The sequence below is a fragment of the Alligator mississippiensis genome, chromosome 13 (genome assembly GCF_030867095.1).
Source record: "Alligator mississippiensis isolate rAllMis1 chromosome 13, rAllMis1, whole genome shotgun sequence".
NCBI lineage: Eukaryota > Metazoa > Chordata > Crocodylia > Alligatoridae > Alligator > Alligator mississippiensis.
This window is the reverse complement of record NC_081836.1, coordinates 58,482,719-58,554,429: the sequence shown is the minus strand read 5'-3', so window position 1 is coordinate 58,554,429 and position 71,711 is coordinate 58,482,719. Positions and strand designations below refer to the sequence as shown.

Sequence of the window (71,711 nt, the reverse complement as noted above, 5' to 3'; positions counted from 1 at the left end):
GCGCGGGGAACTCGCCGCCTTGCATCCGCCCAGGGCCACGGCGACACGGAAGGAAAGACCCGAGCTCATCTCTGCGCTGCCGGGGTCGCCACGAAAGCCCCTTCATGTCTCGGGACTCGCTTCCACGAGCTTGTCTTTCCGCTTTTCTGACATGGTTTAATAAACAAAGGTCTTTAATTTGCAGAGAGACTTCAGAGCGCCAAAAATCAAATGTCGTGACTGCCGCCAGAATCTCCATCTGCCTCTTAAGTGCCAGCCCTTGCGAGGGGAGCGCATGATGAACCGGCGACGCTGCTCCTTTGAAAGTGATAAAGCATCAAATCTTGAAAATAAATGGGCTGCTCCAGCGCTGGGCACCCTGTGGTTACGGCGCAGCCAGGAGTCAGCCAGCTCCGGAGAAAGAGGGGGCATTTATTTCTGTCTGTCAAAGCACGGGAAAGATGGAGGATGTACAAGGGACAGAAATTAGTGTCTTCATCTAGTACATTTACGCTCTTCACTTTTTAAAGTGCCTTTTGGCTAGTCATTTCCCTGCATCTGATATTTTATTATCAGGTCTTTTATGACACTTTCGGGGACTTATTAAATCAAGGCTGGGGGGGCTCTGCTTGGCGTGCAGCGCGTAGGAGGCCCGCGGCCCAGGGCAAGCAGGCAGAGGGGTCAGGCGGGCATGGCTGGACATCAGGGGCCGGATTCTGCCAGCCTTCTCACGTGGCATCCGGCTCCTGCCGCAGCAAGGGGCCCCGGGTCGAGTGTCCTGCCCCCGCACTGAGCGGGCAGCGGCAATGCTGGCGGGAACAGCAGGCTCCCACCCCCGGTCAGTCCGGCGACAGGCGGCGGAGGGGTGACCTGCTCCGGCTGCACCCTGCGGCCGGCCAAGCACCCGGGAGCGGTCATCTCGGGTCAGTCATCCCGAGAGGCTGCTGGGCCTAAATCACTTGGCTTCATTCGCTAGGCGCATTATGATGCTGTCCTGGCCTGTGGGATCCCGGCGCCCGGGCCCTGGACACTGGTGCCAGCCCAGGCCCTGCCATGGCACAGCCCCAGATGTGCCTCCAGCTGTGGGCTGCCCGCACGGGGGCCCAGCCCTGCACCCCCTCCTGTCCCCGGCTCCTTGCAGGGGGATGCACCGCTAACAAGCCCAACCAGCAGCCTCAGCAGCTGGTGGCCGCTAAAATTAGGGGATTTGTTGATGTCCGTCTGAAAGGAAAGGCTAAAGCCGCGGCTGGAGGGCGGAGGGCGCTGCTGGGACGTGGCGGGGATGACTCTTTGCTTTGGGCTTTGTCTGCACTTGGCTCTTCCTTCCCCGTCTCCGCTCCCACCCAGATCGGGGTGGCCGTGGCGAGAGCCGCCGCAGAGATTCAGCTCCCGACAGCTGCCAGCATCACCCCGGCTCGTCCCCAGCAGGGCACAACACACCGGGGGTGGCTTTGCACTAATGGTGCACAGACACGACCTGGCCCCCGCACACAACCCTCGGGACCTCCCAGCTTCACAGGCATCGTTGGCTGCGGGCTGGTCCCGGGGGTCTCGCCACGACCTCCCGGCCAGACCAATGGTCACTGCCCCTCTGCCTGGCCAGGCCAGACGGGCGAGTGGGAGGGCCTGCTGGGCAGCGTGGCTTGGGCAATCCCGCCGCCACGTTCTGGGCATCCCTCCCTGAAGCAGAAAGGCGGGGGCAAGCGGACTGTCAGCACGCAGCGCCGCGACACGACTGCGCCTCCCATGTCGCGAGCGCGCCTGCTCCCGAAGCACAGGCGGTGCCATCCCGCAGCGCCGGCACCAGCTCCCACCCAGCTCCCGTGCCACGGCATGGCTTCTTGCCATGTCATACCAGACACGCCAGCCGCCGCGGGGTCAGACCCATGCAGAACCGCGGCACCGCTCGGAGAGCCTGGCCCAGCACACTTCCCCGATGGAGGGCACCGCTCCTGGACTGGCACAGCACCCACTGGGGCGACACGTGGCATGTGGCCTTCCCCCTCCTTTGCACGCCGGTGTCCTCCTCCCCAGGCTCTTGTGCATGCATCTGCTACCGGAAGACAACACAAGGCTCAGAGAGAAGCCCTGCTTTGCCAGCAGCCCCTTGGCACAGAGCAGCAGGAGCCTGTGGGACCCCACGCAGCGGCTCCACTTGCTGCCCAGCTGGCAGAGCAGAAGCAACGCCCAGCCCTCCCCTCTCCCATCCGCCTGCTCCCCTTCCCCTTGCCATGCCGGGCACGAACGCCAGCCCCCGGGCTGGACTAGCCGGCCGGCAGGTTTAACTCACCCCAGCAGGATCCTTCTTGCTAACTCCAGGCCCCTAATGCCGTGGCTCACCCCCCGGGGACGCCTGGCTGAGCAAACACTCCATTTGCTGGCTGCCTGCTTAATTACTGACCATTTGTTAACAGCGTTTGACAAATTAATTCTTAATTCCTCGCGCTAATCAGGGAATGTTGTTCTCCCGCCGTCTCCTGCAGTTTACAGCTCCCAGCAGGGCCCGATTCTACCGGTCGATAGAGCAGAAGGCGGAGGCAGCTCGGCAGCCGCTTGCTCACACGCGTCTGCTTCCTCTACCCGCAGCATCTCGACTTCTAGCGTCTTTACGAGGACAGTCCCTCGCTCTCAGGCCTGTGCCCGCTGGGCCAAAACGGGCAGCGCGTGGGAAGATGTGGGTCAAGTTAAATAGACTCACCTGGCAGCAAGGTACCAGGTCTGTACTGCCAGGGCTGCGGGCAAGGTCTGTGTGGAAGTCCCTGCTTGGGTTTTCTTCTGCAGGTTCAACTTTCTCATTAATAAAAATTAAGTTTGCAATGTTTCGGCGAGATGCAGCAGCTGCTGCGCACGGAGCACATGGCATTATGGATGATGCATCTATGGGGTGTCGGCGCCTGAATCCGTAGCGTGCCCGTGTGTATGTCTATAATGAAACGGGGAATTAGCACCTGCCCACGCACCGCACTTCCAAGCTGGCTCTGGCTGCAGGGGACGGAGCAGCTTTCTCCACCTACCCAACTTTCGCATGTCACCATTTGGGGACGTCCCTGGCTGCAGCTGGACAGAGGTGTCTAGGATTGGGGGAGGCGGGCTTCAGAAAAGGAAGAAACTGGGATGGAGGGAGTTGAAAACATGGCAGGAAGGTGAGGCGTCGCTGGCAGATCGGAGGCGGTTTCTGCCAGTGGTAGGGGAAGCACAGACCGGGACGTCGGGGGTCCGGTCCGGGCCCCCCCACCCTACAGCCTGCGTGCTCAGGCTGGAAGCCAAGAAAACCGGCTTCCTTAGGACGGGCCCACGCTGCTGCTTCCAAGTCGGAGCCGAACAACGATGAGCTCGCGCGCCCCTGCGAGTCCTCTGCACCCCTCCTGCTCCCTCGCCTGCTCCCGGGGCCATGCCGTCTCCTGACGGCGCAGAACGGGGTCACGTGCCTGGTCCCAAAGCTTGAGCGTAGGTTTTGGGGCAGGAGGCCAAAGCTGCACCCCCTTCTGCTTCTGCAGCGGCCCCGGCTACGCCTTTGCAGTGCGCTGGAAATGCTTCTCAGGACACACAAACAGGCTGCTCAGAAACCACCTGCCCAGGTGCCTCCGGCCTGCCACGGCAGCCGAGTGGCTCGTCCACCGCCAGCATCACGCCGGGGGAAGACCAAGCAGAAGTCAGCTCTGCTGGGCGATGCACAGCCACGAGGGGCCTGGCTGGGTGGGAGTTTTGGAGAGCAGGAGTCTCACCAGTACCAGCCCCGTGCACAAAGCCCCCAGATAAATCCCACCGCCCCTTGGAAAGCCAGGCACCCCCTTGCTTGCAAGCATAACATTCTTCCGCTCCGGTTTAACGCGCCACGTCTCCGCATCCTCCGCCTCGTGCTGGGCAACGCAGGACCCGGCGGATCCTCGTGCACCAGGGACGGTGCTGCAGCAGGAGGGACAAGCAAAGCACGAGGCCATGGCCAAAGGGGCCGCGAGCGCTGCATCCACTTGCAGACCGGGCAGCGGGGGAGACCAGGGGAAGGAGATCGCCCTAACTCTGGGGAGGAAGCGAGAGGCTGGCTGGGTCGACGGGGAGTAGTGGAGAGGGCTGGAGCCATGTGGTGCAGAGGGCTCAAGGACGTGGCAGCGAGGTGGTGAAAGCACGGAGAGCCTCGTGCCCGGGCACCGTGCCCCGGCAATGGGCTGAAGGCAACAATGACGGGAGCAGCGTGGGGAACAGGAGGAAAGGCTCCCCGGCCGCGGCGGCATGAGAGAAGCTAAAGGCTGGGGAGGGAGCTCCTTGCAGCTGACCCCTCAAACGAGTCCAGCCAGGATCCATCCCGGCCCCGAGCTCGGGGCAAGGCCTGGGCTCCAGCCCCTGCCCTGTCCCTGGGGCTCTGGCTGCCACCGGCGACCTCGAAGCCAACTGAGCCGTGAGCAAGGATGGGCCTCGGGGCTGTGGAAGGACCAGGGCTCGGGACGGGCCAAGGACAGGGGCTCTCTACATCTGACTTGCTCCTAAACGGCTGCATTGGAGCATCCCTGGGCACTTCTGACGCGTCGGTCTCGCCTCGGAGCCGCCCGCGGGCACGGGAACAAGATGCAGAGGAGTGGAGGGCAAGTGGCCGGGCTGAGAAACCAGGAGTCCAGCTGCCCAGCACCAGCCCAAAGCGCTACGGAGAAGCCAACTGGACCAGTTAACAGCTGCTTTGTTCTCTGACCAGTGTCTGATCCATCTTTCTGTGGGCATAAGAGCTGAAGGAGACCACCTGCCCCGTGCCCCACGGGGGGAGACGCTCTGAGCAGAGCCCTGCGCCCGCGGGCACACCTGGGCCCTGCACCCGGGTCCGGAGAACCCAAGAGCGCTGCCCCTTCTGCGGTGATGGCACAGGTGGGAACAGGCTGGGTCAGAGAGGCACGGTCTCTGCCCTGAGAGCACGAGCCCCGCAGCTGGCACACCAGGAGTCCTGCCCCCGATGAGCAGGAGGGAAAGAAAGCAGCTCCCAAGTGACCGAGACCCCGAGACACCGGGGACATTTGGATGGACGGTGTCGATGGAAGCAGACTCTCCCGCCGCTCAGCGGTGACCCAGCTCTTGCAGTCCGGGGAGCCAGCCAGGCCAGCACCCCGTGGAGGCACCTGCCTCACAACGCAACCTGCGGCGGGGCAGGGGTCGCCTGTGAATCTGCACCGAACGGGCCGGCGAAAACCCCCGGACCCATGCAAGCGAGCAGAGAGACGCAATCCTCCAGCAGCAAGGCCCTGACAGCCACAGCCCACACCTGGTTTCAAGGGCTCCCTGTGCGACGGCTGGCCATGGAGGGGGCCAGGCGGAGGTTTGCGCCAATTAGAGAGTTTGCATAATTCATCCCCCAAATGGCGAATGCGGAGGACAAACACGAAGCCCCATCTACCTCCGTGGCAGGCGAGCCCGTGCACGGCGCGGCCCGGAGCCGAGGCAGGCGAGCTCAGTCTTGCTTTCCTTTTTTTCCCTGCCAGCATCTTTAACGACGCCTCCAAAACATCCGATTTCCCTCCATGGCACAAGAGGAGCTCATTCCTGGCCAGGACTGCCCGCGTATTAAATACGGGACGGCTCCAGCTACAATGCCTCACCAGAAAGGCAATTCGTATTCCACGTCAGCTCGAAAGAGCTTCTGTGGCTAATTAGTTCAAGGACAAAAAAGAAAGAAGGAAAGGTTACGGATGCCGAGGAGGGAGACGGCCGCGGCGGCTGCCTGCCCGGGGCGCGGGGAGCGCGCTAGCCCATTGTCTCCCTCCTATCGGGGCGCATTTTACTTCTCTCTCCGATTGCTCTGCTGACAATAAACGGGAACAAAGGCTGATGCCTGAACAGGGCAGTAATTCATCAGCACCCTTCAGAGCCTGCAGGCAGCTGCCCTCTTCTCAGCATGGCTGCCAGTCGGACCAGACACTAATTCAGCCAAGCCTTGCTTTCCCATGGTCTCCACGGAGATGGCAATGGACTTGCATCCTAATGAAGGGCGGCCGGCGCTGCCGAAAGCCTCCAGACCTGGGAAGCGGGGCTCCCGGGCTCCTTTCAAACTTGGGCTCGGAGCGACGCCGGGAATGGCGCTTGCATAATCGAGAGACTCGGCCTCCTGTACTCGGCCAAGCACATTTGCATGGCAGCTCATTACTCTCCAAACACGGTCCACGAAAACGACCGGCCACCCCTCGCCGGGGTCCGAGTCGGGAGCGCGGAGACACCGGCGAACGTGCACGTTCGTACGGGTGCCGCGGGGACTGTTTAATGCCGAGAGAAACCCGCATTGTCTGAGCACGGCCACTTCAGGACTGACCGCCCGCCCGCCCGCCTGCCCGGCGCCGACAGAGCAGAACAATATCAGGCACCGGCACGAATCCGCGCTGCTCAAAACCCATTTGTCACCGAGAAGCGCCCGGACGCCAAAAACAAACCCCCAGCCCCGCGCAGGAGGAAGCGTTTCCAGCGCAGCATCCGAGCAGGAGCGGGCGGCAGACGGGCGGCTGTCTGTCTCCGCCGCGTTCCCTTACAGGGTGTCACAATATTTGCACTGACTTAAGTCGCTGGGATCCTGCCACGGAGGCTCCACGGAAAGAGAATAGCAATCAGGCGCGTGCACGCACACACACAATTCACTGCATTCACATCCCCGACCCGGAGCCTGCCAGTGCGATGTAAAGCAATGCTCCATCTGCAGCCAGGCACGCTCGCCTGCTCTCAGCTGGGCTTGACAGCCGCGCCGATGGAGAGGGCGCCTTCACATTTATTTGATGAGACTGCACGCATATTTACACCCGGCTTTGCACCGTGCATGCTAATGAGTTACTCTGGGAAAGCCGCGCAAATTAATTGCTCAAAGTATCCGTTAACTTACCAAATGGGGAGTCGCAAGGCAAAAAAGCAGAGGGCAGGATTATGCAGCGCGCGGCTGTGGCACGTTGCTACCCGGGTCTGGCAGGCGATTTGTGCAGCTTTCTAAACCTACAGTCTCTCTCCAGACTCAAGGTAGGGACTGAACTATAAAAGGGCAGGTGAAGGAAGGAGAGAGACCTGCTTATATTTTTGTATTTAAATTTTTTTTTTTTTTTTTTTTGAGCTCACGTAGCATTGAGGGTCACATGCTGCCTTTAGCATCAGTCTGCGTCGTCACGTGGCCAAGGTCACGCGTCACGTGACGAGCGAACCTGATGAAGTGCCACCAAGACCCATTTCGCGTCAACCTTAAAAAACTTAGTTGTAAAAACGTAATTTATACCGGGTTAATGAAATAATTAATTCCCGGAGCCGGCTCCTAACCTTTAGGACTCAATAATTTGGGGCGGGAGGGGCGAAAAGGATGGAGACGCGAGCGAAATGCCAAGATTTCGATGAATATTTAATACGCCCTCCTCGCTCCTCATAAGCTCCCGCAAGTTGGAGCCGTGCCAGCGTCATTTGAATACCGTCCTTTGTTAATAACTAAATTGACGCCTCTGTCGCCGTGCGATGTTTGCAGCTCGCTCCAGCTGTAATCTGTCACCGAGAATACGGGCAAACGCATAACTCAATACAGCGCGCGTCCCTCCGCCGCCTGCGCAGCCCGCCGCTCGCACAAAGCCCCGCCGGTCCTCCCTTTAACCCCCCCAGCAAAGCTCAGCCTCCGGGAAACCTGCCCAGCCGGAGCCGTGCACCCACCGCGTGCAAATATCGTTAAAAAGACATAAATAGCGCGGCTGCCACGAAGCCAGGATGATGTGCAAGTGTCTGGATCCTGATGAGACCGGGCTGCCAGCTGCCGAGGCACACCCCAGCCCACGGTGACCTGGAGGGCACCGTCGGGCTATAGGCACGGTCACTGCGCCGGACGTAGCGCCAGCAAGGTGGAGGGGGGCTGTGCAAACCCCCGGGCAAGGGGCTCCTCTGGTGACTCGCTGCACAGGGGAACGGCCCCGCCGAAACCCACGACAGGGCACCGGAGGCCCCTGCCGAAAGCCCGCAGCCGGTCGGGGTGGGATCTCGGCTCCGCCAAGGAGCTTCAGATCCGACCCGTTGGCACAGCCGGGCTGGCACCGACTGCCGACAGCAGCGGGGCGCCTGCTGCGGAGCCGCCAGGCCGCGCGGTCCCCGATACCCATCGCGACTTCTCAATTAGTTTAACTAATTGGGCAACAGCTTCCGTGTGGCTCGCTCGATTCCCCTCAACCATTAATTACTCCGCGTGCAAGAGACATATATTCTGCCGTGCACCGTGCCGGCCGCCCGCGCCGCTGGCTTCATTTGCATTCCTGGCACGCGGACAGCCGCTCGACGGAGGCGCCTGCAAGGCTCCGCGGAGGCTTTCATGAAACGCAGCCCAGGGAGCGGTCGACTGGCGGCACATCGCGGGGAAAAACCCACCCCGAGCCCCTTTGCATTTGGCATTCGATCAGCCGCCGGCATCTCAGGGAAGCTGCCAAGCCCTGGGCATCCCGGGCCGTTGACAGATCCCTCGCCCAGGCGGGGCTATCGCGGTCCTCACGAGGGGCCGGGAGACTCCGATGGAGACTCATGGCATGGACCGCACGTGGCTGGGCAGCTGGGGGCACGAAGCCAGGGAGGGCGGCTCCGATGCCACCCCAGGAGCCCCGTGGGCAAGGAGGAGCCGATTCCTTCTGCGTGGTTACTCACGTACCCGTACCAGGACCCGCGATGCTTTCCTCGAGCATCGGCCGGGCTGTATCCTGGAGCTGGGGGACACAATCCTGCTGACTTGGCGAGATTAATGGCTGGGGAGGAGCGGAGCGACTGTAATCCGGGGATGCCGGAGGGACGCAGAAATGGACCAAGAGCTGGAGTTGACAGGGAGCGAGGGAGGGAGGGAGCTCGGACACTCGAGCTGGGGCCCGCACAGACGGCAGGCGGTGCAAACAGGAGCTCCGATGCCACACACCAATGCTGGCGCTGTGAAGAGCAGGGAAAGCAGCAGGTCAGGGGTTGGGGAGCCAGGGGGACCCTTTGAGGGAGGCAGACAGCACCCCGCTGACACCTGAAGGGAGCCCGGGAGCCCGGGCATGGTGCTGGGGACCAGGGCTGCCAAGCATGCGACTAGGTGCGAGGCACCAGGAGCAGAGACGGGGCCTGCAGGAGACGCCCACCGCGCAGCCGGGCACGTGGCCGGCTGGACTAGCTAACGGCTTTGTCTTTCGGCTTCGGGGCTACGAGCTGCAGGACTCGGCTCTTCCTGCCCTGGAGGCACAGACCCTTCGGCTCCACGCGCAGGGTCCGATTCCCTTACGTGGAGGCCGGTGCACATGTGCATGCACACACACCACACCATTTTAATGTAATCTCCAGCTCCAAACACACCAAGCATCACACGAATCTGGACCCCTGTTAACCAGGGAAGTGGGGCTATACTGGCGGCACGCTGCTCCCAGCACAACGGGCGCCGTGCAAATGCCAGCTGATGGGCTCCTGGGGCCGACATGCGGTGACATACACTTGGCTTCCCAGTCCATCCCAGCTGCTTTTGTCGTCACAGTGACACTTTCTGGCTCTCCCAAGGCCTGGGCCGAGGGTCTCAATGTCCACCCACGTGAAGTTCAGCCCCGTGGAGGTCCCCTTCGAGAGCTGTCTTTGTGGACAGATGCTCTCTCCAGGAACGTTTTCACCTCCAAAATGGCCCCAGGGACCCGTGCCAAACATTTATGCAGAAATCCCCCACACCTAGAGCATGGCTGAGCCAGGCAGCTGCCCCAGCACTGCCTCACACCCCCGTCGCCCTGCCGCCAATGCATGCACTGCTGCCGCAGGCCTGAGCTGCGCGGCTCCTGCACCCGGGCAGACCTCGGGCTGGGAAACGCACCTGCCCCGAGGGCACAGGAGGCAGGAAAGCCCGTGTCCTAGTGCAGGCTTTAGTCGGAGGCTGAGGGAGCGATGGTGGTTTTAAGTCACTGGGGCAGGCGGTGGCACAAGCAGCCCCTTGATTCATCAGAGCAATTCAGAGGTTGAGCAAACCCACTTTGCTGAGCCCAGCATGCAGCCCCGGAGTGTGCAAAGAGCTGGTCCTGCCTGGGCCCCGCGGCTCGCAACCTCTGCGGGGTCCAGATGCGATGCCCCTTCCTGCCCCTCTTCCCCTGAGAATTAGCGTCCACGACTTCCCCGGGCAGTGAACACGATGCGTCTCCCTGCCAGGAGGGAGTCACCGAAACCCGGCGCTCCTGGTGCCAGGGACCTGTCACCTGCAACCTCAAGTCAAGTCAAACCAGAGGCACCTTGGAAAGTTGAGGTCTGCATGTCCACCTGCAAGCTGGGAACCACAAACCCCTGCAGGAAGGGACCTCCAGGCTGAACCAATTCATGCTCATTCGCTGCTTTGAGATCCTTCGACTCTGAATGAGCACTAACACCACAAGCTCCTGGGCAAGGTAAGATGATTCACCTGTGCAGCATGGTTTCTTGCAGGAGCAGCCAGTCAGAAAGGGCACAGCTACTTCTGAAGCAGCGGACGTCTAGGACCACCTGCAAGCCTCGTCGCAGCCCTGAGCAGAGCCCGGCGCTGCAGGGACCCGCTCAGAAAAGTTCAACCAACTCACCGATGATGCTGGACCACGACGCACGGTTCCCTGGCAGGCTCCGAGCAGTGCGGGAGGCCAGAGATGCCCCGTAAGGAGGGAGTGTGAAAGGAGCAGGCTCCCCAACTCGCTGGGCCAACCCCAGCTGCAGTCTCCGTGCATGTGCACTAGAGGGTACTGCTGCAAGACGACTGAAAGTGCAGGGAAACCTCGCAGGATGCTAAATGCACAGCCCCAAACCAGACCAGAAGATCTCAATCCCCAGCCAGACATTGCCTCCCGCTAGCTCCCTCTTAGCTGATGCTCCCTCCTAGCTTGCACCGCTCCTGGGCTGCAGCTGACCATTCACGGGTGCTGCAAACCCGCCACTCGACTGAAACAGGTCTGACCGGTTCAGCCAGGTTCCCCCGCACATCTCCCCAGGGCTTTTTGCACCAGTGGGGGGGTGATCCTGGAGAAACCCTTTCATGTTTAGTGGATAACCCAATGGCACATGATTATGCACAGGTGAGCTAGCAGCCCGTGCCATTGCAAACAGCGCCCGGGCCACCCAACACTACATGAAAGGCCTTGCAAGGCTGGGGAGGTGGGAAGGACACCCCCGTCCCCCTCCACACTCCCCAGAGTGGCCAAGTGCCAACTCAGGGCAGGCGAAAACCAGGCTCAGTGTCCCACCGTGAAAATAATCATTGGAAAACCGCAGGCCTGTCCCCACCCTGCCCATCTCGGCTGAAGAGGCCCGCTTTTATTCTCCGCCAGGAAAAGGAGCAGCGACTGGAGCATTTCATGTACAGCAGCAGGTTAAAGGAATAAAAGGGGCTTTGTTCCTTTGTCCCCTTTATGCCTTTGGCTGCATTTCCTTTGACATCTACCGCTCTAATTGAGGCGCGCGTCACAGGACGGTCCGGGCCGTGGAGGATGGATGCACGCAGAGGTTCTGGTTCCCGTCCCGTCGCCCTCCTCCGCGGGCCTCAGGTGGGCACCGAGCCGTGGGTTGGCTGCTCTTACCTGTTTCTCTTCACTCCTGAAGTCTCTGGTTACGTTGTCCTGGGCATGGTGTGACAACTCTTCCATTACCTGCAACAAAGCACGACACCAGCTCCAGAGACCGGTCGTAGCAGGGACAACTCCCTCCCTGGGCAGCTTGGTCGCGGTCTCGGGTGCTCCGAGGGGCTGTGGGAAGGGCAAGAAGGGTCTATCCCAGCGCCAGCAGGCATCTGCCCCTTCCCCTCCGGCCAGCCAGGCAACGAGGCAACCGGCTGCGGGCTCACGTCAAGCCTAGGGGTTTCCTGCACTGATAGAGCTGCACGAGTGCAAACCCGGAGACAGGCACTTCTTTGGCCAGAGAAGCCTGGCCGAGCCTCCACGGGGCTGCCCAGGCCTCTTTCCAGACCCACCTGTGCTCTGGGGCTGGATGCAGCGCGTCTCGCCCACCCCGTCCTGAGGATGGGGGACCAAGAGGTGCCAGGCCCTTGCATCCTCCACCTGGCAGGCAGGCCGACGGGACAGATTTCCCCAAAGTCTGCACCCCGGGGAGCACTGGGAAGCCGGCTGGGTTCACACTTACTCTCACGAGTGGCACTTGGGGTGGGAGGTTTCCTTTCACGGGCACGGCACTTTAAATCCCGGTGTCATACGCTGCAACAGAGAAAAGCAGAGGATTACGAGCGTGCCCCGCAGGCAGCCTGGGAGGAGGGACGGCGGGTTTGTCTCCCTCGTTCACCCCGTGTGCCACGACGAAGCCACGCAGGCTGCAAGACAGGATGCAGCCGGTCCCCCCACCTCACGCTTCCCCCAGGTGCTCAGGACCCCGCGCGCAGGCGACGACTTCCCTGCACAGCGCCCGAGTCACAGGACTCCCCTCGAGGGCGCAGTAACCCCCTTCCCACAGCATGCAACGAATGCTCCCCTCGGGAGCCCCCAAACCCACGGGACACACAGCTGCGAGAGCAGCACAGCACCGCGGGGGGCAGGCAGGCAGACCCCGGTATTCAGGCCTCGGCCTTGGCCCTGGAGAGAGACTGGGCATGGGCAGTTTGGCCTCTCGCACGCTGGGCTTCGCTTTTGACCCCGAAGGCAAGGACCGAGCTGCATGGCTGGGTGTGCACCGGCTGTGCACGAGGGGCCGGGAGGGTGCAGCACAATCAGCAGGAGAAATGCCCGGTCCTGAGAGAGGGAGACGCCAGGTGAGACCCAGGGAAGCTCCCTGTGCATACAGCAGACCAGGCTATGGGGAACGTCCCTGGGAGAAATGGGGGTGCAACCTGGATGAAGCCCGATCCAGCCCGTGCCAGGCCTCCCAGCCATCCCGACTCGGCCCCCGCGCGCTTCTGGAGAGCGAGGGGCTCCCGATCCCTGAGCGCCGCGCACAGAGGATTAACCAAAGACAGAGAAAGCAACATGGGGATGTTATGAAAATGTGCATCGAGTTAATTACTGATAATAATGCATTTCCCTCAAATCGGGGCCTCTAGCAGAACTTCTGCTGAGGACAGCAAAGCAAAATGCTTTGTTTCTATGAGTGTTTTTTAAAAGGAAGATGCCTCATTTATCTTAGCATGACACCCAACGCCAGCAATACGGTCGCTGGGTCCAGCCCGCAGTCACCCCCCATATCTTTGCATTCGTACACCAAGGAAATTCAATTATCTGGCAGAACACGTCCTGAAGGCATTTCCATAATTGCAAACATAAGTACGAAATCTGCCGCTAATTATTAAAGAAACACCAAGTGGGGAGACGGAAGGACAGAGCCGCGGCGCGGCCGGGTGGAAAGCTCGCGCGGGGGCTGGCACTTTTCACTACGATGCCGGGGCAAGACGTGCATCGGGGAGCCGGGGCGAACCAGCGGCGGCTGCTGCACAAGCCCACGACCGCAACGCACGTGGGGAGCGAGGCCACCCGTGCAAAGGCCAAGGAGCTGCCAGAGGAAGAGGGCAGAGAAGTGAAGGAGTCAAGAGGGGCGTCTCTGGCCTGGAAATGACCCCGGAGCAGAACAGACCCCGCAGCCAAGGCTCTCTGACCGCCTGAGGTCTACCCGCAGCTCTGCCACTGACTCACCAGAGAGCCCTGGGCAAGTCCCTTCTCCTCTCTGCTTCTCCGCCCACATTACCAACTTGGCTCCCAGGGACGTGATGGTGTGGGCAGCCCCTTGCAGCTCTGGGAGAAAAGGTGTTTTCTGCAGCGAGCGCTGAGCCACCGGGCCTGACTGACTGCTGCTGTATCGGCGCCAGGTCCCGAGCGACAGCGACACGCTGCTTGCAGGAGAGTCTGAGCCGTGCGCGTCCCCCGAGGGGAAGCCCCGAACGAGGGGACGGCTCGGGAAGCGCCGAGACCTACCGCACCCCTGTTATTCCCCGGCCTCCCTAATTACCTCTGGAACAATGCGGCGCGGCCAGGAGAGCCGGGTGTTTGGTGCTGGCACTGACATCGCGGATACTTACCCTGCAATAAAAGCAATTACGCTGAATATAGGTCACGAGCGAGTCGTGCTGAATATTTAGCAGCTTGAAACAGTCAATCGGCGCGTACAAAATGGATCGGTTTCTGCGTCTCCTCTGTTGGATTCCCGCTCCCCAAAGCGCCGGCTGCGACTGCAGGCCCTCGCCACAGCCCACGCCGGGCTCCCACGCGCCCAAACCAGAGGGCGATCCTGGCCGGATGGGAAGGAGCCGGCCAGCCTGCAGCCACGCGCCTCGCAGCACGGGCTGAAGCCGGAGTGGAAACAAGCACCTATAAAAAAGGGATAGTTCCCAAATCCAGGGCACGCGCCCCCCTCGCTTGGAGCCCAATGGGGGCTGCTGACGGCCAGCATCCGGTCGGGTCCAGCTCCTGTTTTCTTTCGGCTCCCTCTCCGTGCCAGCGCAGCAATTGCTCCTTCCCTCGAAGAAGGCTCCAAACAGCTGTGAAGGCTTGCAGATAAAACTCAAACGCGACCCGTTAGCTCCTTGTCTTCGTGGCGTGCTCCGAAGGAAGTCCCCGTCCGGGCACCTGCAGGGCGGGCATCCATCTTACCTCGGACCCCATAAAAGTAGAGAGCAGAACTGCGGACCTTACAGATGACATTCAAGGCTTATTTAAATACCCAAACTTTTCAAATATGTGGAAATCAGGCTATTTTTAAAGAAAGAACGCTGGATTTTCCTTTTTCCGCCTGTCCTGTCCCAAGTTCAGGCTTCGGTTTTCCCTCGTCTAACTGAGCCATCTCCTAGAGAGCTGGGAGCAAGTCTCTGCTCTTCTTTTGATAATACACATCTGGCTAATTTTTCCAATGCAAGAGAAAAAGCCCACGCTGGGCAAGGAAACGGCATTTCAGCGCATCTTCGGATTGCCTTCATCTCGCGAGAGGACCAGGCACAGAGAGGTGACCGCAGAGATGCGAGTCTTCAAGGCTCAAGGCGGTGGGAAGCGTCCGGGTGGTGGGCCAACAGGGAACAGGGACGGTTGGCAGTCCCTTGACGTAAGGACAGGCTTCCAGCAAACAAGCACGTCCTCGGAGAGTCTGCAGACTTCGGAGGAGGCCTGCCCAAGGTCTGCACGTTCAATGGCAGACGTGGCAGATCGTCCCAGGAGGAAGAGTAAATCCTGGTGACACGGTTATTTCCCTTTGCCTCTCCGATCTAAACCATTAGCCTCCACGGCGAGGGGAGCTTCATCTCCCCTCGCAACCTCCACCACCTCTCCAGGTCACCCGTTCCAGTGCTTCACCATCCTCCTTGTCAAGTCTTTCCTAATATCCAACCTCCACTTCCCCTTGCTGCAATGTGAGCCCACTGCTCCTTGTCCCATCATCTGCCCCCACGGAGACCAGCCCAGCTCCGTCCTCTTTTACATAGGTAGCTGAAGGATGCTATTCAATCCCCTCAGTCTCCTGAGCCTGGGGAACTCTCTTCTGGCATCCTTATGAAATGTCCTATCCAACAAAGTGAATGCTACCTCAGCATGCCTTCGAAGATGGCCGTGTTGGCTTGAGCCCGAATCCTGGCGCTTGTTCTTCTGTCCTTCCGGTAGAGTTGGAGGATTTTCTGAAGACGTCGTTCCAAAGCTTTCAGGAGTTTCCGATACGTAGTCCAAGTTTCTCCCTTCGGCAACAAGGGAGGGATGACGGCCGACCGACCGGTGGGTGAGAAGTCGGACTGGGGTCGTGATATCAAGCTCATCAGAGACATGATTTTGGAGACATCCAAAGGCAGCACTGGCACATTTTATCTAGCATTGAATATCGGTGTTTAAGTTTACTTTTTGGGCAAGGTGGCTATCCAGGTGGGGGAAATGCTCCGCACCCCCCAAGGACTGCCCTGTACACTGCAATGTGTGGAGGAGCAGCGGGGTGGGTTGGTAAGGATCCTGCTTTCTGCGAAGCTGACAGCCAGTCCGAGCGTGCCATGCACTTCACAGGAGCAGGAGCGATCTGGAGCTCTTCAACCTCTCCGTCTGGTCTGGGACGTTTCACGCGGCGCCGCAGAAACAAGCACAACTCCAGGAGCTGGCTGTGCACCCCCTGCTCTCCCAGCCCCGAGCCCGGGGGCAAGGCTCTGCCCTGGATTCATAGATGTTAGGGTTGGAAGGGACCTCAATAGATCATCGAGTCCGACCCCCTGCATAGGCAGGGAAGAGTGCTGGGTCTAGATGACCCCAGCTAGATGCCTATCTAACCCCCTCTTGAAGACCCCCAGGGTAGGGGAGAGCACCACCTCCCTTGGGAGCCCGTTCCAGACCTTGGCCACTCGAACTGTGAAGAAGTTCCTCCTAATGTCCAGTCTAAATCTGCTCTCTGCTAGCTTGTGGCCATGAGGCCCCGGACACGGTACCGAGTCACCACACCGACAGCACAGGGCAATGCCAGCCGCCCACAAAGTCCCCCCGAGCCTGGCCACAGACTTCACGTTGGGGATTTTGCCGCTGAGCCAGGATAGGACCCTGTGCACAAGAAAAACCACCTTTTACAGCGGTTTATCATCGCATTTAAGGCACAGAAGAGTGGCCTGTCCAGAGAAGCAGCAGGATGCTGATACTAGGAGCCTTCCTGGGTGGTCTGACTAGTTTGGGCAGCGGATCTGCTCGGCGCAGAGAGGCGCTCCGGGGTCACCTGCGGCACGTGCCGAACGGAGGGGAGAGGCACGAGAGACCGAGGGTCAGGTGTGAAATCGGGAACCGGCTGCTACACCTGGTCTCTGGAGACAGGACCTTGGGCTCAGTCTCCCTGCAATGGGCAACGGGTCCTCTTCTATGGTAAGTGGGAAGAGCGCTCGCCCGGGTACTCCCTGCCGCAGTCACAGCTCTGCCGCAGCCAGGCAGGCACGACCTCCGTTCCTTCGTCCCCAGCCAGCGGCTGCCCTCCCGCAAGCATCTCTTCTCCCACCCGCAAAGGCAGAGCCCCCCGGCAGCTGCACCGGGCCCAGGGAAGGGCAGGAAGACAAGCGACGCGACGCGACACGCAAGCCACCGACGCGGCGGAGCGGAGCGGAGGGCTTGGAAGGGAGCCCATGTTTGGAGGTGCCTGAAGAGAAAGCAGCTTCTGCGTGACAGCACTTTGGCAAAAAGTTGCATTATTTAAATACAACAGTTTCTTCAGTCAACGTAAATAATTATTAACACAAATCCAATTAAAAACAGGAACGCTCCCCATAGGGCTGCAGGAGCATCTGAACCGTCGGAGGAGCCGTTCCCGGCAGAGGACAAGGAGCTGGTCGGCCCGTGCCCGGAGTCCGGCTGTGGTTGATGCCGTGGAGGGGTCCCGATTTCACCCCCCTGAATTTATGCCCATTACTCTTCAGTTTGGGGCAGAAGCTGGTGCCTCAGGGGGCGCAGGCAGTAGCAGGCGGGGGCAGGAAGAAATCTGGGTCCGCAGCGGGGCACGCTGCCCTCCTTCGGCGCAGACTACCAGAGACCCGGTCCGGAGCGCCGACCCCAACGAGTCTCCCCCAGGACGCCCATGGGAAAGGCAGCGAGGCCTAGTGGACCATGCAGCACTGGTAGTTCAGGGGACCAGAACTCGCGGTAGAGGTGATCTCTTTTATTAGACCAACTAGATTTTTGCAAAAAAAAAAAAAAATCTTTAATTGCAAGCTTTCGGGCACAAGCACCCTTCTTCAGGCATCGGCGAAAAGCTTGTAAACAGCCGCGATACCTGGTAGGTAGCGAGGGGGACACAGCTCGCTGTGTTAGCCTGCACCTTCTAGACTAACCAAAGTAGATAGATCTATATACCTACATATCTCTATCTACTTTAGTTAGTCTAGAAGGTGCAAATCTACCCTCCCTTCCACTTGACTTCAGGCTAACACAGCAACCTGCACTTGCAGCTCACTTCATCGGATGCTATGAAAGCTGGCCGGGAGGGGTCGCGGGTCCTGAACCGGGAGCAAACCTTGCTGGAGTTACCACCAATACTTCGCCCGTGCCGGGAGATGCGCCCTGACAGCCGCCCTCCTTTGTGGCAGGAGGCTTGTTGTTTAAAAGCCAGTACATCTCCCTTTTCCCCTCAGAGATGTGGTCCCCCGCTGCCACGCCAGGGCGGGGAGAGGGGTCCCTTGACCACTCCGCAAGGCTCCTCCATCACGTGGAGAGGGGCCATGCAGCAGACGTGGTGGTCTCAGCAGAGCTGCAGGAGAGCTGGGCCTTGGAGAGCTCGAGGCCCCTGGCCAGCTTACCCCAACCATTGCTCCAAGAGCCGCTTTCGAGATGTCGCTGAGATGTGCAAGAGCAGGACCCGCTCCCGCCCCTGGATGCATCGGGGCTGAAGGCGCTGCTCCCCGTGACGCCGGCTGGGCTGTGCCGACGCTCCTGCTGGGACTCAAACCCGGAGGCCCGGGGCTAGGGGGTCTTGCAGCTCTGCTCAGGGTCAGGAAGGGATTTTTCCTCCTGGTCAGACTGGTCTGCACTGGCGGGTTTTGCCTTCCTCTGTAGCAGGGGCACAGCCTCTGCCTGGGGTCTCTTAAGTGCGTTTTAACACCCCTGGCAGCAGCAGGATGTTGCCTCGTGCCCCCGCTTTCCCTGTGGCAGGTTTGGGCGTGCGGCAGGTAGGGTGCGTGCTTTCAGTAATGGGCTAGACAAGGACTTCCCGGGATGGTCTGGGTAAGGCTGAGCCTGCCTCGAGCAGGGCACCGGACTAGACGTGACCTCGAGGCCTCTTCCAGCCCTGCTCTCCTCCAGCTCTGCGATGCTACGGGCCACCTCGCCGCTCTGCCCCGGCCTGCTCCACGTTCGACAACCTCTCCCTCAGGCCCCGTGCCAGCGGAGCCAAATGGGCACTGATGGGCAAGAAGGAAACAGCTCCCGCCTGGGGTGCCTGCCTTGCTCCACCCCACGTTGCAGCACTGAGCCATGCAAAAGGGGACAGTGCTGCTGGGTCCTTTCCCCCCGGCACGGGCATGACGGGGCCGCTCATGACCTCATCACAGTTCCCAATTTGCCCAAAAACCCTAATGTCACCCATGCAACCCATAACCACCGCCGTGACGTACACCCCGCCGGGTCCCCAGTGCACACAGCCCCCCCAGAGTCAGTAACTTTCCCAAGCACCCTCCCCCCCACAAGTGATCCTGCCCCGTCAGGTCCCCATAAATCCCAACCCTGCTCCCTGGCTCTCCGGAGCTGCGTGCAGCTGGCTCTAGTCCCTGGCACCGCGGGATGGGGGGAACTGCGTGCATCCCGCCAGCCAGCTCCCAGGACCCCCTTACCGGGGAGCCCGGGGGGCTTACACCTGCCAACGGCAGCACGGATTGGCTGCCCTCCCCAGGAGGCAAGGTAATAAGGCAGGCAGGCAACGAGCTGTGGATGAGCTGGCACACTTGGATTTTTCTTCCGCAGACAGGTTTGAAACCCCCAGACTCGGCCTGACCTCGAGGCGTGATGCAGCCTGGCCCCCATATACTGGTCTGGTACCTACTGGCCTCATTTCCAGTCTGCTTCCAACTCTTTCTGTCCTCCGCTCCTGCTCCGTGGGTTTCGGGAACACCGGTTGCTTCCCCTCTGATCCCCTTTGCTCTCCAGCACTCCCCCGAATCTCCCCGTCCTTCCCAGACCCCCGTGGCTGTGAGCACACCTAGCTGTCCTGCCCACAACACCCAGCACGAGGGACCGGGAGTCCTGCACCGCGCTCCCCATAACCACGCGGAGCCAGGCTCTCACACACAATTGCAGGACTCCCTGCCCAAATACACGTGAACTGCAATTTAGCTGCACCTCCCGGGGAGGAAGCAATGCTCCCAGGTACCTAAAGCCAGACCACGCTAGGAGCAGCACAAAGACTGCGGGACGTGGGAGTGGATTTTCTTCTTCCTGGAAGGTGAGGAGGTATGTTTTGGGGACACGGCCAGCAAGCCACGTGGCCTCTCGAGCAGGCTCCAGCAGCCCCTGGACAGAGCTGTGAGCAACTTGCACGAGATGTAGCAGGGAACGTACAATCGAGCGTTTTAGTCGCTTGTCAAAAAGCTACCAAGACGTCGCTGTTTGCTCTGGGATTTTCTTTCGATACTTCTTGGACTTGTACCTGTCCTCGAGCCTGCCCACTCTGTCCAGTAAAGCTATCCGTTAGCCAGCCTGGTTGTACGTGCTTGAGAGGGTTTGGGCATGCCTTCTTGCTGCCTTTGCTCAGCTGACTAAGGGAGGCTACTTTCTATGCTTCAGGCTAAGAGGAGCGCTCCAAGTTCCCAAGGTCTACCGGGCCGGTGCACCCCGGGTGGCACAGGGCCCGGACAAAGACCTGACTGGGTGGTGGCAGCGGTACCCCAGGCTTGCAGGTGTGCTCCAGGAAGGCGGTTGGTCAGAAGTCGGTGCCCGGGGGAGGCATCCGAAGCCTGGTTTTTGGCAGGGCGCAGTGAGGCAGGTGTCTCGGCACAGGAGTGTCCCCTACTCACCCACCACAGGCCGGGACAACCGCATCCATCAGTGTTTAGGAGCGGAGGACCGAGCTACCTGTCCAGAGCTGGTAAGGAAGAGCGAAGGGAAAGGGAGCTGTGTGCATCCTTTTTGGGTGCTGCCCTCCCTCCTTTAAGAAAGCAAGAAACCAGACATTAAAGCATGCCAATATTCTGTAAGAGACCCGTTGGCGGGACACACACGTGCAGAGCATGCCTGCACCTCCTGGCTAGCAAGACATGCCTGATCCTTACACCACGGGAACGCCTCAAACACACAACTGTCCAAAGCTGGTTTATTAAGAAAAAAACAGATGCAGCTCCTAAGTCCTGCTCGGCCCAACGCTGACACACTCGCTGAGTAATGAATGGCACACTCGCTGTTGGGGAGTGCCGAGACTACCAGAGCCAGAAAACCCCAAACCCAACCCACCCCTGGAAGAGCCCTGATGCTGGCTGGCAGAGGTGGCTGCAGAGCTGTGATCCCACAAACACCAGGTGTGGTAACGGTTGTTCGACAGATGCATTTGCAAACTCAAAGCACCATGGTTTCCCTTGGCTTTCTTTTAAAATTGCATTTGGATTGAAAACACCTGAGTGACGCTTAAAGAAACCAATGGAAAAACCCAGAGGGGAATTTTAGACTCATTTAAAGACAGACCTGGGCATTTCCCCGCTCCGTCCTTCCCAGTTTGTGCTGAAGAGGTTACAGCCAAAAACAAGGAAGTCCTGAACTACAATCCCTAGATGACAGAGAGGGATTTATTTAGGATAAAACATAATTACCTCTCTGCCACCACTCTTTTTTTCTACCCCCCCAACACATTTCCCATTTCCATGCCACGCTTAAAACAACGCCGAGTGTTTTCATTTCCAGCTCGGAGTATTTCATTTTCTCAGCCGCTCTTTTGTATAAAAAGCTCTCTGCTTTCATCAGCATAATAATAATAATGAAAAAAAAAATTCAAGCTCTTTATGAGAATGTCCTTAAAAAGCCTAGGCATTTTGGAGAGATGCCAAAGTGCTTAGGAAGATGCACTTGCTCTCTGTTGTGAATCTAAAAGCTTTCAGTACAGCATCCTAACTCACGCCGGCTGTGTTCGGGGCTCCGCTTGCAGACAATTGACGGAGGCTGCTGGGTGAAAGCTAAAAATGTCAAATACATTTTAAAACATCTTTATTTATTTTTCCCATGAAAATATCAGGATGGGGCTCCTCTGGTAAGAGCATTAAAAAAAAAAGGCATCCAACAAACACACCCAAACCCAGACAGAGCCGCAGAGAGAACACCCACCTTCGCTAACCTGGCATCTTTCGGACACATCTAACATGGCATCTCTGCTCCTAAAAACCTAAAAACACAAACTGTCAAGGGCAGCCGCTGAATTCGAAGCAAAAACCTGAGTCTTAAAAGGAAGAAGCCTCTCGCACACATGCCCGCGCCTGGCTGTACAACTGGGAATGCCGAAATACAAAGGAAGAACGCGTACAATTCTTGCACGGCCTTGCTTTTACCAATCAACAATCAGCAAGCATGACAAATAATTGTTTGCAGCTGTCATTAGCTGAAAACAAGGCAAATCTGCATATGCTTAATCTTAATTAGGGAGACTTGGCAAGGAGCCCTTGCTCGTTGCTACCAAACAACCATTTCGCTCACAAAAGGGCGACAAAAGACCAGACACACACACACACAAAATGTTGATGGAAAAAACGAACTGGCTGCGAATGACTAATCCTGCCCCAGCCGCCCCCTCCCCGCTGCCACAAAACGCGGGAGGTGATCGCCAGGGGAAGAGCCCATGCCAGCACAAATGCCCAAGTGTCGTCTGGAGCTCTCCGTCTCCCTGCTCCTTTGTGCTGCATCTCCCTGTCAGAGCCTGGCCCAGATGCACTGCGCCAGAGTGGAGTTGATATAAATTAAAGCAGAGGAATTTTGCCACCGAATGCACCGTTGCTAATTATTCAACTCTCGTTTACCTCCCAAATGAGCAGGCATTGATCGACTTCGCAGAGGCATTTCCATTCAAAGACGAAGAGAGGAAGTTTGGAGGAATAAAAAGGGAGTATGAAACTGAGGACAAAGTGGGCTTGCATCAGCAGCCCTGGCACGGGTTGCGGTGCTGGATTATGACTTAGAATTTATGAGAGGACTCCGTACTGCAAGAGGGAAGGAAACCAGGTCACAGACTCTGCAGTCACTGCTCTGAACTACACCCTGCAAGATGCACGCAGCCCGCTGTGATGGCAGTGACGTCACCCGGCTCGCAGCGGAAACCTGCACCACGCCAGGGCAGATGCTCCTCGACTGTTTTTCCCCCCACTGAAAAAACCCCCAAGAAACAAAACCAGCCGCTCGAACCCGAACCAACCCTCGGACGTCTCCAAGAACCCCGTTTTGCAAGCTGTGCCTCTCCGCCCCTCCAAAACTCTCCCATCGCCTCCCGCATCCACGCACGCCTGGCGCGACCCAGCGAGACGTTCTTTAGCTGTTATACGGGCTCTGAATAAAAGCCGTGATGGGTTTGGAAGACTGCCATTTCTCTACCCACTGCAGAGCCGGGACTGTCTACAACATGCACACACCCCTCGGCTCAGACGGTGCCAATTCACACACCTCGTATCGACGCGCCGGACAATTTATGAACGCACAAGGGGGGGAAATAAAACCCAAAGCAGCGGCATGAACACACATGCAAAAATCAAGTGCCACATCAGGGCAACATGCCTTACCTGCAAGGTTGTAGGCTGAAGAATGAATGCGAGCATCTGATAGCTACAGCCTTTTGCATCCTGGTACACACAACGTGCTCAAGGAAGGAGAAACTTGTCATGGCGGAAGGAAGCAAACAGTCGAGGCGGATTTAAAATGTCGGCGCGCACTGCCTGGGAAAGGAGGAAAAAAAAAAAAGAGTAGGGTTGGATTAGAAATGTGAAAATATTTGCCTTACCAAAACCATTTTCCTTCCATCTAAAAAAATATTTCCACCAGCAGCTCGGCAGGGAAATCTCCTTGAAATAAATACAGACAAAATCCGAACCCAAGTGGAGCCGCCGCAGCCTGCAAAGAGCGTTGGAAAGGTATTTGTAGGTGCGGCCAAACAGAAATAACTAACGTTTTCCAGAAACGGCAGAGCCACAAGGAAAGCTATTTTGCCACCGGAACGGTGGGATTCAAAACCGATAGAAATTCAGGTTTTAACATTTGTTTTTTCTAAAATGTAGCTGATGAAAAGAAGCTGCCGAGATTGAATTCAAAGGCAAATGGTTTGGGGTTAGGTTGGGTTGTGCTAGAATAAAAATGATACCCCATGCGATTTAACCTCCGAGAAGGGGCTGTCCCCAAAGTACAGTAAAAATGCGTGAGTTGTGCAGGAGTTTTTGGTCAAATATTTAGCAAAAAGGGGCATTTAATTTTGGACAATAAGGCTGTGATTTTATGACCTTGCATAAAAATAACCAGGGGGCTTTTTAAAGTGAAAAATAACTCTGCTACCATTTGAATGCTCACTATGATGGTTATCAATTGACAGCATATTTTATGTGGCCGGGATTAAAAGAAGGCTGAGATTATCGCAGCGTTCCCCTTTAATTGAAATGGACTCTGAGACTAGATATTTGGGAGGCCAAATGAAAGACACGATATCCAAGCAAACTAAACGGCCCTGCTTCTTTCAAGGAAACACCAATGTGTCATCTTGACACAGAAAGGCTCAGACTTGGCAGTGAGATCCCGGTGATAGGATACAGGGCTTATTGCAGCTCGGTAGCTAGACAGCCACGGGAAAAAATGTAATGAACAGCTTCAGTTCGGCAGAAAAAGCTCACGCACAGGAACGTTTAAAGCAGAAACCTCCCAGTCGCTTTACATAACTGTAATTAATGCATTCAAATCAAACCGTATCAAAACCTTAGAAGTGACAGATAAGGAGAAGCCCCCGGATTCAGCTACCATCCTTTCCTGTATTAGCATCTGCAGACGGAGAAATGCATCTGCAGATATTTAAAACGTTCAACGCATTTCAGGAAGCACAATGACTGCTTTATTTTTTATTCTGCCTCCACACGTGTAATAAATTTTTTAGATAGAAAGGACTGACACAGATAAATACGCGTTTCAGAAGTACGAGCATACTGTCTGGGTTGCAGCTACACAGCGCAGGCTGCAGATACAACCCGCTGTAAAGAGAGTGATAAGGAAGTGCCGTTATCGTCAGAAAATACTTCCCTATCAGATTATATTTACAAATAATTGGAGCACACTGATTGGGGTTTTTGGTCCGGACAACAGAAAGACGCAATAAATAACGAGAGAGATTTACAACCAGGAGCCTTACCCAAGTTCCAGGCGAACACACATTAAATACATAGGACATAAATATCCTTATCCCTGTGAGACTAGCACAGGAATGGGGCTGTGGGGTTTTTTTTTTATTATTATTATTTGCTTGATTGTTTTTTATGGTAATCTAAGACAATTTATCAATTTAGTTGCTGGGCAATTTAATTGAAAAATCTAAAAACACCAGCTATGCAACATTTTATCCGAGTCCATAAAATTTTTTAAAGTCTTGGCCACATCAGAGTGGAAATGTAAATTGTAAGAAAACACAAAATTAATGATCTTCCCAACTGGAATTAAAAAAAAAAAAGAAAAGACAAGAAAAGAGTGACCTCATATTATTTAAGGCATTTTCAGGGATGCATCCTGCGCAATCGGATAAATGCAGAATTCAGCCTGGCTGTACGATTCCTGATTTTCTTTCCAAAGGAGAATTACAAAGCAGGCAAGCAAACAAAATCCCAAGAATTTCTCCCCCCAATATAATTATTGGCTGAAAATTGAGTGGAACAAGCAGCTTATAGAAAATAATTTGACAAATGGTATTTTTTGGCTTATTTTCTTTTTGCAAATTCTTTGCAGGACAGCGCGCGAGCTGTCAGCCCCTAAATAGCCTTGCCAGGCTGCTCTCGGAGATTGCACGTACGGCGTTTCATGCAGAGCCGAGACGTGAACGCTGCCGGCCCATTGCAATGGTTTGGGAAGGGCGCAGAGCGCTTTTCCTTCTGGACAAGTGCGAGCCGGCTGCACACACCTGGCTTTTGAGCTTGTCACCCATGGGCAGCGAGCGTCTGCCAGCAGCAGTCACTCCATGGGGGCAGATTTCACTGGAAACAGAGCGAAAATGAGGCCGGACTCATAGCTGCCATCAAAGCGCAATTCCCCTTCTGCTGGTGCCCGGGACAGTAGATGTGTAGTGGGTCAGGGGTTGCTCAGCTCAAACAGTCCTTAAAACTCAGCAGTTATTTTCCTGGCACGCTTTCCTCGTGGGAATGTAATAGCACAAAATCAGTAAAGTAACACAAACGCCAAAAATAAAGGGTTAACTCACTGCCTAGGATCTTCCCCGGGTCCCGAGAGCGAGGCTCTGGCTCCGGCTCCGTGCTGCTCCCGCGGCACCGCGGTCTTTCCTCCTCCCCGGAGCGAGCTCCCTGGCTCGGTCCTCCCACCGCGGGCCTGGTACCGCTCCAGCTTCCATCTCGCTCTGGTCTCGATCTCTCCCTAGCTCCCTTCCCTGGGAGCCCTTTTAGTTTCCCGCGTGCCCGCTAATTATCCTTCTCGGCTGGCCCAGTCGTCCTAGGCAGCCTGCAAGCCCCGACTGCCCGGGGCTACGGCCCCGGAGAGCACGTAGCCTGCCCGCTACGAGGTGAAACCCTGAATTTGCTGAAGTCCCTTGCTGAGCATCACCCCGCGACGTCCGTGCAGCCACATCCATTTCCAGCGTCAGGGCATCCCACCCAAATGGTGGAGAAAAGGACAAGATGTGGAGCCAGCCACTCCTTGCGTGCAGACGGTATGAAAGCGCCCTAAACAGAAGAAGGGGGAAGGGAAGAAACCTCTGCCAGGAACCAGATGGGCCAAACTGTCCCTTTCCACCCTTATAGCCTCGGCCTCTGCAGCAACTGAGCCCCGAGTCTTGCTCCCCAGCAGGCGAGGGGACCTCCTCCCCCCGGTGCTTAGCCCCACTGGTCTCAGCTCACCTGGATTTGGGCTCGGGAAGGCGGGGTGCCCGTGGCCAGCCCTCGTCATCGACCCGGGAGTGGATGGAGAGCTGCGCGCACCAAGGGACGGGCTGCTCCCAGGCAGCAAAGCCAGAGGCCGAGTCAAAAATAAAGCAGCCCAGCCCTGTGCTGTGCCCTCACACCCGCCCATGCCGTCACTCAGGTGTCCTCTGCAGAGCCTCAGTTTCCCTACCTGGAGAATGGGTAAAGGGCGAGGTGGACCGTGAGACGGTGCTCATGAAGGGCCAGCTCCATGCTGGGACTCTGAGGAAGCCCCACCGCCCTCCGACGCGGGGGATCGTTCCTGGGGCGTTTGCACCGGTTCGGGGCTGGTCGCCTGCGCACGTTTTATAAAAGCAAGGCAGCGGACAGAGCACCACGGTCTATTCGCCTCGTCTATTCGCGCAGCGGGCTCAGCCTCGGACCCACGCTGCTCCCAGCATACAGACGAACCAACATCACGGTGCCAAATGTACCGCGGCGTCCTTGGTGCTGCTCACGCCCGTAGCAAACAACTGAGTGAATCGCTCTGAATAAATGACAGCGCAAGCGGCCCGAGAAAGCAGCAAGAAGCACCGCAGCAGGCAGGCTTTGCCTGAAGCACCTGCTCGCGGGGTTGTTTCTGCTGGGCGAGGGCCGGGCGGGCGGCTCTTCCAGGGCAGATGGGAAGACGAGTCTGGAGAGGTTCGGGAAGGCGGTGGGGGGGACTCAGTTTGACCTGAACTTTCCATCGTGGCTCATTTCTTTGTTGACAAGCAGGTAGCCCGGGGAAGGGAGGTCTGACTGCTCTGTCCTCTCCCACTGGTCACACAGGCCTTTGCTCACACTTACTGACACGGCAATTGCATTTAATGGCTGCCCAGGGGGTCAGGTCAGCCCTCCGGAGCATGTAAAGGATGCCCGACCAACTCCGGTTCAGCCCCACGATGCCGACCTCTGCATTGCAGGCGGCACCCCCGTACTGCCCCGCGGGAGGGACCACACGAGCTGCTCGGGGCAGGGCCCGGCCCGCAGAAGGCCCCCACAGACTGCAGCACAGCCCGAGCTCGGCATATGCTACCATCTGCCATTGCAAAACCCACCCACCGTGGAGACCTTCCTCCATGGCTTTCTACATGCAAAGTCACAGCAGAAAGAGCTTGGGGGGGTCGCCCCGCCTGTAGCATGCACCAAGGGCTGGGAGAGCGGGTTGGGAGCAGAGACGGGCCGTACTCCCAGAGATACAGCTGGGGGTAGATGCTGCAGGGGTGGAGGAAATGCAGAGAAGCCGGCACTGGGCCAAAGTGGTCGTTAGCCCCGAAGCTGGTTTCCAAAACCGCGTGTAAGGAAAGAGGCAGGAGCCGAGTCCGAGCCCAGCCGACAAGGGTTGCAGCTAGAAACGCTTGAGGACAGTGTTGAGGCCTGGCCCAGGCCTGGGGGAGCTCCCGGTTTGGTCATCTTATATGAGCATTTCCCCCGTGAACCCAGAGCCTACAAGGATCGTTGGGACAGCAACACTTAAATGCTCGTCTTCCACTTGAACGCCTAACCTGTGAAGGGCTGTTTCGTACCAAGCCCATCCTTCCTACGCGACCCAGCAGCGATGTCCCCAAACGCTACTCCCTGGCTCGCGCTCCAGCGAGAGACTAAAATAATCTGGTAGCGAATTCTGCTGCTTCTCGCACCTTTCGTGTGTGGACAGAAATGCAGAGCCATTTCCACCTCCTCACATAGCACAAGACTTGAACCAAGATGGTAGTTTTCAATTTGCGGACCCCTAAAAATTTTGTAAGGGAGGCGCGGACGGACCCCTTTGAGTTGTAAGTGTGGGTATTCGCATCCTTTTGATTGATCCTAGTCATCGCTCACGGACCCCTCAGACATGGTTTGTGGACCGCCGGGGTCCAGGGAGCACAGGTCGAAAACCCCTGCTCTAAGGCAACGTTGAGAGGAACAAGCCGTAGGCCACGTCTTTTCTAAGGAGTGTGGATCGCTCCAGAAACCGAGTGAGGTAAATGCTGCCTTTTCCATGAAAGAAAACCCATAAAAGATGCTGTAAAAATATACAACATGCTTTTAACTACAAGCAGGCCATTATGGTGACAAACAACAAAGGGCCCCAGAGTACATCAAATCCCCGATTAGCCAGATGACTCTTCCCCAGTGAAAATGTCAAGATTTATTTCGCGCCACTTGCATCCTTTGTGGCGACTCGCCTCCTCCCGACTCCGTTTGCTTTTCCAGCGAGCACGGAGCAGAGGGTCCGACAGGAGAGCAGCAGTCGGGGGTTTTGTCTTGCAGCAGCCTATAAAGGTTTTATGAACTTGAGAATAAGCAGCAAACACCAGGCAGCCGCTCGTGAGACGCTAGCACTTCTCTTTACCCACTGCAGAAACTATCCGGCAGTTTGTACCGATCGGCAGGATTCTGCACATCCCGATCGTTACGCTACCAACCGTATCATTTGGACAGTGAAATAATCATGTAAGACTTGGAAATGCAGAGCTGCAGGCAGCCCCAAAAGGCAGCCTAGTCCACCCGCTGCGAGCCAGTACAGCAAAACCAGCCCCGGCAGATCCAGCCCACTTCCAAAAAGCTGATGCTGCAAAGTCCGTGGGGCCTGCTCCAATGCTTAACTGCCGCTGGTACCAGGTTTTTCCTAACAACTAATCTAAATCTCACCTTGCTGCAAATTAAGTCCACTACTTCTCACCGTACCCAGAGAAAATAGGAAGTGCAACCGTTAACTAACTATAAAGATGACAAGTGTCTTCTTCATAACCCCCTTTCATATACAGGAAGACCTTAGTTGTATCCTCTCTCTTTTTCTGGACTAACCTTCAGTTCTTTGAAGCCTTCCTTAGGCCATGGTTTCTAACGCTCTTACCACGCTTACTGTACCCCTTCCAATGCATGTCGATAGCCCTCCTCACAAGGACACGCAGTGTCCCAATTGGGGCCACACCACTGCCTAGTAAAATGGGCATTTGCAGCCATGTTTTACAGACTCTGGTTAATGCACCCCAGAACAAGCCTGGTCTTTTAGCAGTGCCGCTCCGTTACTGGCCCCACTGAACCCCCCCATCCTTTTCTGACAAACTGCTTGCCTGGCCAGTTACCCCCCACCTTGCAACGGTGCATTTGATCTTTCCCTCCTAACCGGACCACTTTGCACTCATTTTAATTGAATTTTATCGGGGGGATTTCAGATCACTGATCAAGACTGAACTGCAGGCCTATCCTCCAAAGCATTTGCATCCCCTCCCCAGTCCCTGGCACCTACCTGCAAACTCACAGCATACCGCTCAGGCAGGTAAGGAAAACACTGAAGGGACGTGGCCCGGTACTGACCCTTGCGAGTCCCGTGGAAGAGGTCCTCCTCGTTTCACAGCCAACCCCTGGTAACTCCGGGATGTATGCTTTTCTTTTTAACCAGCTGGACGCGCAACTTTGAGGGTAGTAAACCCTATTTGTCTGACAAGACAAACACCACACGGCTTATTTGGCAAGTCTTAGGTACATCCCGCTTCCTACTTCTCTTTCATTCAATAAACCAGTTAGCAGCAAGGATGCCTTTGTCCTCGGTAAACGATGATCGTTATCTCATCTTGTAGGTGCTCCTATTCTTTCCAGCTCATGGCTCTAAGGTCTTTCTTTCCCCTCCCTTTTGTAAAGACAGGCTCTGTTTGCCCCTCATCAGCCCCGAGGCATTTCCCATCCCTTCAGGAATCACAAAAGTCACTAATGGCTTAAAATTACTTCAGCTAGCTTTCCACACCGCCTTGGTTGGAAGTCTTAATTGGGCAGTTTCCAAGGCCTGAAACCCTCAGCGATCAGTCATTAGGAAGAGGTTTTCCCAAAGTATTTGGCCATTTGTCAACATTTGATTACTTGGTTTACATATCGGAAACCAAACTTCTAGTACTAGCAGGTATGTGTGTGTCTCACGAGATGACAGAATCACACCCAGCGAGATGCTGAACGTAACCCTCCTTTGAAAATGAAGAGAAGCCGGAGCGACCTGGGCAGTGCACGTGGAGACGCTGAGCTGCCTACACACCAGTGTCCCTCTCTCGGCCTTGCTGGCTTAATCCGAAGGAAAGGCAGGTGCCAGTACGCTTGGCTGCAGGAGGTTAACGTCTTCCTAACTGTACTACCTTATGCTCTCTGGAGTGGCAAAGGTGAAGTTGATCTCAAGTCTAGGAAACAGCCTTCAGGCACTTCCCTTCACAGCACAGTGGGGAGTGCCTGGAAACTGCATGAACACGTCACACGTTTCCTTTGGAAAGCTGGTGGACAGAAGACGCAGCAGGTGAATAGCCGTGTAAGTCACTTCCCTACAGCCAGGACTGGACACGAGCTGCATCTCAGTCTGTCAGCCCAAGACATTTGGAAAAAGAAGGTATCGGATCTTACTGAAGGCTCCAAACGCGGGGAAAACTTCCCTAGCAAACCTGCCGCAGGCTGCACAGCTCTGAAAGCAAAGGAGAGTTTAACTCAGTCACAAAAGCAGAGCCTTCTCGGTGTAAGTTTATGAAGAACCGCAGCATGCTCCCCCTTTTTGGAGATGCGCAATAACTGATTTCTAACGCCCGATTTCTAGATGGACTTGCTAATCATTCTGAGCCTCGGCTGATACTAGTCTTTTTTTCCCTAATTCCAGTTGTGAGCATCCTACTTCACTGAGCCTGAATGAGGTTGCTGTACTCGGCTGCTGAACAAGCAGCAGCTAAACTCTTGTATTTGCAAACGGCCTCGTTATAAACCGCGCTAAATATTAGAATAAAGGCAACAGGAAGGGCCAGTTTTACAGGAGGCTCTACTGAATCCTACCATAATTGCTGTTTTCTTAGGTGTGAAGTGACCGCTCTACTCAAACATGAGAACATTTAGGAAGGTGTGTGCGGCAATTCGGAAACTGTTTACACTGGTCCAATTGTTCCGGTTCTTCAAAGCAGAATTTGAACTGATTTATCCTTAAAGTCTCCTACTTGTACAGCAGGATCCCACTATAAATTGCCTTACCATAAAAATGTACCAGAAATAAAGCCTGACACTTATCCCGTGTTACTATGATGTGCAATCTTAAACCCACTGCTCAAAGTGTGCAGGTTGCTCATCTGTAAAGGAAACAGAAATGAGTTCTTGTCATCTCTATCGCTGTGCTGCCAAACTGCAGTTTCTCCAATGCCACTTTTGAACAAAACAGTCTCCACAAGCAGGACGCCCTGAAATGCCACTTTAATTTAAATATTTTCAAATAGATCTCAGCTGGGCCAAATCCCAGATCCAAAGTAGCCAAGGGGTTTTTGTCACCAAGCTCACATGGTAACAGGGTGCGACTCTCCATGCACAGTGAAAAAGACGTCAGGTTAACTCTTGCAGTGTTGAACGTTGCGGTCACTAAACTGAAGTGACGCTATAGATCTTCCTTTAATTAAATCTACCATTTTCTGTATTTCCTCTCATTGTACGTAGATATTCGCATACAAAAACCCTGACTTGTTAATTGGCTGCCTCTTCTCACCATATTTATTCACTAAATCCAAAACCCAACGATAGCAATAGCAACGTTATGGCGACATAACAAGGAACTGTGACATCAGAGTAATCGACATCTGGTTACAAAACGAAAGCGCCTGTTTGAAAAAACACAAGTCTCTTGGTGATCAGCACCAATATGAAAGGAAATACAGAATCTGGACAGTTTCCCAGGAATACAGTTGTAAACATCTGCCAACGCGTAGCATTGGTTCTTCAACACAAAACGGGAACAATGTTGACATGTGATAAGCTTCAAATATGACATTATTTAAAAAGTCAATACCAGCTATTTTTAGTGGGTATTTTTTCAGGTAATATACCTTTTTAAATATTAAAAAAAAACCACACACGCACACACATCTACTTGGCATGACCTGGCATTTAAAAAAGTGCTATTTTTTTTTTTTTTGCTATATCCTTAATTTTCTTGAAGTTCTACTTTTTTTTTTTTTTCTTTAAAGGTTAAAACTGTCAATATATTATGTGTATTATATTTTGGCTGCCTGAAACTTTTCATTTGTTATTATCTGTCCCTGTTCTTGCCCATACCCTGTATATGTTCAGGTACTACTGCAAATTCCATCACATTGAATAAAGTTTACTGAAAACTTTTTATTGTAATCAAAAAGTGACATAACAGGGCTGTAATGAATTCTGCAAATCATTCTGCTGATATTTTATAACTGATACCAGCTTTTTCTGCCAGGCAATTAAAAAAAATTCAAATGTGAAAATTTTCACAGTACAGTAAACTCCACCCAAACTAATTAATGGTGGTTAAAATTAAGATGCCCCAGCAAAACCTTTCATGTTACATGGTCACAACTCACAATTCTGTACAAAACGTTCACTTTATAAAGCTCTGATGTAAAAATCAAATAATCAAGCAGCAATATTTTAAGTGCAGCACAGGGTCTTTCATGTCATTATTTACAAAGCTTGAATTTGCTTACATTATAACAAAATTTAATACAGATGACTTAGTAATTAAGTCAATTTTTCTTATCTGTCATATTATACAGTGACAGATTTCACTTTTTGGTCATCTTTCTCTTTCTCTTTTTCTTTATCTTTGCTCTTCTTGGATTTCTTCTTCTTGTGTTTGTGTTTTTGGCTTTTCTCCAATTCAGACTCGTTTCCAGTGTGTTTCTTATGCTTCTTGTGTTTTTTGTGCTTCTTGTGCTTCTTTTTGTCTTTCTTCTTTTTCTTTTTCTTGCTGTCCTGACTCTCAGCCGAGCTAACACTGCTGCTGTGGCTTCGAGTTTGGCTTCCAGAAGGGCTGTGACTACGGCTGCGGCTAACACTGGGACTGCTTTGACTTTGACTTCTGCTTACATCAGGCTGACCAACTGCTGCTGCAGGTACAGTCTCTTTAACCTTCTCCACTGCCTTTTCTTTCAGTTCTTTAGCATTTTTTCCTATAGACTCCTCATCTTTTGCAGACACATTGCTCTCGCTGTCGCTTTCGTTGTAGTCTGGGACGAACGCAGCCTCGTCAGTTTCTCTGGTTAAGTCGGAAGAGAGTCGAGAGGAGTGGCTTAACTGAGGCTTCGGTTTGACGGCGCTCTTGTCGCTTTGCCCAGCAGCATGCTCTTTTTCATTTTTTGTATCTGGCGATGCATGTCTGTGAGATGATTTATTGCCACTTGACTCTCTCTCCTTATTGCTCTTTGTTTCTGATGTGTGTTTCTCCCTTTCTTTAGCTGAACTTTTGTCTGAAGATTTGTGTTCTTCTGATGAGCGTTTGGAATCGTGCCCAGTTTTGTGATCGTATGGCCTTCTGCTGTCTCTTGGAGGACTATGGTTGCTCCTTTTAGAATCTCCCGATCCCTTTTTGGATAAGTCTGTTCTTTCATCTCTCGGTTTACTTTTCTGACCCGAGGTCGACTCCCTGTTTCGAGAAGGAGAGTCCTTTCTCCTTGTGGACTCATTCTTTTCATCCCTACGCTTGGAACTAGAATGATCCCGGCTGCTATCATAATCAGATTTTTTGTCCCTGCTAGGAGTAAAGTCTTTCACAGAGGATCCACGCCCAGTATCATGCTTATCTGAGGATCTGCTGTCTTTGGATGATGGAGGATTTTTTAGGTTTCCTTGCTCAGCCCCACGTTCAGAGTTGTCTTTTTCCGGTTGAACATTGCTTTTCCGTTTCTCCGAGGCGTCCTTGTCTGATGAAGAATGATCCCGGTCCTTGGTTTTCCCTTTTTCACTTGACACAGAGTTTTTTGAGCTTTTTGCTTCGTGCTGGGAGCTTTCGTAACTTGCTTCTTTTGTAGTTTTCTGTGTTTTTTCCAAGGACTCAGATTCTTTTTCAGTGTGTTTCAGAGGATTTGGGGACTTAGCGCTCACGTTTTTTACAACACTAGAGGGTTTTACTACATTTGAAGGTACTTGTGTAGAGTTAACGTCTTCCTCTTCAGACTCAAAGTCATCTTTATCCCACTTTGATTGAGGAACCTGAATCATAATAATGACATCTTCTGCAGGGGCTGTTATATCATTATTATATTCTTCCATGGTCTTAATGACAGTCCGTTTTGTGTCTTGCTTTTCTTCAGACTTTCTAACAGGACTGCCTCCAGTAGAGCTAGTACTAAACAGGAAAAAAAAAAGAAAAGTTACATACACACACTGATCGAGACCTGAAATCCATTACATATGCACATTGATCGAAATCTGAAATCCATGGTTACAGCAGGTTGTTTTGTTATGAAGTACACCACTCTGATAAAGCATTTGCATTTCATTTCAAGTGTTCAAATTCCAAATATTCACTAGCTTTTAAAAAAGTGTTCAAATTATAAGAGGGGGCAGGACTAGAAAAAGATGATCTTGCAAGATCAGACTATAAGCTATAAAGTACTATCTCCCACCTCTGAATCTAGCTTAGGCACTAAATCATCATAGCACCAAATCTTATCTGGCAATTCCAGCGTGCTATAGTTCCACCACTATTAAAAAAAAAAAAAGGGGGGGGGGGGGGCTCCTTTATTTCTACAACAAGCAAGTCAGGAACTGTGCAGTCTTTCTAATTCACCCCCTATCCAGCTAATTCCTGATACTTGCATACACAATTCTCTAGAAGAATGATGATTGTTAAAATTCCTGTTACAATAATCCTAAAATAAAATATAGTGCTGTCAAGCAATAAACTTCAAAATAGTTGCATCATGTGTTGTTACAGTCATAACAAGAATGGAAATTCCACGCCAAACTGCTTTCCCTCTTGCCCCTAGCAGTTAACAGACCCCAGGGAAGGGAAGGGAAGGGGCACCCCCCATCCCACAGATGAGAGGATGTGTAATGCACACAGCTAAGCAGGTGATGGACAAGGAGGAGGAATCTCAACACAGGTGCAGGGTGGAGCTGGGGCAAATTCGAGGGCTGAGTTTGATTCTGAACAGATTTTAAGACAATACACAGCTTGCAGGAATGTGCCCATGTGCTTATTTGACTATGGACTTAGCTGACCTGTAGTTGGTCAACTGACAGATTTTACAAAGGAGAGAGAAGAGAAAAGATGGGGAAAGAGAAACTCGGAAGATACCTGGTGTAATCCACAAGAGTCGAACCAGACCCATCAGCTGCTGTTACTTTTCTTCTCACTTTTCCTTTAACCTTTTCTGGTTTAACTTTGCTACTGGTTGGCTCAGGTTTCTCAGCAGGTTCCTTTGCAGGAGGTACATTTTCTCCACTGACAATCTTTTTGCCTGTCTCTCTGTTAAGCTTAATCTTTTTTGCTGGGGCAAGCAGAGAAGCAGCTTTGTCCTTTTCAGGGGTTCGCTCTGCTTTCTCACCATCAGGGTCAGCTTTTCCCTTGGGTGACGGTTTCACTTCAGCCACTTCTGGTTTCGACGTTTTTAAAGTGGTTTCATGTTCTTTATCTACCTTTTCTTCTGCCTTTCTTTTTCTTTTCTCAGGTTTTACATCAGAAGGTTTGCTTTTTTCCACAGGCTTTTTTGTCTTTTCCTCTTTGCTTGACGTTTTCTCCGGCTTGACTTCTTTCGGATGGTCCTTCTTTGCTTTTTCCTCCTTGGCTGGTCTGGTTTCTGGATGCTCTTTTGCTGTTTTTGGATGAACTTTCCGTGGCGTGCCCAGTGCCTTCTCATCCTTTTGGGAGGAAGATGCTTTAATACTGTCTGGCTTTGGCAAGTCATCCTTTGTTTTTTTCGCCGGAGGGTCTGTTCGAGGAGACTTTTCACGCTCAGTCTCGGTTTTATCCTGGGGTGCTTTAGCTGGTTTTACTACACTCTCTTTCTTAGCAGTGGCAGCAACTTCTGGTTTCCGCTTTGTCTTGTCAACTTTTGCTTTAGGCTTATCTTTCTCTTTTTTCTCTTTTTCAGATACTGGTTTAAAAGTAATAGAATCGGCTTCCATAGGTTCATCCCTGACCGGCGTGGCATCATCCCTGCTTGGGAGCACGAACAGTGAGTCGGGTTTAATATCTTCGCCTCCAGCAGGTGGCTCTCTCGGCTTCCTCGCACCTTCCAGCAGCTCAGCATTAGGAAAGCCTTCGTTCTCATCTCCTTTCCTCCTCTTCCGGTGCTTTTTATGTTTATTTCCTTTGCCATCTCCCAAGGGGTTTTCACCTTCCTTTTCCTTCGGTTTTGCAGGATCTTTAACATTATGGCCTTCTCTTCCAGGTTTTTCAGGATAATTGCCACCTATATTACGATTTCTATGGCTCTGTCCAGCAGCATAATCGTCTCTACGACCCCGAGCATATGGGGAATTCTCTCGTCTAGCTCCTGGTGGACCAAACCGATCTGGAGAAAAGTTCTCTCTATTTACCGGGGGTCTTGGCTGGGCTCCAGCAGCATAGCCCTTATAAATCTTTTCATACCATTCTCTATAGTTTCTTTCCCATTCTCTGTATCTTTCCTTTTCAAATGGATCTCTGAAATCAACAGACCTGCCATAGTAGGCTTTAATGTCATATGGAGGGACTTCTCTATATCGGTTAAAATACTCTCTTTCCCCTTCCCCTTGGGGTACAGCCCGCTTAGTGGGAGATTGACCTCTAAATATTGGAGATCTTGAACGTGAATGATATCTTCTATACGGGGGTGACCTTGATCTTGAACGGTGATATCCATGGGACCTTGATCGAGAACGATAGTTACGACTCTTCCCCCTCCCTCTCCGTGGGTACGGAGGTGACCGTGAGTAGGAGCGAGAATGGGAGCGACTAAATGATCGAGAATACGAACGAGAGCGAGATGAACCTGATCTTGACTTGGAGTACGTATACGAACTTCTAGAGTAAGATGAAGCACTATACGGAGACTTGGACCTTAAAAAGAAAAAAAGCCACAGATTTAATGTAAAACAGCTCTGCTCCCCAAAACGTTTTGTTTTATATAGAAGTATACTGTGACGCCAGAACCACTGTGGGCTGTTGACATAGTGCCACTGTGAAGTTATGATGGATGTGATAATGCACAAAAGCCTGTGCTTACATGAGTGAGAAAAGCCACTGCTTTGTTTCACCTAGCATAACACTTGGTGCAGAAAGACTGAGAATCCAAAGTCTAGCTCCATTCATTCCCATCGTATAAACTATTTTATCTGTTAATTGATTTAAGGTGGTGTACAGTGGCCTCTACTGGTATGAGCATGCACAAATATTCACTACTCAGCAAAGCAGAGACTACTCAGATCATTGATATTACAATAAGATGCTAAAAGGGCAAGTCTTAATGGTTAAAGTGCAATACCAAACATTAATAGACCATGAATTAGCTTGGAGACAGTAAAGCTAAATCTTAAAATGTCAGCTGAGTCTATTTAACTTTACTGCTTATTTGGCAATTTACACAGTAGGCATAACACTTTGTGCTGCAATGTTACGTACAGTACTATTTAAGTAACGCTCTATAAGCTAGACCTCCCGGCTAGAGAGCGCTAACGCTGAAGAATATTGATCTTCTTTCACGTAAGATCACATTTAAAAGCTTTTAGCTCTTAACTTGTAACTTGTACTAATATCACTAATGATTCAGAGTTACTACCAACAGAAGATTATCATCACATTACTACTGCAGAATTATTCAGACCAGTGCTGCAGAAGAAATCTATACTCTTAGGGTGGACATTTTTACAGAATGACCAGCTGCATATTTTTCCTTGAGGAAACTTAAAAAAAAAAAACCACAACACATCTCTAATTTAACATGCCACTGCATATTCAGAAGCTCTGCACAGAGAAGTCTTTCAACCAGCATATAAAAGCAATAGTTTCTTTTTTGAAAAATTAAAAAGTAAATTCAGCTCTTCTAACTTCTAAGAGAAGCTCAAAGTGAATTTCATCCTAGTGACAGCCACCGGATTTGCAGTCCTGGAAGTTAAAATGTCACAAAGAATGTACAGGCCTGATAACACATAGGCAATGGAAGGTGACTTCCCACACACTGCTTCTCCCAAAAGAGCCTTGATTCATCTGTTAGGAATCACCCATAGGGACAAGTTACTAATGCAGTGTTCCCACCTATTCGATTTTTAGTCTTTGTGGTGAGATGAACAATTACCTGGAAAATGAACGCCTACGCTCCTTTTGAATCTTTTTATATTCCATCAATTCTTTAGCAAAATCATTTGTAAACTCATCAAGTTTGGACTTTTTCTTTTCCCTGTTAAAATAAGATAATTATCGTTTGACCTATATCACAAAAAGGGACCTAACAAACTAAGAAGGCTAAATGAGCGAATGTACATTGCATGCAAATGAAAATGAACTTCCTATTTAAACAATGACAGCTAAAAACTCCTAGACAAGTTTTCAGGGAAAACTTTGGAATTACAGAGGCCTTGTTTCAGTTTTGCAGCTTTACCATCTGTAATAAAAAACGCATTGGAAAAAACTTGCTTTAAGTCATTTTTGCTTATGGCAGACGCACTTCAGCATATTTCTGGTCCGACATGCTACCGAATCAGAACTATGAAACATAAGGCAACTTCATTCAGAACCAAATACTTACTCCTCTTTAAGTCTCCGCTGCTCTCTGTAAAACTCCTCCCTAGATAAAGGAGGCGCTTGTGTCGTTGGGATGGCATTTGAATGAGCCGATGGTACTGCTGTTGGTACCCAAGGTGTTGATATGTTTGCAGGAGCTGGGGGGTATCCTGGAGGGGGGACAGGGTACCCGGCAGGTGGAGGTTGACCAGGTGGAAACTGAGGAGGAAACTGTGGTGGTGGTACCCCCGGTGGAAGAGGAAGTGCGTGGGGAGGTGGCGGATACAGGGGAGGTGGCGGCACAGGCACAAAGACTGGTGTTGATGCTGGCAATGTTGGGGCCTGAGTCCTTTGTGTACGTTCACTATGCGGGCGTCCTCGATTTGAACTTCTAAAGAAACCCAAAAACACGTGTCACTGTTTGGTACACTCTGCCCTTATTTTAAAGAGGAAAGTGAATGAAGCTGCTGTCTCTTTGGGCTTTTTTCTGCCTTTGTTCTCAACTTCAGTCTTTTGAATTCCTCCCTGCTTACGTCTGCTCATTCCTCCTATATTGTGCTTGTGCTCCTTACTCTCCCCTAACATATCCTCACCCCCAACAGCAACCTCAGTCTTCTTTCCTTACTCTCAGCTCCGCAACTTTAGACGGTTTCTCCCTAAGTTTAGAAGTCTCCCATTTCCCAGGTGCCAAGTGCCCACCACTCCTTTGCCACTCTGACATATTTAATGCTTTGCACTTCTCATCTTCAAAGCACCGTGCAAACATTAGCTAATCTTCTCTTGAACTTCTTTTAACTTCTTCCACAGAGCCTTCCTATGTTGATCTCACGATGACTCAACTGCACTCTCTCGTACCTCAATAGTTGTCCTGTTTATTGAATTTGAGATATTAAGATACCTCTAGCATGGCCCCTCCATTTGCTGTCGCTTTTTTTCCTTTTAAGTATTTGTAGAGTGAAACGTACGCTTACAGATTAACAAATGCTTATTAATGAGCACACATCCCAGAAAGAAGGACCAGCTGAATGAGTCTTTTCAAACAGACTGAAAAAGCATGTTTCACCATTTGAAAGCACTAGGTAAGCAAACTCCAAAACTGCTATAAGATAAATGGTTGTGTGCGTTTGCCTCTCCATAATTTAATCTCAACTAAATTTAACCAAATTCTTAAAAAAAAAAATCCAGCACTCAAAATATTGAAGCCAAATTCTAATGGACAAACAAATGTCTTCAGTCCCATTCTTCTAGTTATCAAGGAGGCAATTTTCCACCTGATTTCCCTTTGTAAAAATTAATTCTGATTAATTCATTTATTATTATTATTACTTAACTTGCATTCTCTGTGTCCGTCTACATATACACTTGGAGAACAGTTAGTTTACAATGAAACACATTCAATATGGCAAGTCACTCTCTAGTTAAGCAGGTTACAATCTGCTTAAAAGAGACTAAAGTGATTTTTTTTGAGGTAAAAAACACTTACGGTTCCCAGCCTGGCCTGCTGCCTGAAGAACGAACCAGACTGCCTCTTATTGGCTGACCTGTTTCGGGGGGAAAAAAAAATTTCCATTTAGTTCAGCTGAAAATAAATATTTAGAAAAAAGTCTGGATACACTTGTAGTTACTTACCAGTAGTGGGTATTGACTGTCCCTGTGAAGCAAGCTGGCCTGGTAATGCTGGCTGTCCTAGTACAGGAACCTGGTAGCCCTAAGGATAAAGGATGAAAAATTAGTAAAGCAATTGTCTTAAAATACAGGAGAGTCATTTTGTATGCTGAAGTAAAGCATACCTTTACTTTCTCTTCCATCACAGTGCTGATTGAGAGAGAGGAAGAAGTTTTTGAATGCTCCGAGGCTGTCACAATAGCAGCAGGAGGTATAACACTATCTGCATCCCTGAAAAAAACCCCACACACATACACATTAAGATCTGTGCCATTCAAATCCACTGATTTAGAATACCACTGGAAGTATAAGGATTGAGCCAAGTTTTTTTAAAAAAAACAACAAAATTACTTCAGACTGGAAAAATATATACTTTTATACCAGTTATCTTAGGAATACACTACATGCCGTAAAAATTCAATGAAGTTGTAGATGCATTTTTAACATGGAAGGTCAAAAGGGAAATGTGTAAATTTTCTGTACATGTAAATTGTACTACAGCTTTTAAAAGGTACACAACTTTGACGTTATATACACTGCAAAGCCAAAGTTTAAATTAAATGTGTACAAGTTTCCAGACAGGGATTTAGAGGCTGGACTGTTATTCTGAATAATGGCCTCAGCAATCAGTGATACCTTTAGCCTGTTGGAGTCTACAATACCTCCAACTAATGGGTAGAGGCACTTCCTAGATTCAAACCACAGAGTTAAGAAGGCAAAAGCCTTACACTACAGTCGTTGATTATTTTATTTCATTTTAATGACATTTCAACAGGAACAGTTTGGATCTTAAAAGTTACAGTATGCAGAGTTAAATGTAAATACAGCAAAAGCTTTGTTATCCAGCACCCATGGGGAATTGGGGGTGCCAGATAACAGAATATGCCGGTTACCTGAGAGGCCGCCTCTCCTGCCGCGTCCGGTGCGCCGCCACCCCTCCTGCCGCATCACCGCCCCTCCCGCTGCGAGGGACAGGGAGGGGGGCAGAAGAGAAAGGGGAAAAAAAACAACTTGTTATTGTGGAGGCTCGGCAGCACAGGCTGCTTTGCCCCGGGCCATGGGGGCTCGGCAAAACCTTACAAGCCGGCATGCCAGTTAATAACGCGGCTTTTACTCTGTGTGTGTGTGTGTGTGTGTGTGTGTGTGTGTGTGTGTGTGTGTGTGTGTGTGTGTGTGTGTGTGTGTGTGTGTGTGTGTGTGTGTGTGTGTGTGTAAAAAACCTTGTAGCAATAATTTATGACCTACTACTTCCCAGAATGTGCACTGTTGGCTTGATTCTGTATTTTAATGGAACCTGTTCTGACCCTAGATCACTGGTTCTCAACCTTTTCAGACTCAAGGCAACTCTTGGAAAACGTTATCTTATAATTTTCATTTGTTTTCAAACCACAGAAAAATACAGCATTTCTGTTTCAAAGAACTCAGAACCTTTCTGAATGTTGTGGCTTTTCTAACACTGATTTCTTGTTTGAAATCTCTGAATTTATCTTGTGAATCATGTTTGCATGCTTGTAAACCCTGGTAATGTGAATGTGAAATACAATAAAATAAGTTAGAGCTTCCTAGGGTGTACCTGGAGCCAAAAGGGAGGCATGTGCTAGTTGTGTCACCCATCATTACAGGATGTACAAGTAGCTATCAGACAAATCAAGCACTAGAGATAAATGGAAGGGGGAAAGTAGTGTTAAGGTTATGTATTTTTTATTTGTGTGTACACCATACTTACCGAAAAGGTCCGTCTGGCTTTTCAGAGCGAAGAGATATGGACAGATCAGCAGCAGCTCCAGGTCCAGAAGACGGATTTGCTGACATAGTAGCAGATGCAGATGACTGACTAGAAGTCAACGATGATGTCAAAGAAGCAGCAGAATGAGCAGGTGAAGTTACTGGAATCATTAGAGGATCCTGTTGTCTGGAAACCGTTGGCCTCACTACAGGTTGCATGTTCCGCTGGACCGCTGGTCTTGGTTGCTGCATCTGCTTACGGAGCCTTTTGGTGTAGCCGGTTTCATTTTTGAAGTTGTTTACAGCCTAAAAATAGAAAAATCATTGTTACATAAAGATTACTATTCTCATATAAAACCCCTTTCCTTTATTTAGAGTTAAGATTGCCCACAGGCACTGAAGCATATAAAAACTTCAGATAAATCAGCGTATCACATTATTGGTATGTTTCTGAAAAATTGTCTGAAAGCAAGAATTAATATTGCTATTTAAACTTCTGTAGTAAGCTCCACTGTAGTAAAGAAGGAAAGTGCATTCTGTGCAGAGCTATTCAAATTCAGGTTGCCTGATGACTTAGGAACTAGCACTGCAATAGTTCATACTTTCATAGGAAAAAGTTAGACTGGAAAGGACCTCTCAAGATCATCTAGTCCAGTCCCCTGCTCAAGGCAGGATCATCCCCGACTAAACAGCCACTTTGCTCTCTCCACAGTGGTGAAAGGTGAAAGCAGAAATTCTTCCTGTGAAAACTTAAAATCTGGAACATGCATTTGACCGCACATGGACTCAACAAATTATATCCATCGATGATCACTGCTGAAACTGAGAAATCACATACTTGATGGATTTATTTGAGCAAGACAGGAAGCAAACATTTAATATATATTGTAACTGATTTGAAAAATAATTCTCAACTTAGCCTTAATTATGGAGAAGTTGTTATAAATCCGATTTTCCTACCGCCTAGGTATTTGCAAAGACAGTGTTACACATGGCATAAGCTTACCTGGCGTAAGAACTTGTTGGCAATTAAAGCATCAGGGGAAACATCTGTCTGATGACAAGTTGGACAGGTATGGTCATCTGACTCCAGTAGTGCTGTTCTGATACCTGTAAACCATTAGAAATACCGAGTTAAAAAAAAAAAAAAATCAAAAAAAAACTTTTGCTGAGCTAAAGATCTTTGGTCCACACTATATTCCCAAATCCACGTGCAAGATTAACACTAGGCTCCAAGGAAAATGAACCTGGATTACAAGCATATAATATAAAAGTGTTTTTTTTCTGCCCTAACTAAAGGGCTTGAAAGGTAAATGTGCTGGGAGTTAACATTCCTACTGTATAAGCATTAAATTCATTAAGCTTCTTGAAGCTTTATGTGGGCCAACTTTTCAAGCTAGTTTAGTCCTTAGCCTAGGTGAAAAACGTTTAATTTCCAGAGCGAAATCACTGAGTTTTAGCATGTGCTATTATTTTAACACAAATCATTTAACCATCCAGTTTTAAGAGCGACTATTATTTCAGATACAGAAACAATGACAGAATGATTATAATTTAAAAGAAGATTTTTTTTTTGGTAAAGATGGTTTACAAAGAACTGCTTCCACAGCTTTATGGAAATGCTAGTGAAAAAATGCTTTTTTGAGTTCAAACATCATTTAGTAGTATTTCACAATCCGCACAGTGAAGTTAGTAAAGGAGTCGAAAGAAAATCAGCTACAGTTTAGCTGAGTCAGTTGTACGAGCAGTCAGAGCCTCAAGAAAAATGGTTATGTTGCATTCTTAAGAATGCATCAAACTGGGTTAAAATTATTTTGAATGGCCTTCGAAAGAAATTTCAACAAGGGCCTACCTTTCCACTGGTTTCAGCCTACAGTGAATTGTCTATGCTAGTTTTCCAAATGTAACAGGGCTACGTGACGATCGTTAACAAATCAAAGTGAGGTGGGTTGGAGAAATCATTTACTCAAAAAAGATGCAGTCAGTAGCACAGTGACTGTACTGAAGGCCAACTGTTTGCTATTCTGGTGGTTATTACTCCCTACATAAACGTTACTCTGTTTTTTGAGCTATAAGCTTTCCTTTTTCCTTTACAGCCAAATAAAATGCAAGACCTTGCTGGTTAAGGCACCATCCCTTTCTAAAATGTCAATTTAACACATCCATTTTTGTTCATTCATTTCCCATTCACTACTGTAAGATCACCAAGTCGAACTTTATACATTTAGCAGCTTGAGTTAAGTGTAACATTTGAATATGGCACTTACATTCATCACAATAACTGTTTCCACAGCAGGGAATGACAACTGCATCAGTCATTATATCTTTGCAGATCAGACACAACAATTCATCTGGAATAGGATCATCCTCTTCTGAAGAGGAAGATGGCTCCTCTGGTAGAAAAGGGGGCTTTTCCTTCTTTCCTATGGCATAAGCCTCCCTAAAAGAAAATAATTTTCATTTCAAATAATCTGATTATGGAAATGTCACCAAAACTACCAATGTTATCACTAGATTAAAGAAAAATCCCAATTGCATACTTCAAATGCTCAGCATGTTTGATATTACAGAAAAAACCAGCATCAAGTACTTATTTGATCTGTGCCAATTACTCAGGTATGATACAGCTTCTACATAAAGCAGAACATCACAGAAAAATACAGTAAAGTTTTATATATATATAAATGAATTTTTGCTAACAGTTCTTTAAAGGGTATTTTAATTCATTTATATTAAATCAGGAGGGATGTTTTTTGTATTTTTAAGGACATTGCATCTTGGCTGACAGCCAGCAGTTACAGCTTAAGCTACCAAAAGTTTCTTAGGTCTTGCAAGGATGTCCAAGAGCCTCACTCTTTCCAGTTTGGAGCCTGCAAGCTGGGGAGTGCCTCATCCTCTGCCTCCCAAGCACCTGTCCCCTGCTCTATAACCAGTACAAAATATTTTATTGTGACAGTGATATACCATCAACACATGTATTTTTTTAGGCAGTATGTCACAACGACAAAACTGCCTTTATTTTCAGCATCCTGTTACCATGGTATTTAAAACACAACTCCACAAACAAGAGCATGTTAGCTGCTCGGTGGTTACTGCCCATTTGTATGCTTTCATTCTACACAAGCACATGGTAGCTTTCCCTCTGAAAGCTGGATGACAGCCTGCACTTGCCAAGGACAGGAGCATGCATAGTCACTATACTACAAATCACTGCAGTTTCCCCACCCTATCCTACCAGGCTGTGCAGCCATGCTCTTAAAGTATTGGCAAGCCAAAGTTTTCAATCCAGCAACAGGAAACAGGCAAGATTCAATGCTATTCCTGAACTTAACCTTTGCTTATCTCGTTAGGCTTATTTAAGAAATACACATTACGAAATGTTATATTCCCTCTAGCATGTTTCAGTCCAGACTTTCCTAACATTTTACTGCCAAAGTTGATTACAAGAAAACAAATAAAATCGGGAGACAAGAGGTTGCTTGATATGACAACACATGTAGGCAGGCTCAGTTTGCATGGATGGCTATATACACATGTATAAATGGAACAAGACATTAAGAATACTTTTTGCCCCACAGCCAGGAATCCTGAAATCTGCCAAAATTAGACCCAGGGTGGCAGTTTGCCATAGCTGCACCTAACTCCTGTTAAATACAGCCGGCTGCAGTGGCTCCGACATGGAGGGGGATTATAGATGCCAGCCGACGCAGCTTCGCTCCCATCCAAGCACTTGTGTAGTGGCCCATTAGTCGCATTTCAGCCTGCTCTATAGTACTTACGCATCAATTGTTGGTATTGCATATTTTCCTGTGTTTGTAAGCATGGCTCCTTTTGTATTGGGATCCTTCACCTCCATCATAAAACTTCTAGGAATTCCTGTGCTCTTTTTAATCCTGGGAACCGACTCAAAATTTTTGTCCTGTTAAGAAATAAACATCCAGATATAGCTCATCTTTAAAGGGTTATTTATTTCAAGGGTTATTGAATCTGACTGGTAAAAACATGTATTTAATTCTCTCCCCCCCCAATCTGAGTACTACATTATAACACATACAGAAGGCAGGGCAGGATAGCACCCTCAACTAAAATCTGACATTATTTCTCCATGGACAAAGCCTTTTATTTTGGATCCTATGGTAAAAATAGACACCAGCTTATCCGGGTCTGAATTTCTGTAGCAAAGGACAATCATTTAGGCACACAGTTTGAATAGCAATTCATTCCAATCAGCCACCACTGTCTCAGAAACAAGTGTTATCTCAGACACTTCACAGGTACTTCAAATAGGACAATGGGCGTGTACCTCTGCACTTCAGACTACCATAGCTTACTCTACTCATGAGAGCACACTTGTAGCCTGAGAAATATCATGATCCTGAAATATACTTAGGTAGAAACTTTGAACTCAATGAGTAAAGTAAAAAATACACCCACAAGTCTTTGCAGGATCATGGCCTACTCTTTCCTTTTCACATCTCAAGTAGCAGATGAAAAATCTTGATGCATGTATCAGGTAAACGCTAATCCACTGGAAAATGAGTGTGCCCATCATTCTACATTCATTATAACAACGGTATGACAGTATGTCCAAACCACTAAGAAAGCATTAAAACAGTAATTTGTTTATTCATAAAAAAATCTACACTGAAACGTTGAGATCATAACATAAGGTCTCAGATGAGGATGAACTCTGCCAGAACTTGTAATAGGAAGGCAACTGAAGGTGCCCTAAGGATGAGCTAGAGACAAAATTATGACACCTATACTGAAGAAACAAAAGCAAATTTCACCTTCAACACAATTTTTTCTTCCATTTTAAACTTTTAAATGAAGTTTCTTTCAAACGATCATTGATTGTGGGGGGGCTAAAATCACACACCATCATTTTAGTGAGCATTGTAACATGTATAAGCACTGCAACGCCGAGCACTTTGAAAAGTGCCCACTTACAGCTGTCTAAGTGGAGAAACACACGTCAGTGCTGAGAAAACAGCAGCGGCATGCTTTGAGCTTCAACACCTCGGAGGTGCTTTAGCTCAAAACCATATTGCCATTTTCTACGCGTTGACACGCATGTTGCCATTTATACAACTGCACATGGCGCAATGCAGTACACATCAGGTTGCACGTGCAGCAAACTCCATTAATCGAGTCTGCTCAGCAGTGGCGGATCTCTGGCAGGTTGCTGAACGAAAAGGTATGTGTATAAATGCCCAAAGCGATTAATTTGTTTAGGCAAACAGACTAGAAAACGGCCAGCTATTGTGACAATAACTAAGCCTGCACTTCTTACATGCACTTTAAATGCGCAGTTGCTACTTTTTAGTACAGAATGCATTGTGGCATCAGGCCTCTTTCAATTCTTCCCATTCAGAGGAACATAAAGAAAAGCATTCAGAAACTCTTTGAAGAGCATCCAGGTACTCAGTCTTTACCTCTGTAAGGGTAACAAAGCAAAGAGGAATCTGAGTTACAGACTTCCCCCTTCCACCAATAAGAATGTCTCACTAAATTGTGTAAGTCACCACAGGATACAAGAGCCTTTGCTCTGAATTATTTTGCCTATGCACATAAAGTTAGATCATCAGTGAAAATTCAATGAATCGGGAATATTCAAAACAAAACAGCACTGTAGTTCTACCAGGCTCTTACCCCATTTGTTGGGCAGTTCTTTATGTAATGGCCAGGTTTTCCACAACGAAAGCATGTGTATGATGGTGGAGGTGGGCCCAAGGGTTTCTTCATGTAACTAAAGGTTAAAAAATAAAAATAAAGGTGTGCATGTGTGTCTAACTTAAAAAGAACCCAAAACACCAAAAACGAGCACAGTCTTTAAATAACATATTTGATATGAACACTTACTTGACGGGATCATATTCATGGCCAGACTGTGACATCATAGCTTTTATTTTATCTTCTTCGGAAGCATTGGCTTCAGCCAGATTGGCAGTCTGTTTAATAGGTAATTATTTGACACACACATTAGAAACACATTTAAGTCCACACAGCCAAAGACAACACCACTCATCCAATCCTGTAAAGAGCAGCACAGCTCTAGCTGAAGTTGCATTAATATAGCTGCTTACATAAATACATATTGTCCTGAAGATGTTCTGGGGAGTCCTTAGGCCATTACATGATGTTTGTGTGCCTATTAGCTCATTTGAGAAAAACTTTCTTGGGCACTCAAAACCTTAGGCTCTGTTTGTACCTTACATAAAGACTTGTGTAACTGCTCCAATTTTCTCTTATACAGAAGTGGGCTGAAACTAAGTGTAAAAAAAACCCTTATTCAATATTTTTAAGACACTAGATTTCGGGCTCCAGGCTATCTATGAAAAAATATGTATTTAACAGAGTATGTTTTCATATAGAAACATGAATACAGGTTTAATAGCAGCATTTACGTTTTGCAATGTAAAAGGAACAGTCAACTTAAATCTGAAACTGGCTTTTTTCTTTTCTTTTCTCTTTTTTTTTTTTTTTTTTTTAAGTCCAACTTTTGACACCACTTCCTTTCAGAATGCATGCTTAATTCCAGATTTCTTTTCAAAGTTTTTCTTTGTTCCCCTACTGTGGATTTATATGGACATTTTCAATAATACAAAAAAAAACCCTCTGTGTAAACAGACTCAAGTGTATTTTAATTAACGATCAATATTAAGTGCTGTAATTACAGCAGGTATAGTATTTAGCGCACAGTTTTCTAGTTAACTGTCCTTTTAATATACAAATCGTAAACTTAATCCTTATATGTGGAGCTAGCCTTGCAAAAATATTGAAGCCAACTTAAAAAGAGAATTAAAAAAAATTTGTCAGTTTTTGTTAAAATATTTACTATACACTAGTCCAGATACAAGCAGGGTCTAAGGAAGTGACTGCTAATTACTTGGATCTTCAAGCACCTAGCATTCAGATCAACCACTCGTCTTATCCTTTTATACATTCATTCACAAAAGCAACCAACTAGTTTCAACATTTTATTAAAAGATTGTTTCATATACAAAGCTTTTTCTTAACAACAAAAAATTGACAGCTATGAAATCATATCCATTAACATTTACAGAAAATGTGCTTTACAGATACTCAACTAATTTGTTTGAACCCAAACAGTTTACAAACACACCCAAAACCACAAAACATTAGTAGGAATAGACCAAAATTCAAATATGGCATTTAATACAAGATAGGAATAAAATGGGAAACTGTTAAACACATTGCCTCCATGCTAAGCCACTCTGCATTGAAGAGGTTAAAGTAAGTAACAGTTTTGAGTTGTTTGTAATGTTTCTTCATTAAAAAAAAGTCTAAAAAAAAACTTTTAAAAAATTGTACACCACTTGGACAGTTTTTTGCATCTTAGAATAAGAAACTTGACATGAGTTTACAAAACAGAGGACAGATTTAGGGACAGCACTAATGGAAACCAAATCTCTTCTGATAGCCAATTCTTAAGTAAAAAAAAAAAAAAAAAAAAGTTGCTGAATGCACGCAAGATCTTTCACCTTTGTATTGGCACCTTTGTATTGGTGGTGGGGAAATTGCAGATGGAAAGATTTTTGTCTTTCCTGGCATGAGCTCCAGATTTTGCCCTCAAAAGAAGACGTCTAACTACTCTGCAATAGGTCCTACCCTTCCTTAGAATTTTTCAAGGGCAAAAGCTTAATTGCCTGATGCACTGATATCTTTAATAAGTAGTCACTAGTGCTTTCCCAGACAAAAGTACACATTATTGAGCATAAATGCAAGCAGTTTCATAGCAAAACATGGCATTACAACATTTTCAGGTCACAGTTGCCAATATGCCACACATACACATTGGTATATTCCTATAAACAATTAGATACATTTACACAATTTACACAGTCTGTGTTCAAACAAATTAGGTTGTATAAATGCTGTTCACTGTATATGTACTACAAGGCTACAAATTAGGAAGTTATGTGCGACATTCAAAGAGCTGATCTATCACTGGAAAGTCTACAAATGCAAAAAATAACATGCAATTGTCCATGTTATGGGAACACTTCTACTTGGCTGTTACAAAAACCCCTGAAAAGTCCATAACTTACAGCCAGTATTTTAAATTCTTCTTTAAAAAGTGCGCTAGTTTCCAAAGCAAAATTACTGAAACGTATGAAAGAAACGGTAAACAGCTTCTGAAGTGCTTCTTTCTTGTGTCTTGAAGATGATTAATACTGCAACATTATGTTGAGGCTGATAAGGTACTCCCCTTCTATCTTCCCAAACTGGGAACTACTCTTTACAGGATAGTATCAATCAATATGTACACACATTTTCAAGTTAAACTCGGCACTTTTCACTAAAAGTTTTGTTCAAATTACAAAAATTAACCAGATATAGATCACAGCATGGGACTTAAAATACCAAGCAAATAATTCATTGTTAGATTTGACAAAAAAAAATATATATATATATGCATATATACCTTTGTTAGCTGGGCCAGAGAAATAGATGCAGAAGAGTCATCAATCTGTTCACAAAAAATTAAACACACATTCAAGTTTCACAATCAAGACATTGCAATATTTACCACTACAGCAGTTGAGAGTCTACATGGGTATCTTCTGTGTGTCTAAGAGAGGCATTTTCAAAGTAGTTTGATTTTTTTTGCCCCAAACACATGAAATTACATCTAGGACAGCTTTCAAAAGGTACGCGTGTCAAGAGAGGCCACCTTCTAAGGGAAAAGAAGCTGAAACACTGAAGCACCTTACTACAGTTAGCTTATTACTTCAGAGTATGTTCTCCCCTTGGAATGCTCCTAAAATCCCTCTATCCATGAGAATTAAGTATATGAAGAGAACAAACATTTTCCCTTTTAAGCCAAATTAAGTTACTTAAAAGTATTTAAAAAAAAATTTAGTTGGACAGAAATGTGGTAACATAGGAAAGTATTTTAATGTATTTTGGAATTTAACATTTAAATCAGTCAACATAATGCATGTGATTATGCTTCATGAAAAGCACTTGCAACTTCTTGCCAAAACAAAGCACACGCACAATCAGTCAATGGAGATAAAAACTTGGGGCAGAGGGTTTCCATAAAAGACACCCATCATTTAGGCCACAGCATATAAATGGTCAGAATTAAAGTAGGAAAAGTAAAACTCTGTATATTGTAGATGCCAGAGGTTTACCAAAACCGAGGAAGCAGTGAAATAAGTCTGATTTTCATTAGAGCTGAATGGCATATCATAAAAATGTATGCTGAAAACATGCAAGCTGGTATCTTTCAGTATTTCCACATCCAAATCCCACAGAAGATTCAATTTTAACATCAGCCATAAACAGAGATTAACAGCTCAATTGTGGACAGATGCAAAAAAAGCACTGGCGATGATAAAGGCGAAAGGTTTCAGTCTTGATCCCAAAAGCAGTTTCTTCGTGCTGGCAAATGCTTACACCTGCCAATGGGGAGCAACTTGCACAAATGAGACCCAACACCTACTCTGACTTATCACCCCTACAGTATTTCCATGCATAAAAAGCACAATCCCCATGTGCTGTTAAAGCCACACTGAATTGTAATACATCACCATCAGCAACAAATATAAATAATTATAATTCACTAATATACTTAGTTTGATTCACTAATAGAACAGAACTTTCTAATATAGAGAAAGATTTTTGGGTTCACTCTTTATTGTGGCTTAAAACTGAATAGATCAGAGAAACTAAATAAATATTTCCCAACACAAAAATAAAGCTCTCTCTCTCTTAGGAGAAGACAATATCACTATCATAAGCGTTAAAAAAAACCAAAACAAAAACAGATGTAAATCATTTCCCTTTAAAGAACCTTACATTCTGTATTACTAAGAGTGATAATGTTCAACAAGAGTTTTGTTGGGCAAACTTTAAGGAAAACATATTTGAAGTAAACCTCCTCTTCTCTCCATAAGGGGTCCTGAAATGTCCAATTACATCTTCACAAAAGGACTTCCCCAAACAAGCACAGTATGTGGAACAATGTTTTCTTATTAATTTTTTAGGACTCTTTAAAACATAAAGAAGTTCCTAAAAAAGATCCATGGAAGGGAAATCAGTGTCAAAGGCTGAGACCCAATTTTAACACTCGGGCCTTGAAATCTGTTTTAACGAGTTTTATTTTGTGGGGTAAATTTAAGTCTTTTGTAAAATCCCTACATTCATTTATGTTAAAAAGGGAACATCACTAAAATTATTAAACATCTGATACTCCACATGCCACTCCTTTCTAAGTGTGGAAATAAGCAGGTCTATATATTTACCAGAACAGCTGATAACATAAAAGCATTTTTTTATGAATATTTTAATAGCATGTCCATAACTTGACATGAAAATGTTTAATATAAAAATTAAATTGGAGTCTTGCTTTTGTAATAGACCCTACTTCCAATCTTGAACAAATCTAGCTGGCATCATGATTTGATTTATTCATGAAACAGCATTATAATACAGCCTACAGATTCCAAACAGCTTCTTAAGAGATGGGGTAACATTGTCATTTCTAACCACTAAACTACCACCAGAAAGGAGTAGGTGGCTGATCAGTGTCCCAATGAATATATTCTCTTGGGAACCTCTTTCCCATCGCTCTTGTGTTGATCCCTTCTCTCTCCCCTCCCCTTTTTTCTTCCTACTGGAGTATTTTATCAAGTTCCCTACGAGCCCCTGGATTCAGACCTATGGAAACTTCATCTCCGAGGCTCTTGGGCTTTCAGAGATCTTTTCTCAGGCAAAAATAATACTGTAGGATTTTTTTTTTTTTAAATCAACAAATACTGAATCACGTTTGCTTTACTGGAACCCATTTCAGAGAAGACTATCCCAATTCCACCGGGCAGAATGAATGAAGGGGGAAACAGAAAAACCAGGAGGAAAGCTCACTATTATCTTTACAATCCCAAGCTTTACATGTAATGTCTTAGACCACTGCCACAGAACTACAACTACATTTTAGTTTAAGCAGTCACTTAAAGTTAACAATGCTCAGTTTTAGCACAAGACTGGGATTTCAGTTAAGTTTGTGACTATAATCCATTGAAAGGACAATGCTTTATAGCAGTGGGGGCCAACCTTTTTGACAGATGTGCTGCAAATCAGCCATGTACTCTCCTCCCCAAGTGCCAATCCAATGCCCTCCCCCTGCCCAATCTATCACTGTGCTGTCCCCTCAATCTGCCATTTGCCACACCCAGACGCTGACCATGTCATCTGTGGCACACATGCCACAGGTTGGCCACCCCTGCTTCACAAGATGGGGCACTAATTTTGACTACGGATTCTTATTGCTCCTAAAATATTAATACTAATAAGTCAGTCACTTGATCTCAGAACAAAAGTTCAGTCCCTAGCTCTGACTATGATGGTGTCAGAATGGCACAGATTTGGAAAACGTCAGAGGATAAACTAATTTATAAAAGAGCGAGACAATGGAGAAATGATCAAGCTATGAATCAGATTATTGACATTTATATCAGCTATACCAACCTATTTTTTGTTATGCTTTGTTTTTTTATAGTAGCAGTAGTAGCAGGCACCTGTGTCTGGAAAGACAATAGAATTACGCCGAGTGAGACATCAGCTCTCTGAACGTAATCCTGACTTGAAAATAAAGTGAAGCTGGAGCGACCCCTCCAGGGTCAAAAGCCTGGGCAATGTATGTGGACTAGCATATCAGCTTTCCTCCCACTTAGCTCCAATTTACCACAGCCAAGTTCTGCTTTCAGATTAAATGAGTTTGTGCCCATGCAATTAAGGGCAGAATTTGGTCTCTGATTTTAGATCAGGCTGGACAATTAATGGTAACTGTAGTTATGTCCCCAACACTGAAAATGCCTGATCTTGTAGGACATCCAAGGTGAGAATTATTATTCACAGAGGTTGAACAGATATAGAGGACTGGCAAGATCAGGCTCAAATTACAGTTTTCCAAGTGCAATCATGAAAACAAGAAAAAAAAGGAAAATGTTTTATTTTGCTTCCTTTTTAACTGAAGCAGTTCTAACTAGAATATAGCCATTCCTAAGATACATTTTTTAAATGAAAAAAAAATCTCCATTAGCTCAGAGTAAGGTGCTACTTAGAAATGTAATACAGACATGCCAGGGAACACACAAGGCTAAGAGAATGTTAACTTTATTCATCAACATGTTCTTTGTGTTTGTTTATACACGTGCTAGGAAACAAAAAGGAAAGTGAACTGGTTTCAATAAATAAAGACTCATCTGAATTAGATCAAATACTGTAAATGTGATTCGCATAAATGCAGTACATTAATTACTTGGGGTAACTAGGCCAATCAAACAAATCTGGACTTGTGCTGAGACACATTTATGTAAGAAAAAATTTGAATCAATTGCCAATAAAGTTTTAGATATTAGATTATGGCTTTAGCAGCTTTAAAAATCTTTACATTAAAAAGGTTTGTATTTTAGATCGACTGCACATCATTTCACGAGAACCAGAAACTATTTTCTTCATAAAACGCAAGCCCAAAGGTCAGAAAATTCTAGATTTCGTTATCCTAACATCCTATCAAGTAACCAGATCCAATAATCCAAGATTAGTATAATGCCTCACACCATTCTAGTTAAAAATGAATTTTGTTTTTAAAAGTGAAAAATAAAAACACCAAATAATAATTTGGGATACTAATTAGGACTATTTTGAATTTCTTGAATTCTGCACAATGTTCAACACGAGCAGTAAATCAAAATCTGGCCCATCACAAGATAAACATTTGCTCATGCATCTTATTGATCTGCATTTAGTAACAGACTGACACTAAGTTTTTCAAACCTAAAAAAAAATGCCAACTTTTTTTTCAAATGTAAAAATTAAAGTGGTGATATTCTAAAGAAAGGCTTAGCCATCAATAACTTAGGGAGCACCAGAGTCAGAAAACACTGAGATCACGGGTGCTGCAAACAAGATTTGACGTTCATATGGTTTTCATCCTCAAACTGCGCAAAGGGCCTTTGCTACAATTTGTACATCAAGTTTTAGATATTTAGCCTGCAGGCACCCTACTAAGCTAGGCTGAACCAAAGAAAGCAGAAAAGCCATACACAGAAATTCAGAATACCACTTTGAGGACCGTAAGATATTCACACCCATGGTAACCTTCCCAAGACATTTATGTACTCAGAGGGGGCCCAAACAACGTCATTTTAACAGTACAATTTTAAGGAATATAAATATTCAAAATATTTCAGGACAGCAAGATGAATCATTTGACTGCACAAAATTGCTCACGAAAAATGTAGGGGAATCTTCATTCCAGCATTTGTATGAACCCCACATCAGAATTAAGAAACAATACCAAGTTTAACAATAATGGTTTCTCTGCGGTTTTTGATAACATTTTCAAAAACCATTAGGCAAAAAAAAGTATTAAAAACAAAAGCTAAGTGATACAATGTGAAAATGGCAAAATATACACTCCAAACATTTTTATTGCAAGAAACAAAAAGCACACAACAACCCGTACAAACATACATAATACTAACTATAGACAGACAGATGTAGAACATGGCATCATGTTCAGTTGTGCAAACCTTGAACCTACATGATCTGAAAACGATCATACATTATCTGTACAACACAGAGTCATACAGGAAATATTCTGGCATATTCAATATGAAATACAACGCATTATTTGGCACAAATACCAAAATTCACATTAAAAAGTGTGCAAACGATACCATTGCTCATTTTTTACTATACTGTATTAAATACATTGTATTTACAATATATATAAATATATACTGTGTTTTCTCAGAAATTGTATTTTAAGTTAATGTTTAGAAAATTTATTTCTACATTACTGGTTATAGTTAAGTGCAGTGTGTAGAAAAAGTGTGAGATTGTGTTTTTACATACTGCTTTTGATGGTCCACTCACTGGTTCAGTTCGACTTCTAGAACAAGAAATAAAGGTTGTCAGAATATCTACGAGTGCTTGAATTCATTATACAGAAGAGTGAAAACACTATATTACAAACTGCCAATACTTTTGAGTTCTGGAACACTGTTTAGGGAATGTGGAAGTTAACACACCTGCATACAAAATGCTTTTGTTTCAGGCAGAATTGTTACTTAAGTTGCTTTGGGTTGTCAAAAAACATTTTAAGATTCGCATACGGAATACACGAAAAACAATTTAAAACTCAAGTCTTTGGATATGCGACTGCCACTATATAAACATTCTAAACGTGAATTATTCTACATAACATTTTTGTAATCTAGTAAGATAATGATCCATCCAAATCTGTAATTGCTTTTGTCCAAACAACTTCCATATCCCTAATAAATTAACTTAAGATCAGATGTGACGTTTAGTTTCTGGAAAATAACAGTGACAGTCTAGAAAGTATGAAGTAAACTTTTTCTTTCTTAAATCAGTATGGCAAAGCAGAATCATTTAGTGAAGACTACAATACTGTAAACCAGCAGTCCTCACAAAAGAACTTGTGGAAGCCCAAACACAGTGGTCAGAACTGCTACATTTAACCATTAAAGTGCCCAAATATTAAACATTTTATATAAACTATGTTGACTAAAAGTAGTAGTAGAAATGTCACCTGAAAGTAGTTTCTAGGATTTTGTGCGATTTAGAAGTCCTGTGACAAAAAAAAAGGTCTTAAATTGCCAGAACGTGATTAAAAATAATCCTGAATATTCTACAGTATTTAGGAAATCTCTTACTGAAAACTTGTTGAGATTCCATGTATTGACTACTAATCTGCATGCTTTATGGTGAATTAGGCATGCAAGTGTAGGTACAGCTAATAAGAGTTATTAATTCATGCAGCTCGCTAAAGTGTCCTCTAAGCTGGGACAGTTTAAAGATGCTCATAAATTCTACAGAGGGGGTGTGCACTTCCAAATTTCACTGTTAAAACAGATTCAGGTTCATAGCTGTATATATCCCAAAGCTGGGGCTATGCAAGGAGCTTCTCAAAATTAACAGAGATTTGTTTTTCAATGCAATTACCTTTAAAAACATGCTACAATATGAATAGCAAAGTTTAAAAGGCACTGAACATACCACAATAATGATACCCTTTGGGGCATATAATCTTAAAGCTGCTTAGTTTTTTAATTAACTATATTACTGAGCACCTTAATAACTAGGCTAGTTAACAGGCTGCGGGTACTCTTAAATGAATCTTCTATTCCATCAGCTAGGAGGAACAGAGAAGTAGCTGACCATCTGTAAGGAGAAAGCAACACACACCATTCCTACCCCGTTCTTTGCACATTTTTATCCAGCTATTTATTTGGTCATTATTACTCTTAGAATCTAAGCACCTAGTTCTGAAGCAGCACTAGGAAAGAGGAGATGGTATCTATCCAGCCAGGGATTAATTGAATCATTCAAGCAAAGCTTGTGTAACCAATGCAAAATAGGGATGATCTACACACGATAGCAAGAAAGCTGCAATTAAGTTTACCTGAATTTCTGACATTTTAGTCAACTGTACATCTGCCATTTGATATTACAGGGACTAACTGGGAAGTGAACATTTAGAGCTCAACAGTACCAACATGGTATAAAACTGAATTAGAAAGATAACAAGAATTATTCTTATTCACATGTAAAAGGGCTGAATTTCAAATTGAAGAGGGATTGTCCACTCCCACTGCCACACATGGAAAATGACATACTTGGGGACCTTACTCCTTTTGCCTTACTAAAAAGCACTGATGATTTCTTGGAATCTGCTAGGTCTCTCTTCTATAAATGAAACTTCCAGCATGTGCAAGGTGCAGGATTAGTGGACTTGGCCTTTAACATTTTGCATCTATGCAAGATTCCAATGTGTCTCTCAATATTATGTCTCAATAATATGTCCTTAGACCAACATGGCTACAACCCAAACCTCTCTCAATATTAGTAATTTATGTTTAGTAAAAGTACTTCCTTGTCCCAAAACAGATATAAAAAAAAACCTACCCCAAAAACAAAACAAACACTCATCCACTACAGAGTAACAGCCACTTCTGGGATTGGAATTTATTTATTAAATTTATATACAGTCTGTGGCAACAAAGGAATGAGTCAGAAGGTGCACACACAAGTTTGTATGGCAAATGTTACGTAGTTTCTTTTCTAAAAATAATGTTACAAAATCTTCTCTTTCCATGGAAGACAGGTAAGACCATCTTCTGAGACCTTAAACTACCAGCCCAAAGAATAAGCCAAACACAATTCTTTGATAGAAACCAAAAATTCTGAAATTTGAGTAATTTGGAATTTTAGTAAGCCTGCAGTTTTTAAAACACCTTTCTGGCAAATTTCAGGTCCAATTCCTCCAGCTACAATGAGTACTAGCAGCAGCTTTCGTGATAGCAGAACCTCAACCTAAGTTCAAACATTTCTAACAAAGTAAGCCTCAACCAAAGGGATATTAAAGATTAAGAGATGTAACAGCTGAAGAAGAGTACTAGATTTTATGAATACCTACATGATATATGTTTTGCTTGTAGATTTGACGCCTCCAATAGGGATTCTTCTAACAATTACTGATGAATTCTTAGGAATCAGGGCACTCTCATCTGTGTATTCTGAAGAGTAAAAAAAAAAAAAAAAAGTGGTAAAAATATCACCACCATTCCCAAGATACATATTTTAATTAGAAGAAAAAAAAAAAAAGAGACTCAAGGAACCACCTGGGAGAATGTATAACTGAAAATTCACAAATCTAGAAGAAGTTTAAAAGAAAGAATGCAATGTTAAAGTTGATCCATACTAATTAATGGCACATCTCCATTCACTTAAAGTATTCAGTGGTCAAATATACACAAGGACAATGTTTACTTTGATTTTTTTTTCAAGTTCTACATAGTAATACGGCCAGAGAGGCAATCAAGCAGGCCTCCATACTTAAGTGATCCAAAACCTGGCAAAATTTACAATTTGCAAGATTTTCTGTCTATTAGCCTGCTATCTTTTACCTAAAGTCTACTTTGTAACATAATTATACCACTTAACTGCATAATCAGCACCAAAAAAAGTAGCTGTCACAGGATATCAGAAGCCTTGAAAATGATGGAAGAGAAACAGTTTTGCTAATTCAGCAGCACCTCAGTTTCAACTCCACTTATTGCACAATTCTACAGATATCCAACAAAGTTATCAAGCTTGATAGGAAACATCCTCCCCTTTTAAATTCAGTACCATTCTCGTGTCTTATTGAAGGCATATGGCATGGGCAAACACCTGACTTAGAAATGGATGCTACAGTTAAGATAGCATTAAGGGCTCCGTTATAAAGACATCCATTGTTTCATTTGCTCATAAGTTCTCAGAATTTTTCCTTCGAGTCAAATTTCTTTGCATGGTCTTCACCCACAGGTGATTAATATTGGTTTATAAAATATGTGAAGTCCTTCAAACGTATGAATTAGGGAAAAAAATACCTGATTCCTTGAGAAACTATTCATCTAGCTTTCAATGGACCTCAAACAAAAAATCTGGAATCTGAACTCCATGAAGGTGGTCAACGTGGAAAAGGGAGGAGTTGCACATGACAGTATATTTGTTTCTAAGCACACCCACTGGCATGTGCTAGTATCCTGTTCCTTTGGAAGTTGAATCAGCATGACAGCACCGATGTGAGAATCAACAAGCAATACATCCACATTAATCATGTACTTTCAGGTCTAACAGCTCCCAGCCCAGCTCTTATTGCTTTCCGGGAGGTTCTTAAAATGTCTTTAGGAAGCATACAAGAACTGCATTCGTGGTGAATATCTTATTTTATGTTTAGCGAATTCCTGAAAAGGGGGAACTCCCCAAAAAGCCCCTAAATGCTGGAGCTTTTTCCGAGGCCTTTTTTCAAAACAGGGACTACACCAAATACTCAACTGCTCATCAAGAAAGGCTCGAGTTAGCACTTCTATAAAGTAGTAATGATCTCCCACGAAAAGTTCAACCAGCACGACGGACTTTCCGTCACACAGTGTTAGGTCTGGAGTAGCTGGTTCTCCACAACGCTGGACAGTAACATTCAGGAGACAGCATTAACTTCTGTCATTGTGATTTGAGCCAAATCAATTAATGAAATTATTTGCAAACTAAAATTCAGCAGCTGTAGAGTGAGAATGAGAATTTTCCATGTCTGGGGAAAACTAGCTCCAGTGCTGTACTGCCAGGATGGCCCTCCTCTTACCGTAAAGGATCAGCAAATATCTATGGCAGTTAACTACCTACCCACAGTTATGCTTAGACTCGAAGAGTACTTAGGAGATTCTCCTATTCAACAAGACATAAATGGCAATATGGAGTGAGACGGTGGTAGGATCCAGGCAAAGAGCACGACAAAGACTGTAGAAGGAGCTATTAAACAAACCCAAACATTCAATCTGTGGTCTTCACACCTTAATATGTATTTCTGGACACAGTAACAGATGGTGATACTGTTGAATTACAATTCAGTTTTGAGGATTATGACAGATTCCTCAATATATTTAAAGGATGCCTAGGCAATGAGCACGATGCACAAATTCTCAAAGGCTCTTCAAAAATGGGCAAAAGATGACTCCTCTCACTGAACAACGCTTATGGAGGTCATGTCTCTACCTCACTCCAAATCTGTTGATCCTGCCCCCCAAATTTACCCGTGGCAAACAAAGCTATTTCTAGATAAATCCAGCCTAGAGAGATGCCAATTTAAAGATACACAGAGGGTGTGGTATGAGGGCAGTTCACAATTTTCAAAAACTGAGATGAAAAGGTCTGTTGACTTGGGATGGCAGCTCAATGCCTGGTCTAACAACTGTAGCATTCACTGACTGCATTCAATTTAATATGTAAAAAAACAGGCAGCCAAGGAATAATAGCGCAGTTATGCAGTTTGACACCAGCGATGTGAAAGCCTGCAAATATAGCACCGCCCTTATTAGAAGCACTTTGCATATACCTTTTTGAACAGATAGCTGAGGATTGGAAATGGAATGGAAAAATGTTTATTTTATTTGTTGTGAGCTTCTACTACTTCACATTTAATTATGCTAACCTATGTGGTGAGAGAATGTGTGGAGGAGTGATCTGAAATGACAGTGCTTTACTGACAACTGCTTCTGTGAACTGTCTTGATCGTGATGAAGTTAGAGCCTTGATACTTATTTTTCTTATGCTTCAATAATGATTGTATTAGCTTGGGTAAAAACTCTAAAGAATGAATTCATATTGTATTCCTATTAAAGAACAGTCTATCCAATTTATTAGTGACAGTACCTTTTATTTTTAAGAAACTGTGTTTGTGTATAACAAAACATTAACATAACTGCAATATCAGAATAAAATAATATTTGTACAATAACAAAAGGAACACTATAATTTAAGTCATCACACCAATATGCCAATTTTCCTTTCTGCTGCTTTAAGGACTTGGCTGCCAGAGCAGAAGCAACCAACTAGAGAGCAAAGGGCAGTTAGAAATTATCCTAATGTAAATGAAATATTGTACAGATAGCGCCAGGTCAACTGGCAGACGAAAATGAAACGCATTTGCCTAAGCTCTATATATCTGTTGAATGTTCCCTTGTCATCTGGCAAGCTGTCCTCCAGTCTTATTCCCTCAATCCCAGAAAGGGTTCAATGACACTGCTCCATCCTCCGTTTCAAAGAAGCCTTCATTTTGTGGTCCTTGACCACGCATGTTATGAAGTGATTCACCACTGTAAATCCAGTCTACCTGACACCACAACTCCCTCGGCCATCCATCCTGCTGGTGTGGTCGCAACAATAAAACAAGTAAACAGCAAGCTAACTCCAGGGATGCTCCATCTGTCCCCTGATGCAGTCAAATTAAGTATTTCAATTCAGTTTCAAATTCTATTGCCTGTCTCAGGCTACCTTCGTCTTGAACAAAGGACACAGAATTCACACGAACCTTGTAAAGGTTAATTAGTACGCCAGATTAAGACCAAGTATGCAATGAAGGTGATGTTTGTCAGTCACTAATGTGACTATTAAAGGTTACGTTTTTCATCAGTCTTCTATAATGCGCTTCATGGCATTAGGGAAAAATGGAAATTTGAAGGAGTGAAGGGAAAGGGAGATAAGTTAATGGTAGAGTTATTTTTGACCCCTCCTGCACAACGCATCTTAGTTGAACTGTTCACTACAATACTCAGTCTTTTTCCTGAACACAAATTTAGAGATCAAGCATGAGTAACCCCAACTATTCCCTTCAATTATTTAATACTGACAAATGCAAAGATCCGTCTGGCACTACACTGCCACATCATCTAGATCAGCTTAATTCTTCAAGCCTGTTAGTCCCTTGGTCTTTAAATAACCTGTGCCATATGCAAATTATGCCAATAATGGCCAATACATCATTTCTTGCAGTAAAATTCTTATTTTGTAATTTTACTTTGATTTCAATTTTTTAATTCATCATTGGACTGGGCCACATGGCATGGCACAATAAACTGATCAGCACACAGAGACAAGCGTTCCTATTCTGACAAGGAAGAGCAGCCCTTAAGTGGTACGTCAATGCTACAGAATTATGGGGAGAAACAAGCCAATTAACACTGAGGATCACTGAGCGAGTCTCTTAGCTACTGTTTAGTTTTTTAGGTTGCAGGGGATAATTGTTGAATAGATGAGGAAGTAGACATGTTCAACCTCATGCAAGAGTACCAAGCCGCTAAAAACAATATTACATATATTTATGAGAAGCAGAAACCTTCAAGTCCTGCTTTCCACTTGTTTCACAGAAGTCATATAACCAGGTGGTGAGAGCTGTCTCTTCAAAATCTGGTCCTGCCAAACTGACTTGGCTGCTGTTTCTCTGCCTCCACCAAAATGCATCATAAGATTGTAATAGGATAGCCCACTAGTCCAAACAGTTCATGGAGCCCTTATTCTCTTGACCCCTCAGCAAATCCTACATGGTACCTCCATATGATACAGAACCATCTCTGCCGTCATGAAATAAGTCTAAAAGATGTCTAGTTCACTGCAAAATTAGAATATTCTTTGCCTTGAACTAGATTTACTGCTGTTGTCACAAGCTTCATGATCTAGGAAGTTCAACCCTTTATCTTTTCGTAGCAGTGACTGCCCCTGTAGCAAGGTTGATCTCCCCTAGCTGCTCAAATACCTAGTCCCACACTAGATAAAAGGTAGACAACCCCTGGTACAGGTGCCAGAGCATGGCACATGAAGTCATTTTGCCTGGTATGCACACCTTGGGACAGGCAGCAGAGAAGGGCTGGGTTGCGCTGCCACAATAAGGACCAGGCCCTTCGCTGATCGCCCCCATCCACCCCTGGCACACCAACATCTTACAAGTCAACGCTGCGGGTGTTTTTGGCACTCTGCCTAAAAACACTGCCGACCCTTGTACTAGACCAGGGGTGGGCAATTATTTTGGGCGGAGGGCCGCTTACTGAGTTTTGGCAAGCCATCGAAGGCTGCATGACAGGCAACCCAGGGCAGATTAATATTAATTTTCTAAAATTTTTAAGGGCCCCACGGGCCAGGTAAAATGGCTTGGTGAGCCGCATCCAGCCTGCAGGCCACATTTTGCCCACCTCTGTACTAGACTGATCCAGACAATTTGATGCCTAAGCTTAGCTAGACCCATGTCATCTTACGCGGCCACTAGGGGCAAAAGAGCAGCTTCAAGCCACCCAACACAACAGCCTCTTACCAAAAGCATAACAACAACAGAATTAGAGCATTTTCAAAGAAGCAACAGAAAATGCTATTAACATAATATGCAATTAAACTCTACAGTGTGGCTAATTTTCTTTGTTCAATTAAAGGATTCCTGCCAACTTGACCACACAATTTCAGAAACAGTAGACCAATCACCTAAGCAGTGAATGCAGCACCATGGGATTGTGGCAGAAGAATTGTTTGTGCACCACTGGGGCAATGCTGTACCTGGGATGTTCCTTCCTATTAGCACTGGAATACTCTTGAGGAAAAAAAAATGTTACTAGCTCTTCGCAAGCCACAAAGCTGCAAAATGTAAAGATTTACTGCACCTATAGTCACCTTTAAGAAATAGATCTTACATTTTTTCCTGTGTAGGAGTAGTGGGGTTGAGCATGAGAACAATCTTTGATAAACTTGCACACCTCAGGCATATTTAGTCAGCTAATCATTGCTAGTTTCCTAGAACCAGTTGTAACACTTTGCATCCACAAGTGAGCGTGACAAATAAATTACACTTCAGCAGGACTAAGTATTATTTGACACTATCAGTTCTGGCTGAACTGTTTTAGTCATGGTGTGCATGAAGACTAGCTAAATCAATTCAAGCAGTTTTCTCGCTCGCTTCCCAAAGTGCATCAACCATCTTTTCAAGTCTCACTAAAACTGTTGCTTCAAAAAGCAATAAAAAATTAGAACAGCTTGGCTAATACTAGAAGAATGCAAGGCATACTACAAATGTTCAGTGTTGAATTTGAAATCCATCATCTGACTCGAGAAGCATAACAGCCAGTTCCGCAAGTCTCCAGTATAGAGAAGGCCACAAAGTGAAGCACTTCTTACCTCGTTTAAACCAGCCTAACACAAACTGCCTACTAGATCAGGCAGAACACTGACGTTGTTTATCCTCACCATGTAAGTACCAAAGCTTATACAGCACATGGCAAAGAAAAGCAAGCTATGAAACTGCTTGACAGTTTCATTTTTGAAAGCTGCCAACAAAACTACCTAAAAGATATTATTCATTGAAATGAAAAAGGTAATGGAATTACGTATGTGCATAAAGTTTTTCACTGCAAAGTTCACACGTCAATAAATGTACAAGTACTGCTTTATACTGCTTATACACAGTATAAAACAAGGTGTTCCATTTCTAACACGAAACATTAAAATTGCTGGATTGCTGTAAAAAGAGTTAAAGTGCCTCCGCTGCCATTTTTCAGCGTGGGGATGCCAATAGATGTGACACTGCGGATGCTTTAATTAGAGTGGCTCTCATTAATTGAACTCCCCCCCCGGTCTATAAACGGCCCAAGGGGCACCCTGCCCTAACTTCTGCACGGGTGGGGGGCGCGGCTACATCTCAAATCCCATCTATTCCTCTACCAATCTTGCCTGAGCAAGAAGCTGTAATCACCAAGTGCCATGACTTATCACATTATCTTTTACCATTAACTTTAGTTCTCTAAGCCACCATTATAACTCATCCATATCACTCTTAAAATCTCACTTCTTCCATAAAGGTCAAAAAAGCAAATTTGAAACTGCATTTTTCCTCCAGGTTTCCCTGGGTATTGTGCCTTCTCAAGTACAAGAAGGTGCAGAAAAGCCCTTTATTTTTGGCTTGTATAATATTAAAGTACACTAGAGTATTTATTAAGTACAGTCAAATAAAAACAAAATGAAAATTTACTATAGGGTGGCAAATTCATTATAGATTTTTCTTCTTTCCTGCCCCCCCCACAATCCATTACCTTACCTTACCATGTCTGAGCAGTAAAGGCAGACAATCAAAATTCAGGGAGTGGGACATGGATTAATAAAGTATTTTATAAACAAACCAATTACTTCATATAGTCTTGAAGAAACATCACTTTTTGCACTTTGTAACATCTACTTCAATTCTTGATTGAATAACCACATAGACAAACAACAAACGCTCAGTTCTACAGTAATTAAAATTTTTATTTATTAAATATCTGACAAAAGTCAGACTGTAGCCAAACAGAACCCAGAGGAAAAGATTAATATTGATGGAACTTGATTAGTTCTATATGCTCCTTGCTCCCTTAGCCTGCGATTATAATTTTAGAAATACTCCTATGTTCTTGCTACTGCACTGAATTATTTCCGTAAGTTTTCTTCTGTTAACAGCTCAGGTTCTTCCCTTTCAGTGTTGCTAATTCTGATGCTGTTCTCAACTAGATACTACTCTTGACACTAGGTGCTTAAAATAGTGAGCCTTGCCACCTGGCCATTTACATTAGGGTCCCAATAACTGTTAGAAGAGCATTAATACTAGTTAGAGACATTTAAAATTTTCTTGTGCAGGGAAGCCCTTTAAATGAAGCACTATAGCATGTATACTTTAGCTGTAAATTATTCCAATTACTACTGCGCGCTGTAAATGTTATTCTGCCTGCAAAGAAACCTCTCCTAGTTTTGTTCAGCATTATGAACATTTAGCTATATGTAGGGAGACGGTGTCATCACTGGCAGCCCCTAAACCTTAACCTTTAAAATGCCATATCATCTTTAAAATTTGATTTCCTTAACAAATGTTTACCTACATGCAAGTAATATCTTAGCTCTGCCTTTGATGAATTAGGACATATTTTCTTGTCTGTAATTTCCACCCCCCTTTTTTCAACACCCCCCCCCAGCCGAGTATCCTGTGCATAAACACACAGCAAAAGGTATAAAAAAAGGCAAATGCCTTTAAAAAAATTCCAAAAAAGCAGGAAGGTAGACACAGAAAGACACAATACCTGAATACTTTGATTGTCATTTAAAATTGACAGCATTTCTTTTAAAAGAAAAATACTGAATACATGAGAATATTACAAAATAAGACACTTTCTAAAGTTTTTGGAAGTTAATTTTAATTCTATTTTTAATTCTAATTTTAATCCATAACCATACAACTGGTCGATTCAATTTATATTCTGTTTAGGAAATAGTAATAATCCTGATGACTGATCAGCCCTATTCACATGACACAATTAAAGGTATTTTCAGAGACTTCTGATGTGTGTGTGAGTCATATGAACTGTGCTGAATATATTAAGATTCAAATACCCTCCTTGGTGGTATACTCCTTGGTACTACTAGTTTGCAGGGAAGCAATCGACTTCTTTTTGGACCGTTTGCCAGCTGAAGTTGAAAGAGTCTGTGAATGACCAGGAATGTTTGGTCTTTGATGAAGAAACGAAAATGATCTGCATTAACCAGAAACTCCCAGACATGTCCACATATGCAAACAAGTCTCCTGAAAGACTGTTTTAGTGGTTATATGAACAGTACGGCTTTAAAAAAAAAGTGTCTGCTCCAGATGTAAGAAGTGGCACTACGACCACCGTCCCACCGCGTCTCACTCCTACCTCCCAATAACCATTTCTAATCTCACAACAGACACAAAACTAACCTACCATTAAATAAAACTAGAACAAAGAGCACACATTTCAGACTAAGTCACTCCTTGTTTCATTACAAATATATGGTTCAACCTCTTTTCCTCCCCCCCCCCCCCCGCCCCGACCCCCCCAAAACCAAAAAAATGTGTGGAGTTAGCCCTGTAAAACCTCCACGCATATTTTTCTGCTGGCTTCAGAACCAGGAAAGCTGTAAATATTGGTGGTAACCAACACTTTCATCAGCAAGAAGACTTGCCACAGCACATGCAAGTACTCCTCGAAATCTTTACCACCCTCCATGACGGTGTTCAAGGGGTGGCTACCGTGAAGATGACGGCACTCCTCCACACAACATTTGTACTTGGTTGGCTCCTCTTAGCTCCACGTACCCCATGTGACTGCAGGGGGGGTTGGTACCCCCCCAAGTTTGGGGGACACACCAGGATCTGGGGGGGGGCACCAGGATGGGGATGGACGGGGATGCACCAGGATGGGGGGGGACACAGGAGGGATGGGGACACAACAGAATTGGGGGGGGCATCAGGGTCTGGGGGGATGGATGGGGATGCACCAGGACTGGGGGGGGGGCTGTACCAGGATTGGGGGGGGACACACCAGGATTGGTGGGGGGGGCACACCAGGGTGGGGGGGGCCGCCTGCTCCTCCCCCCCCTCCCCTCGCACCTTCTTTGGTCTGCGCGTTGGTGATCTGCAGGTCGCAGTCGGCCGCCTTGAGCTTCTCGCGGCCCATGATCTGGCGCTTGAGGTCGCACAGGGAGATGTGGAGCCCGTCGAAGGTGACCGTGTCATAGTTCAGCTTGGACGAGAACTTGTAGTGCACGCAGGACATGGCCGCGCCGGCGGGGGGCACGCGGCCCGGGCCGCGGGACGGGCGCGAGCGGCCTGCCGGGCTGCGCTGGGGCGGGGCGGGCCGGGCCGGGCCGGGCCTCACAGGCCGCGGCGCTCCGCTACGGTGCTCGCGGGCGCCGCAGGCTCCATGGCGGCGCGGGGGGCCGGGCCGGGCCGGGCCGGGCGGCGCTGCTCCGTGCGGGCGCGAGGCGCGGCGAGACGAGGCGAGGCGAGGGCCGCCGGGGCTAGGCCCGGCCCGTCGCGATGGCGGCTGCCTGCCTCAGCGGCCCCGCGCGGGGTTTCCCGACCAGGAACCGCAGGGGCCGGGGCAGCGGCCGCACTGCGCAGGCGTCACAGCGCGCCACGCCCCCCGCCCCACGTGACCCGGCGCATTATGACAAAGGCGCCCGCCCGCCCGCTCAGGGTCACGTGACACGTGGGGGGGGCGGAGGCGGGGCTACAGCCTGGGACCGCCCTCAGTGCCCATGTTGTGCCTATGTCCCCTCAGTGCCCATGTCGTCCCCTCAGTGCCCATGGTGACCCCTTGTGCCCCTCTGTGCCTCAGCCAGGGACCCGCACCGAGGTGGGCGAGCTGGCAGAGCCGTTCACTTCCCCACACAGGTGTTGCTCACCGCCTCCTGAGTCCGAGGCAGCGGCCCCCAAGCTGTGGCGGCGTCGCCAACTCATGATTTGGGGGTCTTGCTTTTAATGTCTACGAGTGGGGAACGTGAAAACCTTAGCTCTTTCTTTTATCTCTATTTCCATGCGTTTTTCACGCTCCTGACTTCAAGAACAACGCCAAAAACCATGACAGCTGGCCATAGGCGACTGGGAAGGGGGCATGTGCCCCCCCAACAGGGCCGTACCCCACTGCGGGCGCTGATGCCAGCTTCTCGGGGTGCCCGCCAGCCCTGGCCCCGCCGCCGATGCCGACGCCAGCTTTTGCAGGAGGCCCCGGTCGCCCGCGGAGTTGGCAGTGCTGCCCAAAGGGGTCCCAACATCAGCACGTGGGGGGCTGCGGGCCGGGACACAGGGAAACGGGCCTCAAGGGGGTCGTGCTGAGGACACGTTTGGGAAGCGCTGGTGTAACGAGTCATAGATCGTTCATTCATTCGTAGGAGGAAGTCGGGGCCAGCCCCGAATGGCTGCAGACAGGCAACGCTGTTTGTGCCCCGAAGTTGGCAAAGAACAATTTTCCCAACTGTAGTTGGTCTAATAAAAGAGACCACTTTGCCCAGACAACCTCGTCTGCTTTTTTTCCTCGCCAATGCAGACTTTTTACCATCTTTAATTCTCCCTGAGCTGGATGAAGGGCGCGTGAGCCCGAAAGTTTGCAGAAAAAGACAATTTTTGGGGCGATTTTTTTTAGTAGGTCTAATAAAAGGTATCATCTCTGAACCAAGAGTTATAGATTCTTGCATTTCTTTTCTCACACGCGCTCTCTCTTCGTCAGCACATAAGACCGGCTGTTATTTAGGGCGCCAGAGCCTAGGTCCGGTGTGCCCAGTGTCCAGCGTCACACAGCGGCAGAGAGTGGAGGCTGAAGGAGGGAGTGAATGGGTCTGACCAGGGTTTTCCTTCTCTCCCTTGCAACCTCCAGCATTTAAGGTCCAGGCACTTCTGATGCAGAGGCCATGCCCCTCGTTCCCATGCTCCGTAGCTGCTGATGCCCGTTGCCCCCAAGCACGAGTCCAGTCCCTTGGTGAATCTGGCTACGCTGTCGGCTTGCACCATATCTGGTGGCCACGAATGCATTGGATCAGGAGGTCACGCCTAGCCCAACCCCTGCTCCAAGCAGGACCAGCTCCAACTCCATCATCTCAGCCAAGGGAGTTCTGCCCTTTAATGACCCACTGGTCATTAAAGAACTTCCTTGTCTTAGTTTTAAATGTACTGCCTACTAGTTTCATGGTGTGACCCTTCGTTCTCGTATTGCGAGAGAGCAAATAATAAATCCCTATGTTAGCCTTCTTGGCAACAAGGACATGCTGTTGATGCATATTCATCTTATCGTCCACTGTAAAGAGGCCAGGTTTGGTCCATTTAGATGCGACGCTCAAGGGGGGACATGAGAAGTTTGCAAAATACTAAATACTTCCCCAGCATCCCGGGCTGCATCGGTAGGAGCATTGCCAGCAAATCGAGGGCAGTGATTCTTCCCCTCTATTCAGCACTGGGGAGGCCACATCTGGAGGCCTGTGTCCAGCTGTGGACCCCCACTGCAGAAAGGATGTGGACACATTGGAGAGAGTCCAGCGGAGGGCAACGAAGATGGTTGTGGGGCTGGGGGACAGGACTGGTGAGGAGAGGCTGAGGGAACTGGGCTGATTGAGTCTGCAGAAGAGAAGATGGAGGGGGATTGAATAGCAGCCTTCACCTCCCTGCAGGGGGGCTGCAAAGAGGATGGAGCTGGGCTGGTCTCAGTGGGGGCAGGTGGCAAGACAAGGAGCAATGGGCTCAAGCTGCAGCAAGGGAAGTTGAGGTTGGATATTAGGAAAAACTGTCTCATGAGGAGGGTGGTGAAGCACTGGGACAGGCTCCTCAGAGAGGTGGTGCAGTCTCCAGCCTTGGGGGTTTTGAAGACCTGAGTACACAAAGCCCTGTCAGGGAAGATGTAGTTGGGGCTGGTCCTGCTTGGAGCAGGGGGTCGGACTAGATGCGGCCTCCTGACATCCCTTCAACCTGAATTTTCTATGAGTCTGTGATCCTTTAGTCTGTCCCCATATGGAAACCCCTCCACACCATTGATCACCCTTGGTGCGCTTCTCTGGACCTTCTCTAATTCTATATCTTTTTTGATGGGTGGGGACCAAAACCGGGCGCAGTATTGAAGGTGTCAGCTTCTACTTAAGAAAAATCCCAATTTCCACCTGTGTCCATGTGTTTAAATACAATCTCTTAAAGGCCCTTTCTTGAGCCTGCAAGGGTTCACACAAGGCTTTTTCATTGAAGACAATCCCAGCATTGGTTGTACCAGCTGATCTCTTTGGATGGGAGCAATGGGTGCACCTTTAGGATAGGTAGGAAGCCATGGTACCATGTCCCGTGGTGAAAACACCAATTTATCTGCACTCAGGTTGCTCTTCCCTGCCTTCTACTAGACTGCAGACGAACCCAGCTCACCATGTTCCCTGTCAGCGAGCTGGACAGGCGATACTGGTGGGAAACAGACAGTCTGTATCACAGAGGTAGGCCATGAACTCTGAACACAACCTACTCATTTTGGCCACTCTTCCTGTTGACATCTCTTAGAAATGCATTCAGATTTTGGCAAAAATTCCTATGGACAGTTCTGTTGTTCTTGGAAGTGGGCTTTAACTATTTTGTAATTTAGATACGTGTCAAACAGAGCAATGTTCTTTAGGTTTCTGTTAGATCAGGGGTGGACAAAATGTGGCCCATGGGCCGGAAGCGGCCTCCCAAGCCATGCTATCCAGCCCGCGGGGCCCCTAAAAATTTAGAAAATTAATATTTATCTGCCCCTGGCTGCC

The 71,711-nt window shown here is 47.6% G+C and overlaps 1 protein-coding gene across 5 annotated transcripts; it reads right to left on the bottom strand.

Moving 5' to 3' along the window:
* Positions 1 to 32,519: 32,519 nt before the first annotated feature.
* Positions 32,520 to 68,500, bottom strand: RBBP6 (RB binding protein 6, ubiquitin ligase). 5 transcript variants are annotated; one of them, XM_059716495.1, is made up of 19 exons: positions 68,056 to 68,500; positions 58,747 to 58,846; positions 56,860 to 56,898; positions 56,160 to 56,196; positions 50,719 to 50,763; positions 48,132 to 48,220; positions 47,922 to 48,018; positions 46,049 to 46,188; positions 44,537 to 44,709; positions 43,276 to 43,379; positions 42,271 to 42,575; positions 41,438 to 41,506; positions 40,670 to 40,775; positions 40,509 to 40,587; positions 40,363 to 40,420; positions 38,905 to 39,270; positions 38,455 to 38,556; positions 35,475 to 37,220; positions 32,520 to 34,520 (listed from the first exon to the last, which is right to left on the bottom strand). In XM_059716495.1, exons 1-19 carry the CDS (start codon positions 68,219 to 68,221, stop codon positions 32,942 to 32,944), a joined length of 5,400 nt encoding a protein of 1,799 aa, XP_059572478.1. In that variant the 5' UTR covers positions 68,222 to 68,500; the 3' UTR covers positions 32,520 to 32,941. The 5 variants fall into 5 exon arrangements, with proteins under 5 accessions (XP_059572478.1, XP_059572480.1, XP_059572481.1 ...); XM_059716497.1 differs by lacking the exon at positions 38,455 to 38,556; XM_059716498.1 differs by lacking the exon at positions 38,905 to 39,270.
* Positions 68,501 to 71,711: the final 3,211 nt, after the last annotated feature.

Bases quoted from the DNA above. Each gene is read 5' to 3' on its own strand.
- RBBP6 (XM_059716495.1), bottom strand. From the start codon at position 68,221: ATGTCCTGCGTGCACTACAAGTTCTCGTCCAAGCTGAACTATGACACG. The intron at 40,776-41,437 runs GTAACCGGCATA...GGTTTTTTTCAG, and splicing joins CAGGAGAGGCGGCCTCTCAG to GGATGCAGATAGTGTTATAC. The intron at 37,221-38,454 runs GTAATTGTTCAT...TTTCTTTTTAAG, and splicing joins CGTAGGCGTTCATTTTCCAG to GTCCAAGTCTCCGTATAGTG.